The 51,582-nt window shown below is 43.0% G+C and overlaps 1 protein-coding gene across 4 annotated transcripts; it reads left to right on the top strand.

Moving 5' to 3' along the window:
- Positions 1-7,193: 7,193 nt before the first annotated feature.
- LOC121868365 (outer dense fiber protein 3-like) lies at positions 7,194-49,117 on the top strand. 4 transcript variants are annotated; one of them, XM_042368894.1, is made up of 9 exons: positions 7,194-7,302; positions 25,774-25,882; positions 38,973-39,095; positions 39,447-39,623; positions 40,134-40,393; positions 40,668-40,874; positions 42,289-42,495; positions 43,538-43,753; positions 45,885-49,117. In XM_042368894.1, the coding sequence occupies exons 1-9, from the start codon at positions 7,291-7,293 to the stop codon at positions 45,960-45,962; spliced, it is 1,389 nt and encodes a 462-aa protein (XP_042224828.1). In that variant the 5' UTR covers positions 7,194-7,290; the 3' UTR covers positions 45,963-49,117. The 4 variants fall into 4 exon arrangements, with proteins under 4 accessions (XP_042224828.1, XP_042224830.1, XP_042224831.1 ...); XM_042368896.1 differs by lacking the exon at positions 40,668-40,874; XM_042368897.1 differs by lacking the exon at positions 43,538-43,753.
- The last annotated feature ends 2,465 nt before the right edge of the window (positions 49,118-51,582 follow it).

The raw sequence follows: 51,582 nt of genomic DNA, 5'->3' as shown, positions 1-51,582 counted from the left end.
TTACAGTTACTAACATATTCATAGTCAATCATTCCTCTATATGGGAGGTGAGTAGTGGAAGTGACGTCAGGGAGTGTGTGTGTGAGGGTCTGGGGCTATGAGTCACCACAGGGATCTCCTGTACTATATTGTCCACCGCCTCCAGGTGGTTGTCCTGCCCTGTGCCTTCCTCAGCAACAACACTCCACACCAAAGCATCATAGTCACGTCTTACTCTCTTCCCTGTGTTATTGTCATTCCTTGTGTAGGTAATCGTGGTCTAAATGTATGAGGTATTGGAATGCACGGTGGGATGCGTTACGAGTACAAGTGGTGTGTAGTGTGTGGGAGTGGGCGGGGCGGCCCGTGACGTGTACCGTGGGCGGGGCGTTTGGTCTGTCTCATTGGATTGTGGCGCTGATTTTGCGGGTATGTGGGTGCGTGTTGCATGTCTGGCTGCTTATATGTCAGTTAGTGTGGTTGTGTTGTACGGCCGAGGCCTCGTAGGCTGACCGTCTTGACAAGTCAAGTGTAACCCCCGCATGAGCCTGTCACTGTCAGCGGTGCCCATGGTTCATGCGGCTGGCAGGCAGGAATTACCAAGACCCCTGGCCACGGACACTGTTTACCATATGGCCTTCCCTCAACTACACCTTGCCCACTTTCCATGATCACTATCTGCTCTAATTCTAATGTTGAAGGCTACTACAACAATGAATCACTCCTCACTAATGAGGAAATACAAATTAATTTTTAACTTAATTGTCTTTATATGATGAATCATGTATGCAATTAACAGCCTAAATTGTTTATGACCAAAGATACTAATGATATGTAAAAATATACATCTTGCTTTTATACATAAGGATCTTAAGAGCTGCTAGCTTGTTCTTTCAAAGTAAAGAGTAGAGAACTTTTCGATGAACACAATACATTACCACATTTATCAACACATTATCTTTACAAGTTATCGGAGCGACTTCCATCAATAGTGTCCATCCTGTGTCCACCAGTCTCTACCTCACTACACATTTCGATACAGTACTTATTTCATTTGATTAGTTTAAGTTTTACATCCAGGTGTGTCATCGAGGCGACCCGTGTTAGATTTTTACCATTAATGACCACGACCTTGACACCAATTTGGGCTTCACCTTAAACTATAAGAGTAAGTTCATGTAGGATAGTTTTATGGTACAGGTTAAGCTTCCCGTCTCTCCCAGTTTTCTAAAGTCAGTAAGATGATTTTCCCGTAATTAGAGAAGTGAAAACACATCTGCAGTATGCCTCAATAAATCTATGGCACAGAGGGCAGCTAAATTTGATCTGATATTCCACTAGGATTTTACAGTTGCTAAATAGTTTATCCTCTACACAGCGAGAGGAATAAGACATAAGCCCATCACACTAAAAGAAATCAACCACACACCCACATACGCCACACCATACACACAAACTCCCCCCCCCCCTCACACACACACACACACACACACACCAAGTAAAGACAACATACTGCCTGGTTGTGTGGGCTGGGTATAAATGCCCATTATTTTAGTGAATGTACCATACTTTTACCTTACGACTTGTAGGTTAAGGGTTACGGCCCCAAATTTGTTTAATGTCGATGCTTGATAATGAAACCCGAAGAGCACTGGGCAGACTCCTCACGAAATTAAGTGTAAAACGCTGATTATTTGATAAACACTTACCGTACTAATTTTATCAGTTAAAGAAAAGTTGCTTGACATTTAAGAACCACTTACCATCATTTTGTATCGTCAGCTGCCCAGCCAACGTCACTGTTTTCACGGGAATCTGATAAAATGTTAAGGACTCATCAACTAACTGATTTCGTCCATTAATATTAATATTATTAGTAGTAGTAGTAGTAGTAAAAATGTAGTTTAGGCTCGTGGACTTTGTAAATTGTTACTCCTAGAAGATACATTAAATCATTATTTCACGCAAGATGGCATGAGCCAAACAAATTTAACTTAGCCAAACCTAACTTTAAAATAAGTTGAGATTTATATGTTTAGTCAAGGTGGTCAAGTTAGTTTAGTTCAGGTCATTAATTTTTCACAAATATTTTAATGCTGTAGTGTCACAGATTGTCAGTTTGTCAACAATTCTACGCTGCTCTTGGCATGTTTATTTAAAACGTGAGTTTAAGTCAATTTAAAACCAGTTTTCTAACTTCCTCCACTTGATTTTGCAATAAGAATAGTTCTTAATAGTTAGTTAAGTGAAATTACAGTAAACATCTAGTAAATATACAAGCTTATACAGTTATACTAAATCTCGACCTCGTTTAGATTATTATTACAGTATTTTTATTATCAATTGTCTTTAGTATTACCCCAAATATTTTAACAGGTATAGCGAGGACATACAGGTGACACAACACACAAGAGGCTGGGTTGTTGTGTGCATATATAGTCAGGTAGAGATGGTGGTGGTGTGGAGCCTAACGTCGTCTCCACCTATCTGCCGCCTTCCTCCACTCCTCCGCCCCGGCGTACCTCACTCTTCCACCTAATAAGCAATGCAGTTTGTTGCCGAATGTCATCATCACCATCATCATCAGCAACATCGACAACAACACAGTCATCATCAGACATCAGCCTACAACACTCCCCCGTTCCTGCTTCATGAAGGACTCCTGGGTAGGTTTCCATAATTTCCATCCGTCAACCTTCCTCTTGACAAGTAAACGCCTCCAAACTTTCATTTTTTTTTACCTTATCGGGAAACTGAGGTCATATTTAATTACGTATGATCAGAATTAAACTAATAATTATCTATTACCCAAAAGGGATTCCTAATAATGACTATTGATTCCTTATAATATCAATTGTAGATTAATGTTTTTTCAGTAATTATTATACCGGTTCAGTCGTGACTCACGGCAAGTTACGTGACATTTGGTCATTATCGAGGGATTTAGGTTATACTTTCACCGTGAAGAAAATACAAGTTCTTCTGTAGGAGAGAACATAGAAGCAATTCGTATCAGAACTTGATCTAAATGGAGTATGGCCAGGAGCCTTTTAATTTGCTTATTATTATTAGTTCTTTGAGTGGAAGTCTGATTAAATCTATTATACAGCCAGCCACCCCTTACCATCCTCTTCCATCCCATCTCCAGGTGCCACGCGAAGCTCAAGGTGGAGTGGACTCCGTTTGAAGCAGCATCGATCCCAAACGAGATACAACAGTTATCAGTTCGAAGACTCATTCCCATGCCTCAGTTTCACCACGGGGAGCCAGCTTTTGTCCCTGAGTGAACATAAGTCACCAAGGAAGGTAAAGTCTACCTTCCTTGGTCACAGGTCTTGATCGCTTGTCCGGGCGATACCTCATCCACTCTGAGGTAGGAAACTGCTATTTGGACACAGTGGTGACCAATTGCTTTGGCAGAGGTATTGTTCCTTAATTCTTTACTCATATTTTGTTTTGGCATGGCATTGAATGTACTACTGATTATTATTATTATTATTATTATTATTATTATTATTATTATTATTATTATTATTATTATTATTATTATTATTATCATTAGTATTATTATTAGTATTATTATTATTACAAGTAGTAGAGGTTTTAGTGCTTTTACTTGTACAGTGTTAGTAGCAGGGGAAATGGTTTCAGTCTCAATAAACAAGAATTTACAGATGCCATTGCTCTAAGGTATGGTTGGCCAGTAGAAGGTTTGCCCTCCCAATGCGTGTGTGGCTCTTCCTATGACGTCGATCACGCCATGGTGTGCAAGAAATGGGGCTTCATATGCATGATGCATGACGAAGTAAGGGACCTCACAGCAAATATATTGAAGGAAATCTGCCGGGATGTCATGGTAGAACCGACCCTCCTTCCTTTGGACGGTGAGATCTTCCAACACAGGACTTCAAACACATCTAACGAGGCCCGTGTTGACGTCAGTGCTCGAGGATTCTGGACGCGGGACAGCGAGCTTTCTTCGACATCAGAATTTTTGATCCCATGGCCGCATGTCACCGTAACCTAGCTCTCGATGCTGCACATAGGAGGAACGAGAACGACAAGATAAGGGCATAAGGGGAGAGAATTCAAAACGTTGATCAAGGCAGCTTCACCCCTCTAGTGTTCACAACCTCTGGTGGGATGGGACCAAGTGCAAGATGTTCTACGCCAGACTCCCAGACTCGCGGAGGTGATCTCCGAACAGAAGCAGCAGCTCAGAAGTTATGTTACAGCCTTTATGAGATGTCGACTGTCCTTCTCTCTCCTTCGCACCCTTTCACACCCATCCCAGCACTTCCATGTGCCTATCCAACTTCGTCTTGAAGCTCCCTAGCGTCCCCGATCCTACTATAGCACTCGGTAGCCTATTCCACATATCCACAACTCTATTACCAAACCAGTGCTTGCCTATATCCTTTCTGAATCGGATTTATCTAATTTAAAGCCATTTGTTCTAGTTATTTCGTTATTACTGAGCTTCAGAACATCTTCCATTTTACCCTTGTTAATCCCACTTACCCACTTGTACACCTCTATCATATCTCCCCTAACTCTACGCCTCTCTAATGAATGTAAGCCTAAGCTTTTCAGTCTTTCTTCATATGGAAGGTTTCTAATATTATGGATCATTTTTGTCATTCTTCTTTGTACTTTCTCCAAAGAATCTATGTCCATTCTATAATAAGGACACCAGAACTGAACCGCAATGCCGACAACAGCTGCAGATATTGACTATGAGGCTACAGTCACTGAATGCCGCATAGATCTGAGGCTCATCTAATTCAACACTGATAGGATAGCTGCTTGTGTATTAGGATATTTAATATTAAGGTAATAAAATGGCAGCGAAGGTGTGGCTATTGGGGGAGGCTGGAGGCCACGTTCGTTGTAATGTCATTTAGAAAGTAGCAATACGATTAGTACATGCAGTAGTAGTGAAGAGCCATATCTGAAAAACTGGTCATTGATTCTTTTATAATTTTCAAAGATGAAGGGCACTGGTACCATTGATAGATAAATAGATTACTTTTGGATTTTGATAGATAATATAGATGTGTATTCAGTAAAATCGTAGTACAAGATTACACTGATTTACATCGATGTGCAGGATCGCAAACATTGATTCGACGAAATAGCCAAAAGAACCATCGTATATGTGTTTAATTTTTACTTTTCTCTGATTTGGCGATGGTTTGTCACTATGTAGGACAAACTCACGGCTTCTTGTTTTATGTACAAACATAAATATTAGTGTTTAAGGATTTAGTTTAGATACAGATTGAAAGTTATAACAGTAAGTCTAAAGCTAGAGACAGAAGCCTATTTGTGCATTTCCTATTTTTTGAGTAAGAGTTGAAGCCTATTGGCATATTTAGGCCTATGTTAAAGTAGGAGCTGAAGCCTGTTGATATATTTAGGCCTATGTTAAAGTAAGAGTTGAAGCCTATTGGTATATTTAGGCCTATGTTAAAGTAAGAGTTGAAGCCTGTTGGTATATTTAGGCCTATGGTAAAGTAAAACAAGCTTATCATTGTTCAGTTTATAATTTAAAAACAAAAGCCTATACGTATCCATATTTTGAAGAAAGGATTGAAACCTTTTAGAAAGTTCAATCTTCAATTTAAGACTTAAAGCTTATATCACTTTTGTCAACATTTCGTTTTAAGGAAGGACAAGAACCCTGCGGCCAGCCTTGGTTTTAAAAGCTCTAACAAAGAACCTCCTTTAATTTACTCAAGTTTAGTAACCTTTTAGATTTTTGGCGCGTTGGCCCTGATGTTAGCGGAGGTAAAAAAACAGGGTTGGCCGGCGGGTGGGTGTGAGCTGATGGTGGTGGCGTTGGAGGGCGAGTGTTGGACCAGCACACACAGCTCAGGGTATGATGACATCTTTACTAGCTGGCTGGTTACCTCCCCTTCAACCGCCACCACAACATCGTACAGGAGAAAAATCGAATGTAGGAAAAGTAATCGCTAACCTAACTTCACTTAATCTAACCTACTCTAGCCTATCCTAACTTAACCTAATCTAACATAATTTAACGTAACCTAACCTTTACGTAACCTAAGCTAACCTAACCTAACTAAACCAATCATACAATAGGTTAATTAGACTATACGCTGTGTCTCTATTTTATGACTCTTTCTTTAGCTAAAATTTTGACTTTTTTGTGAAACTTTTATATACCGTTAACAATCCTACTAGCAGAATGTTTCTCAGTGAAGTAAATCAACACCACCAATATTTCACACCGGGTACAGATCCCATTGAAAACACTACTGGAATATTTTACACTGGTTGGAATCTTGCTCGAAAATTTTCTGCAAACCAAAATTATTTCATGTTTAGGTTCGTAAGGTATTTTTTGTATAGGTTGTATTTTGTTATATTTTGTTCTATGGCTTTTGGCTACTTTTGGCTGTGTTGAATACGTATACATGCTTAGCCACACCTATACATACTCGCTGTTCATATATTACCGCGCCTATACATACTCGCTATAACAAGCAGCGTGCCATAGCAGTGTGATGTGGTGGGTATGTGGTGGGCGGGTAGGCAGGTCAGCAGGAGACAGCAGTTGAGCAGCAGCACGAGCTAGGGAAGGAGGTGAAGTATATATCCTTATATGTGGTCATGAACAAGAACTTTCGAGAAGGCGGGCAGGAAGAGCAGGAGGGACTCTCAGCTGGGCGGGTCCTTGGGGGCACCTGAGGCATCACTCCGAGCCCTACACACTCCCCGCCCTCCCTCACCCCACCACCACTACCTACCACCCTTCCTTGTGACGTGAGACGAGCGTATCCTGAAACGTACTCGTTAGGACAATCGAAAAGTGAGGTTTAATGAGGAAAATAGACGAGATGAGTTATGAGTTGGTGCGTGTCCTTGTTGTGGTGTGTGGGGGATGTGTGTGTGTGTGTGGGGGATGTGTGTGTGTGTGTGTGTGGTGGGCGAGGCTGAGGGAGGGCAGGTGATGGAGCCACTAATCCCAGTCTCGTATCGAAACTTCTTGGCCGTGTCCTCTCGGTCATACTGTCCCAGGGTGTACAACATCATGCAATATTTACATTTCCTATACCTTCAAACACGCAGTTGAATCCAAATATAAGCAGGAGTGATTGGTAGGTTGGGCGGGGTGGAGCAGGATACCTTCCTCCTCCCTCTCCCGTCCCCGCCCCCCTCCCGGCCATGTGCCCGCCCACTGGCCCTATGGTGGTGGTAGTGGAGGGCAGCGGCAGGTAGAGTCAGTCAGTGAGTTGCAGCCGTGCCACTAGGACGTACGCTTCACCCAGCTTCCCCCTCCACTCCATGCGTGCCAAGGTACAGTGCCTCCCAACTCTTAACTTACCCCTCACCGTCAGGCAGTGATGACGGCAAGTTCCTCCTTACCTTACTTGCCTCCCCTACTGTTACCAACCAGTCTTTAGTATACTGTACACACACGCCCTCATTTAACTCCGTCTACCACAACTTGTGTTATTTCCTGCCATTACTTCGCGTTATTTTAGTGAGTTGCTGTGTCATGAGAGCCGACAAGAGGGCGGGGACTGCTCTCTGTGTTTGCCTTGTGGCGTCGTATTGGCGCATGCCCGAGTAAAGACTAACGTTGACACTGTTACCCAGGTGGTGCAGCTCAGCCGGGGCCACCTGTCACACCTCACCCACCTTCACCCCACCCTCCCTAACCCACCCCCCCTCACCCTCCTGCTGCTGCACCAAACCTGTTTCCCCTCACCAAATGTCTTGTTATTGTGTGCTGCTGCCTGTGTCACCTGTATTGTAGTGCATGATTTTTATCCTCCCTACAACACGTGTTCTCTAGCACCTGTCCTGTAGTCTTGCAACACCTGTTCTCTAGCTCGTGTCCTGTAGTCTTGCAACACCTGTTCTCTAGCACGTGTCCTGTAGTCTTGCAACACCTGTTCTCTAGCTCGTGTCCTGTAGTCTTGCAACACCTGTTCTCTAGCACGTGTCCTGTAGTCTTGCATCACCTGTTCTCTAGCTCGTGTCCTGTAGTCTTGCATCACCTGTTCTCTAGCACGTGTCCTGTAGTCTTGCAACACCTCTTCTCTAGCACGTGTCCTGTAGTCTTGCAACACCTGTTCTCTAGCACGTGTCCTGTAGTCTTGCAACACCTGTTCTCTAGCACGTGTCCTGTAGTCTTGCATCACCTGTTCTCTAGCACGTGTCCTGTAGTCTTGCAACACCTCTTCTCTAGCACGTGTCCTGTAGTCTTGCAACACCTCTTCTCTAGCTCGTGTCCTGTAGTCTTGCAACACCTGTTCTCTAGCTCGTGTCCTGTAGTCTTGCAACACCTCTTCTCTAGCACGTGTCCTGTAGTCTTGCAACACCTCTTCTCTAGCTCGTGTCCTGTAGTCTTGCAACACCTCTTCTCTAGCACGTGTCCTGTAGTCTTGCAACACCTCTTCTCTAGCACCTGTCCTATAGTCTTGCAACACCTGTTCTCTAGCACGTGTCCTATAATCTTGCAACACCTCTTCTCTAGCACGTATCCTGTAGTCTTGCAACACCTCTTCTAGCATCGTGTCCTGTAGTCTTGCAACACCTCTTCTCTAGCACGTGTCCTGTAGTCTTGCAACACCTCTTCTCTAGCACCTGTCCTATAGTCTTGCAACACCTGTTCTCTAGCACGTGTCCTATAATCTTGCAACACCTCTTCTCTAGCACGTATCCTGTAGTCTTGCAACACCTGTTCTCTAGCACCTGTCCTGTATCCCTGTATCACGTACCCTGTATTCTACCTGTATCACCCTGGTTGATAATGGTTATTTTGGTTGATTATCTTTATTTTGGGTGTTTGTATACCTTCACCGTCTATGTACAGTATATGGTGTGTATACCTGCACTGCCTAGCGACATGGTGAATCATTTTGAACTTATATGACTATTTAACTGAATATCTATCTATCTCTCTATCTATCTCTCTATCTATCTAGCTATCTATCTAGCTATCTATCTTTGGGGCGAGTGTTATGGATGGTCAGTTGATGTTTACCTTTCGTCTGTTCGCTCACCTGCCTTCAGTCTCCTACCTGTACACCCTCACCTAACACACCTGTACACTTAACACATATGCATCTACTACACCTACACACCTACATCTACACACCTCCACACCTACACTTCCACACCTACACACCTCCACACCTACACCTACACACCTCCACACCTACACCTACTACACAGCTACATTTACTACACCTACACACCTCCACACCTACACCTACTACACCTACACACCTCCACCTACACCTACTACACCTACACACTTGTACAACCACCATATCAGGTTTCGCGGGGATAACCACACGAAAAACAAGACAAGTCCACCACACTCACCACACCTGCCACCACAACCTTTATTATTTACTATCATCACTTCCACAACCACAACAATCATCACCAGAATCACCACAATCTTTACTTTCATCACTTCCACAACAACAACAATCATCACCAGAATCACCACAATCTTTACTATCATCACTTCCACAACCACAACAATCATCACCAGAATCACCACAATCTTTACTATCATCACTTCCACAACCACAACAACCACCACCTCTTGATACACCAGCCACCGTCATCACCACAACAATAACAATCATCGCTAGTCTCACCACTACTACCACCATCACTGCTAGAATCGCGGCAACCACCACCACTACTACCACAATATCAAACAGTATCACCACCACCACCACACTCCCATATACCTACATGTGTCAGTGGGTGTGTCACTTACCTGAGGACACACACACACACACACACACGCACACACACACACACACACACACCTGTCAGGAAGAGGCAGTAAGTGTGACCAGCGGGTGTCGGGTGTTGCCAGCGAGAAGTAACTGTGTGTGTGTGTGTGTGTGTGTGTGTGTGTGTGTGTGTGCTGACCCAAACACACAATTTCAATCTGATGAACCAACAATGCACAAGCCACCCCCTCTTCCTCCTCCTGCTCCTTCTGCTAGTGTCGCTTCTGCTGATCTCTCTGCTGTTACTGCTGGTTCATCTTCATCTGCTTTTGTTGTTGAGTTGCTGTTATTTTCTGTTGTTTTCTGCTGTCCTCTCTGCTGTTAAATGCTGCTCGGTCTATTACTGTTGCTGCTTGCTGCTGCTGTTGAGATTCATATGTTAATACTACCCCCCACCCCCACCCCACTCCCCACACACATCCCAACACCCTCTCCCACCCCACACACCATCCCACCACCCACACACTCCCCACACCATCCCACCTCTCTCATACTCCAACACACCTCCATCTCCCCCACCCTCCACACCCCCCACCCCCCCCCACACCCCCCACTGCCCCCACACTGCCCCCCACACACACAAACAGGTCTTGGTCAGGTCGGGACAAAAACTAATGAAAGAACCAATGTAATGATTGTCTTTTGCCTTAAGCCAAACCTTTGTGTGTTGTGGTGCGTTCTGAAGGTTGTGGTGTTTGTGGTAGTATGTGGTGGTGGTAGGGGTAATGGTAGGTTGTGGTCGTGGTAAGGGTAGAAGTAGTGGTAATAGTGGTAGATGGTGGTGGTGGTGGTAGGGGTAGTAGTAGTAGTAGTGGTAGGTGGTGGTGATGGTGGTGGTGGTAGGGGTAGTATAGTAGTGGTAGGTGGTGGTAGGTTGTGTTGGTGGTAGTGGTGGTAGTGTGTGTGTGAGTATTGACGTACAGATTGTGAGACACCACCACCACCAGCCTTGTTATTCTCTCTCTCTCTCTCTCTCATTGTTATTTCTGTTGTCAGTATTATTCTTTGGTCATGCTTCCTGTTGATGTTATACTGTTGTTCTTATCTGTTATTTTTGTTCTTGTTCCTGTTGTCAACGGCGGGAAAGGTTGTCAACAATGAATTATTAGTTTCCGGAAATTTCGTAAAAAAATAGTTTTTAGTAATCTTTGCTAGGAATAAACATGGTCGAGTGTGTGAAGCCTGGTGATTTTGAGCAGCCAATCAGGGAAGAGTATTATCGGAATATTTACACGAGTGTCTGAAGCCTGTTAATTTTAAGCAGCCAATCAGGGAGTAGTATTAGCAATGTTTACATGAGTGTCTGAAGCCTGTTAATTTTAAGCAGCCAATCAGGGAGTAGTATTAGCAATGTTTACATGAGTGTCTGAAGCCTGTTAATTTTAAGCAGCCAATCAGGGAGTAGTGTCTGAAGTTGGGTAATTCTAAGCAGCCAATCAGCGAACAGTATTATCTGAGTGTTTGTTTACGTGAGTGTGATGATTTTTCTCTTTCTGTTTTCCGTGCTGTGCTGCGGTTATCAGACACAGAGGACGTGTGTATCTCTCGTCACTGTGGAAGGATCTCTCTCACACACACACATTCCTGACGTAAAGTGATATTGGAGGTTGTGAACTTGGTATATGGTAAGAGCTAATATGGCCGTCACATACAATCAGGTGTTAGGAAGGTTTCAAGAGGCTTACTATATATGGACTAGTCACCCTTCCTCTCGACACCTCACGAAGCACGGTGTTTATTTGACGTTTGTTATCAGTGTTTATCTTTATTCTTGATGTCATCTTTCCCTCAAAACTTTACATATTTCCATTAATAATAACTTGCTATATCGGACGTTTCCCCCCCCCCTTCTTCTCTCTTTCTCTACATCCCCTCCGTTCCTCTCTCCCCTCTCTCTCTCCACCTCCCCCACCTGACCCCCACCCCGCCCACTATCACGGTACTCCACCCCCGCGTACCCCTGGCGTCCTCCACCACCTCCTAGTTAAGCCTCTCTTGTTGTAATCTAGGTATGGTAGTTGTTTAGGTGAGGTGTTAGGTTAGGTGAGGTTAAGTTTGGTGACGTTAGGTTAGTTAGGTGAGGAACTACCTACCCTGGGGTGGTGTAAGGGCTTGGGATACCATATTGCACGAGGGGTATGGATTACAGGGTCTCTGGGGTAGGGTAGGATTAGGTAAGGTAAGGTAGGGTTAGGGTAGAGTTAGGGTTAGAATATAAGGTAGAGGCCAGATACCACCCACCCCCTACCCCTGAGTGAACATAAGGCAGGTTCCCTTATCTCTTAGGCCGAGGTTAACGAGCTAACATACACACCTCCCTCGTTGTTAACACTGATAAATTAACTCAAATTAACAAGGCTGTAGAATGTTTGTATGTCAGTTTCAGATTAAATAGGTTTAGGTTGTTATAATTCCTATCTTAATTGGGTGTGGTAGCATTGGCTCTCATTAGGCTTGTGGCTCTTTGAAATTGGGCCTTATAGTCCTCATGGGTTGATTGGAATTGGTTTTGGGTATGATATATTTGGTTTGGTTAGATTAGGTTAGGTTATATTAGTTTTAAGTTAAGTTAGGTCAGGTTAGGGTACTTTAGGATAGGTTAGGTTAGGTCAGGTAATTACATTGTCTATATAGCACAAAGAACCCATTAAACCAGTAACCTTCTATATTCCTTTGTGTTCGTTGTAGTTATAATGAAAAACTCCTGTCGGGGTGGGTGACGAGGGTGAGCAGCTCTGGGGTAGTAGTGGGACTTGTTATGAAGGACGACGTGAAACAGGACTTTTTTTTTATACTATGTCAGTGTCTTGTGGTCACCAGATGGACACGTCCAAACTTCCGGCGGCGCTGGTAAACTTCCGGCCTAGAGATGGTGTGAGTGAAGGGGTTTTGTTGGGAGTCGGATGAGGTTTAAAGACTTGGTACTGAATGTTTCAAGACCACGTGTAGTTGAAGCACATATATTTACAAGTTGTTCTTTTGGAAGTGGCTATGACTTGGTGTTCGATGCTTCAAGACTGTTAATTGAAGCACTGAAGTGTAAAACAACAATAACAGAGAGATAACACGATTTTGTCACCCGGAGGGCTCAGCTTTTAAGAGTAGGGCGAGTAGACGAGAGATAAATACGGGTAGACGAGAAATAAAGGCGAATAGACGAGAGAAAGGCGAGTAGACGAGAGAAATGCGAGTAGACGAGAGAAAGGCGAGTAGACGAGAAATAAAGGCTAGTAGACGAGAAATAAAGGTGAACAAGGAAAAATACACCATTAACTGATATTGTAAGAAATAATACCAGTAATACTTAATTCATACACCTAATGTCAGGTAACTGTTGTAGACGAGATCGGTGTGTCACATAAGAAAAGGTACGGTGTACTAATTTAACATCCTCTTGTTTACGTCGCGACACTCTGACATTTGGCGACGAATGTTAATCTGGCGTATCGTCTTTGTTATTGTACGCTGGAGGAGAATTGTTTTTGTTTTGTTGTTAGTAAGGCGTGATATTTCTCTGTGTATAATGTCGACTGACTCAATGTCTAGTGATGAAGGTTGCCAAGCGGCGTGAGGCATAGATTGGTAAACATTGAGAAGAAAGTTTGGGTATATAGTGTTGGACCTCCTCCTCCTACCCTCTCACTCTCTCTCCTTTGTTTGTGAGTTTGGTGACAAGTGAGGAGGAGTTGGTGATGGTGGTGTGAGGTTGGTGGTGACAAGTGGTGATGGTGTGGTGAGATTGATGGTGATAAGTGGGGAGGAGGAGGAGGAGATGCTGGTGTTTTGGTGGTGAGGGAAGGAAGAGGACTCAAGTGGAGCTCCTCAACACCACCACCTGATTCCTCCTGCTGAACCTTCACCTCTTATGTACATACCTGAAGAAGGCGGTGAAGAAGGTGAAGGGTGTTGATGCGGTAAAACTTGAGTGTGGCTCTTAAGGAATATTTTAATGGCCAGAAATAAAACAAACCTAAATGGGATGGTAAGTCAATATAGTTGTTTAGTCTTTTCTCTAAGGGTAATTATAAGTTTGGTGACCTGATTCACCTGTTCGGGTATAAGCTGGTCCATACGTACATTAAGCTGTGTTCAGTGTCAGCTTAGTGTGTGGACGTGTGTTGAACAACTTAAATCTGGGATCGATGGTGTAAATATATAAATAAAGTAAGTGGTAGGGGTGGTGGTAGTAAGTGGTTGGGGTGTTGGTGGTAGTAGTGGTAGTAAGTGGTTGGGGTGTTGGTGGTAGTAGTGGTAGTAAGTGGTTGGGGTGTTGGTGGTAGTAGTGGTAGTAAGTGGTTGGGGTGTTGGTGGTAGTAGTGGTAGTAAGTGGTTGGGGTGTTGGTGGTAGTAGTGGTAGTAAGTGGTTGGGGTGTTGGTGGTAGTAGTGGTAGTAGTAGTAGGGTGTTATAGTGGTAGTGATGGTGATAGATAGTAGTGGTGTTACTAGTGGCTGGTAGTGAGATGGTGGTGGTAGTGGTGGTGGCATCATGAGGACCCCAGATTCCCAGAGATTCATAAGGTAAAATTGTATCTCCTCAGTTAACCCATTGCCCACCACTCCTGGTCTGACTGTTGGTTGTATAGTCATATTTCTAGTACAGCATCAGGCAGCCAAAGACCTTATTACCCTGAGAAGTGACAATCCGAATCATTGAAAATATGAGGCATAATTTGAGGCCCTCCCAATATGGCTTCCAAATTGCTTTAAGACTCTAGCTTGGGGAACACCGTTGATCTTTGTTACGTAAGAGACCTTTAGTCCCAGACGGGCGTGACCAATCAAGTGCTACGGGACTACTGACGGTGACCCCGACGCTGGGTGGTGAGGGAGGACGCCTTGGTGAGTGAGTGAGTCAGACGGCGTTGAGTCAGTTCGCCCGCTCAGACAACCTGGTGAGCGGGTGTGGGCGTGGGTGTGGGCGTGCACCAGGTAGAGCTAGAGAGGCGCCGCCCATCTCACACGCCTTCAACAAGGTCATGCTTATTTTTGGTCTGGAGTTGCTGTGTGGAGGAAGATGACAGGGGGAAGTGGGTGTGTGTGTGTGTGTGTCCTGGTGGGGGTGGGTGGTGGTGTGTAGTGATGGGTGATGATGTGTAGTGATGGGTGATGATGTGTGGTGGTGTGTAGTGATGGGTGATGATGTGTAGTGATGGGTGATGATGTGTGGTGGTGTGTAGTGATGGGTGATGATGTGTGGTGGTGTGTAATAGTGGGTGTAGTTCTAGTATTCCCAGGCAGGTGATAGTGAGGATGGCATCAGGTGAGAGGTGACAGGCGTAGTGTTGACATACAGTAAACAGACGTACACGAGGTGGGGAGAGGGGAGGGGATAGGGGGTAGGGAGGGGATAGGGGGTAGGGAGGGGAGGAGGGGTAGGGAGGGGACGGGTGTCATCGTGGGCTTGACGGGAAGGTGAGAAGTACCTCATCATCCAGACCTTTTACCTTCCTCCCTTCCCTCTTTCTCCCTCCTTTCCCTACCTGCCTCCCTCCTTTCTCTCCCCCCTACCCTCCTTCCTATCTGTCTTGATCTATCTTCCCTCCCTACTCCTCCTCCCTCCCTTCTTGCTGTTCCTCCCTCACTCCCTCACCTACGCCCAGGGAGATAGGAGCCGTGTGTGGGCGTCAGGGAGATAACAGTATTGTATAAGGAGAGAAGGAAGCCGCCAGGTCATTATTGGTCGCTGGAAATCATTGAGAAGAATCTTGGAAACTCTGAACGTCTAAAGGAGGACCCCTATAGTAGTCTGGCGTTCCTTTATAAAACAGTACTTATCCTTTTGGAAATAATGAGAAACTTGTCCCATCTTTTTTGGGGGAAATGTTGAAAATTAATCCTATATGTTTTGAAATGATTAATTTTTTTTATTTGGAAGTCATGGAAAAGTCTTGTTATTTACATCTCACACACCTGTTTGTTTTAGTATGTTTGTGTTTTAGAGTTTGTAAGTTTGTATGTGTGTATTTTTGTGTGTAGCCTTAGAAATCAGTATCATGGTAACTTTAAACGTCTTCACACACACACACACACACACACGCACACACACACACACACACACACACACAAACCAAAAACAGTATCGTATCACCTTTGAACCTCGAAATGAATCCTTCCTGGCCCTCCTCACGGATAAATAGCCTGGAGGTGTGAGGTAGCGGGACCTTACCGGCTACCTCTCTCTCTCTCTCTCTCATCATTTCCTCTGGGAGTGACGAGTGTTTTGTGGTGGTGATCGTGGCTAATAATGGTGGTGATGGTGGTAGGGATGGATGATAGTGCAAGAGATGATGTTGATGATGATGATGATGATGATGGTGCAGATGGTGATAGTGGATTGGTGATGGATCTCGTGTCTGTGTGTGTGTCGAGTAGGTACACACACACGCACACACACACACACACACACACACACACACACACACACACACACACACACACATCTCCCGTTATTTCCATCCTCACCAGCACTGACCATCCCTACCACCACCAGCACCACCACCACCACTACCCCTACCACTACCCCTACCACCACCACTACCACTACCCCTACCACCACCACTGACCATCTGCAGTTTACTAAGTAGAATGTTGAAGCCCTAAACCTAAACCTAACCTAATCTAACCTAAACCTAACCTAAACCATGAGGATATAACACATAGGGTAGTTTAGGTTTTTCCCTGACGCTCTACTTGACTCCCAGGTACTGCCAGTCACCCTCAGTCATGTCCAGTCACTTTCATTTACCCCAAGAACTACCTCCAGTCATTTCTAGAACTCACCAGTCCACTTTCAGTCACCCCCATTCAATACCAGTCATCTCCAGTCACTTTCAGTCACCGTCAGAGCCCATCAGTCACTCTCAGAACTACTCAGTCACTTTCAGTCACCCCCGAGAACCTGTCATTCAATCTCAGTCATCTCCAGTCACTTCCAATCACCCTCAAAACCCATCAGTCAGTCCCAGAACCCACCAGTCATCTCCAGTCACCGTCAGAACCCACCAGTCATCTCCAGTCACCTCTCAGCCCCATTCTTTGCTCGCAGATGTTCGCTGATGGTGTCCAGTCATTCCCTCTCACTCACTCCTTTTTGGAACTTGACCCACTCCACTGTTGCTGTTCCCACTCCACCATCACCACTATTATTCCCACTCCACTGTTGCTGTTGTTCCCACTCCACTGTTACTGCTGTTCCCACTCCACTGTTGCTGTTGTTCCCACTCCACTGTTACTGCTGTTCCCACTCCACTATTACTGTTGTTGTCACTTCACTGTTACTGTTGTTCCCACTCCACTGTTACTGTTGTTCCCACTCCACCACCACCACTCTTGTTCCCTCTACAGTTCCTCATCAACACCATTGTTTCTTTCACTAGTACATACATACATACATACATACATACATACATACAAACACTTCGTCGTGGCTGTGTAATTAAATCGTTGAGTTGTGTACACGGAAGATGTCCAGTGTGTACGTGGGGGGGTTAATAAGCTTTCATAGTAATAACTGCAGTGGATTGATTACTGCGTACATATTGCGTATGATGGGGTATTACGCCCTCAGAGTAATAACTGCAGTGCGTACATATTGCGTATAAGATAGGATGACTGCGTAAATATTGCGTAACGTAGGGTAATATGACGCCATCAGACTAACAACTACAGTGGTTTAATTGTTGCGTATATATTGCGTAAGATTATAGCGTATACATGTCCTTAATTGGCTGAAGCATCGAGGTAACATTCTTGGGTTGGATTCTGTCAATTTGTCCTAATATATGTAAAAAAAAAATCGGAGTTTGTAAAAAAATGTCGTAAAGGTTTTTTTGTAAATAGGGTAACTGTTACACTTTAGAAATGGATCACGTATAACCTAACCTAACCTAACCTAACCTAACCTAACCTAACCTAACCTAACCTGAGTTTATTTCACCTGTTGAGTAGACACTTTAACGCTTATGTAGGGGATTATGGTGAATTTAGGTTAGGTTATAATGTTGGGTTATGTTAGGTTTGGTTTGGTTAGGTTTGGTTAGGTTAGGTTAGGTTAGGTTAAGTTTGGTATGGTTTTGTTAGGGTAGTGTAAGGTTACGTTAGATTATGTTAGGTTCGTTTAGCGTTAGGTTAGGGTAATTTAGCGTTTACTTAGGTTAGTTTAGGTTAGGTTAGGTTAGGTTAGGTTAGGTTAGCGTTAGGTTAGGTTAAGGTATCTAATCTGTGACGCGGGGCAACAGTGGGTAACCTAAGTTGTTACGTCACGGTGACTGGCTGACGGTCCTCACCAACAAGATATTAACTAATTCAGACGATCAATTTATTGCTCCCGTTTATGGTAGTGTTTCATTAGCAATACGAGAGCAGGTTAGGTGCTGGGAGGAGGAGGAGGAGAAGAGGTGCTAAGAGGAGGAGGAGGAGGAGAAGAGGAAGAGGTAAAAGAACTAGGAGGAGGAGGGAGTGGGAGAAGAAGAGGAAGAGGTAGAAGGAACTAGGAGGAGGAGTAGGAGGTAGGGAGTGGGAGAAGAAGAGGAAGAGGTTGAAGGGACTAGGAGAAGAAGGAAGAAGAGGAAGAGGAGATAGAATAAGGAAAAGGTAAAAGAAACTAAGAGGAGGAGGTAGCAGAAGGAGAATGAAGGAGGAAAATGAAGAAGATGAGAAGGCTAATTAAGAAGGAGAAAGAGGAGGAGGAGGAGGAAGGAGAAGAAGGAGAATGCAGAAGAATAAGAAGAGAAGGAGGAAGAAGAAGGTGGTAGGATGGGAGGTCAGCGGCGAGGAGACGGGTAAGGCATACAGGTGTGTCAATAGGTAGTACCTGAGACACTTGTTGACCATTTATAGTCATCAGTGTGTGTGTGTGTGTGTGTGTGTGTGTGTGTGTGTGTGTGTGTGTGTGTGTGTGTGTGTGTGTGTGTGTGTGTGTGGTGTGTGTGTGTGTGTGTGTGCGGGGTAGAAGATGGCCTCCAGTGGTTCCTTACTCCTGTCTCTTAATGAGGCTATTTAGCCTACCTGGAGTAAAGTGACACACTTGAGAGAGAGAGAGAGAGGGAGGTAGGGGTAGGGGGGGAAGAACATGAGGCCAAAGGGGTACTACCTCTTATGGTCTGCTGTGTGGTGGACTCACCATGCTAGGTCTCTCTCACACACCATGTCTCTGCCATACTTCCCTCCTACCTCCCTCCTTGATTCTTTATTCCTCCCTCTCCTACCTTCCCTTTCTCTTCTTCCTTCCGTTAGTGTGATTTCTTTCTCTCTTCTTCCTTCTTCCTCTTTCTCCTTCCTTCCGTTAGTGTGGTTTGAGTTTCCAACATCGCCACCAGCATCTCCCCTGGTGTGTGTGTGTGTGTGTGTGTGTGTGTGTGTGTGTGTGTGTGTGTGTGTGTGTGTGTGTGTGTGTGTGTGTGTGTGTGTGTGTGTGTGTGTTGCTCCTGATAGTCATTATTAAGATTGAGATGAATGAGTGTTGTCGTGGGGGTGGCTGTCAGGTCAGATGTGGCTCATCATCAGATGTGGCCCGGGGTGTGTGGCTCATCATCAAGTGTGGCCCGGGTGTATGGTTCTTCATCAAGGTGTGCGTGGGGGTGGCTGTGGGTGTGGCTCATCATCAGATGTGGCCCGGGGTGTGTGGCTCATCATCAAGTGTGGCCCGGGGTGTATGGTTCTTCATCAGGTGTGGCTCATCTTCTGGTGTGGCCTGGAGGAATGGCTCATCAAGTGTGGCCCGAGGTGTGTGGCGCGGCTCAAGCTTAACCAGTAGTATAGCCGCACCATTGATTACCTGGGCCAGATGACCTTCAGCTGTGTTATGCTCCTGGGCCACCACCTCCTGCCGCAGCCTGGCCACCACCACCTCCTGCCGCAGCCTGGCCACCACCAGCCTGCCCACCACCTCCTGCCGCAGCCTGCCCACCACCTCCTGCCGCAGCCTGCCCACCACCTCCTGCCGCAGCCTGGCCACCACCTCCTCCTGCCCGTCTGCTGCAGCCTGCCCCCACCTACACCTGCCCACCACCTACACCTGCCCACTACCACAACCTACCCACCATTGCCTCCTGCCCACGTCCACACAGGTTCTCGTTGACCAGCTGGGTGGCAGGACCAGCAGGCCAGTGACCAGGGCGGGGCGCTCTACAAGCACCTCGTCACCCACGCCCACGCCTACACCCAAACAAGTGATCTAGATGATTAACCGCTTACAATTTAAACCACACGTGATAGGCCTGAGATAAGACTTGTTCGTGAGAGAGAGAGAGAGAGAGAGAGAGAGAGAGAGAGAGAGAGAGAGAGACTCCTCCGTGCGCCATAACCAGGTAGTGTTCCCTCACACAGTACCCAGGTCATCACCAGGCGCAGGAAAAATATCTTACCTGGCTACTGGTCATCTCTACACACGTGGGCGTCCTAGCTAGCGTCCCTTGCCTCCCAGTATCTCCCAGTCAGCGTCCCACGACCTCCTACATCCCATAATTTTATATTCACCGTTTCACCTTGTTATTACCTGACCTGCGAATTAAGCTGGGGTTGATATTTCAAGTTTTTCCGTGGGTGAGGCAGTAAAGTGTGGGTGGGTCGTGTGGCCGCCAGCTGTGCTCACCGTCCTCCTGGCGAACTACGAATGAGATTCATCCTCACCAGTTGCATGATAAAAACCCACCCACAATAGTTATTAGCCGGGGGACGTGAGATAAGGGGCGGTTACCCCCTCCCTCGTCTATACATGGCGGAAGGTGTCCTAGAGGGGGCGGGAAAGGACTCACACGGAATTAAAAGGGCAACACCTAGTTATTATGGCGTGTGTTGTGTTGAGTTGTCAGGTGTCCATCTCCTCACACATATACCTCAGATATGTAGACGGGCATATTATACACAGACACCTTTATCATCACCCTATATGTAACAAGTTTATTTCAGTAACAATGGCATAAAAACACGGCAGCCAAAATGGTAGCGAAATTTCATTACCACTACATCATATAGAGATCCGTCCACTCTAACAAAACACCCAGGAAGAGATTTAACCCCACGAAGTTTAAAGCACCCGCCCATCAGGTAACAAGAATCCTTTAATCCATCTTGAGGCAATTTGTCATCGTTCTTGACTGCGTGACGCCACAAGCTTGAAGAACGAGGTGTAATTGTTGTGGTATCTGGTTCCCCGCCCCGCTGTGACACTTGCCCGCCCTCACACACCACCCAATTAGATATATATAATAAACGGGTGTTGGAAGCTCCGTTTGGGCCTCGTAATTGGCTGTAACTCTTTTTTGACTACATGATTGGTCTGAGTTCCGCCTTGGCTAAAAAAAAAATAAAACTTGTATATTCAGAACTTGATATGTAATTGAACTTGGGAACTGTTGAAAGTTTTGTTTTTCATTGATTTTGTTTAATTTTGAGCAGAGGGGATTGTTATGAAGACTCCTTTACACTCTTGAGATACACGAGGGACAAACAACATTAATCTAGATTTCTTACATAGAGAGTTACTTAAGTACATTACGATTCTTCCATTAATGTGAGATGTAAACTTAATACCAACTTAATATCATGTGGTACCTAAACACACTTAATAATGGCCCCAAATTGTGTACTTAGTGTTTCAGATATTTGTTGATTGATACACTTGTTGGACGCGCGGTAATGCCTTCAGCACAACTAAAACACAAAAACATTTACCTTAGTATGTCCCTGCAACTCACCGGGCAGTCTTGTAGTAATGAAATATGCAAAAAAAAAAAGAATTAATATTGGATAAAAAGGTTAAATAGCATCCTGTGTTTGTTTTTATAGTAAATTCTGCAGAATATTGATATCAGGTTCCTGGAGAGATCTTTGTGAGGGAATTGAAGTAAAAAGTTGTTATGGGGCAGTAACTGTACCCCGAGGACCTTCCGGCTGGGGTTTTTACCAGTGATGCTCCGGGCAGATAGATAGACAGACAGACAGACAGGAATCACAATTTTGATATCTCATTTTACGACACCAAGGTTAGTATGTGATTACCAAAAAGAGATGGATAGGTAGAGATAGGTGGATAGAGAGATAGGTAGATAGAGATAGGTGAATAGAAAGAGAGATAGATAGGTAGAGATAGGTGGATAGAAAGAGAGATAGATAGATAGAGATAGGTGGATAGAAAGAGAGATAGGTAGAGATAGGTGGATAGAAAGAGAGATAGGTAGATAGAGATAGGTGGATAGAAAGAGAGATAGATAGATAGAGATAGGTGGATAGAAAGAGAGATTGATAGATAAATAGAGAGAGAACTAGCTTAACTTTATCCTACATGTGGTGAACCTTAATGAAAACCTTGAAGGGATGAACAAAAACTAATGGTAGTGTAGCGTTCACAGTTCACACCCTGGCTGGGAGGCACGACCCACACCCTGATAAGGCCAGGAGGGGGGGGGGAGGAGACCACCACCCACCTCCTTACCTGTACTACCTGGTCGCTCCTCACCTAGATAATTACCCCCACGTGATATCAATTATTATCCACTTATTGCTGTCATCTATACCGCTATAAGAGTTCGTTTAATTTTTTTTTTTTTAGGTAACAGCTCCTACTTCCCCTCCTCCTCCTCCTCCGGTGTCTTAACGAGGGAGAGATATACCTTGCTGGTTAATTAGCTAAAAGACTGAGGGTTATTATTTCATTGTATGTATGAGAATTTAATTAATTATACAACACTATACACGAGATTCTGTTGAGGTAATCCGTTCTCTGGTATTTCATTCATTTGGGTAGTGCGCGTATTTTCTCGTGGGTGTGTAATAATCCCTGCGTGTTTTTGTTTGCGTTTTCGGCAGCGTTCGTGACTGGGTGCATTTACGTGTCCGACTAACTGCTGGTTTATCAAGGCGTCGTATATGTTATTGTTGTAATTAATGATGCAATTTGTAGATATGGTTTTATTTTTGATATGAGATTGTTGTTGTTGTTCCTCTTATTATTATTATTATTATTATTGTTATGAACATCAATATTTATTCTATCTACCATCGTGTCAGTTTATCATTGCATCTGTCTGCCTCTCTGTCTTCAATTTTGCATTACCTTTTATCCCACATAAAATATTGACGATTTCTCATCAAATTTAAGACAGCTGTAGACAATGAAACAATAAGACACACTGAATTGTTTTTTTGTTTTTGTTTTTAGGAATATTTATATAAAAATAAATTGGTGACCGTGGCGGAGACCTGTAGTGGACATGTTGTGAAATATAGTTTATTTTTTTATTTTTTGTGGTCTCTCTCTCTCTCGTCGCCCAGGCAGCCAGAGGTACAAGTACTATTAACATTAATGAGATTATACTTGTAACCTCTACTACCACTACTACTATCACCGCAACCATCACTACTACCACCGCAACCATCACTACTACCACAATTACCATCACTACCACCACAATTACCATCACTACTACCACAATCGCCACTGTTACTATTGCTATCACCACCACTATCGCCGCTACCACTACTATCATTACCACTGTCACCACCACCATCACCACAACTACTACCACTACCACCAGATGAAGAAACAAGAGAAGAAACACATTAGGTTTGGGTCATAGAAGCTTCTGGCATGGCTGTTTCTTGTCGGTCCACACGCTACCCACGCCACACACACACACGCACACACACACACACACACACACTACTATCACCACATCTACCACCACCACCACCTCTACCACCACCACCTCTACCACCACCTCTACCACCATCACCACCACCATCACCAAGTGTCCCCTAAGGATAATGTTTTTTGTCCCTGGTCAATTACTGGTTATTTACTTCTATATGTTACCACCACTTAGGACACTACAAGTTTTTATAATGGATATGTTGTGATAACCCGTTATGGGAGTGTGATTAGATGTGGTGGGCGTGTGGTGGGTGTGTGTTGTGGTGGGCGTGTGTTGTGGTGGGTAGGTGTTGCTGTGGGTAGGTGTTGTGGTGGGTGAGTGTTGTTGCTGGCGTGTGATTTAGTTACTGGGGTGATGGTAGTGGTGGTTGCATCTATAGTAACAGAGATTAAAAATGATGGGAATGGTAATATTGATAAATTTCACACACACACACACACACACGAGTCACGACAAAGAATAACATCCTTGGAGTGAGTGTCAATAAGCTGGGTCTTTTAGTGTCAAATGTCAAGGGTGGCAGAGAGGGGTTAGCTGGTCCTCCTCTCGCACCGTGCACCTACTTTCTACACTACGTTCATCTCAGGTCAAGGACAGTCATGGGTGGGTAGAAGATGTGGGTAGGTAGGTACTGAAGGTGTGGGTGGGTGGGTAGTGAAGGTGTGGGTGAGTGGGTAAATGTGGGTAGAAGATGTGGGTGGTCAAAACAAACCTAAAATTACCCACACACCCACCCACAAGTCTCGTAAATTTATACTAGTAAGTTTTATCGTCATATTAGTCATCAACTGACAGTGTATTTTCACCTGATTCACTTTACATAATTAAATCATTCGTAAATCAGGTTTTAGATTAATATCACTCAGATATATTAAGCAAGGTTAGCATGCCAGCAACTCGTTCTGCATCTATATAATTGAAGGCGAATCATAAACACTATAAAGTAATGAAAAAGGAATCGAACTATAAACAGACAGAAACAAAAGCCCAACGAATCAGATGAAACCATAAGAAGGAATTGGAATAAATTGTAAATGTAAAAATAACGATTAAAATTAAACCACAAACAAATGAATAACGAATCGGGGCAAAATGTAAACAAAGAAAGGAACGAATCGGGGCAAACAATTAACATGAAAAAAGACGAAACAAAAGAACAAAGAACCGTAGGAGTTGAAAATACTGTAGTAGGTGAACCTGACGAAGGAGGAACGTAAGGCTGGCTGGCAGATCAATGTCGGGGCCGTCTTGGGTCCATTATGCACAATCAATAGACAGTTGTAAGTCTGACCTCCTTGCCGTCTTTGCCTCACTTTACACAATAAGAAAATAACTTCGTTCTTAAAGAATTATAGAAAATATCTCGTTTCTCAAAATATTGCTTTTCACTCCTACTATTACTATTTTCTACTACTACGACTACTACTACTTCTACTACTACTATTACTATTACTACTACTTCTACTACTACTGTGAAAACCAACCCTCCCTCCCCTCTCTGTTGTTCTTTTAAACCCTACGTGTCAAAATTACTTACACTGTATATTGACAGGTAACAGGGAGGTAAGCGTGTTAGTGTTAGGCACCGGAACATGCGAGGATCTTGTTACCTGGATCATAGTCAGGCGTGGGAGGGGGAGAAGCTCACCAGTAGCATTCCACCACACTATAGCGTGTTTTATAGCTTTTAGCGTTTGTCCTTGTTTTTGTGTGTGTGTGTTTTTTTTTTTTTTTTGAAGCGGTATTAGCAAGTGGAGTTTCGTTTTTCTTAATAGTATTGAGATTGTGTTTGGGTCGGAGGGTGGTGGTCAAGACAGTAGCCAGGTTAAGGGTGGTGGTCTGGTGTTCGTCATGGGATAGCAGGAGACTCGGTTGTCACCAGTGATCACGGGAGCGTCAATGGTCGAACCAAAAGAGTAGTGCCACACTCCATCCCATCCTTCTTCCTCGCCCCCCCGTTCCATCCCATCCTGTCCCACCCCTAATAAGTGGCCACTCTAACCCTCCCCTTAATAAGTGGCCACCCTACCTGCCTACCCTCCCGGCCACACCAACACATAGCCCCCACCCTCTTACAATGACCACTTCACATCAGAGGCAAGTGACTTGTAGCACCAACCTCAGTCCCTCACCGGTTTGCAGTACTTTTCACCAGTCTGTTTTCTTATACCATTTGGGATTTGTGTCCGTTCGTATTGTGTTACTCTGGCTACATTTTTTTTTATTTAATTTAATATTTTCTTGGTGTGTGTGTGTGTGAAGCTGTATGTTGTGTTATTAATAAGACTAACGTTTATGTGCAGGGTAATAAGTGGGAGCAGTGAGGTAATATATTCGTGTTGTGTTACAGATGGGAGGTCAAACTAACGGAAACTGGACACCCACCAAGAGACGAGGACCTATTGCTGCAGAGTTCACCAGCCCCGGGCCAGCGTCCATAGCCCTCAGGTCGTCAATCGGTAAGTCCCCGCCACACTCACTCTTCCTCATCCTCCTGTGTTATCTTTTTTTTTTTGTACGGGGATTAGCTCACCCGGGCACAGGTCACTGACCCACATCAGGGCCTGGGGGGAGAAAATATAATATATTAATAATAATAATTACCATAAATAAATACAAAAATGAAAAAAATAAATCAAGAGTGAGAAACAATATACAGTATGTATGTTGTGTTATCAAAGTAAGAGAAACAATTGAGACCCTGAAATTGTGTGTAAATGAGGCAGAAAGTCAGATCAGCAACCTGGGACTTGGTCACAATTTTTGTGATGCCATATGGCAGCAGGGTCTACCATAAGACAACACATTATGCTTCCAATATCTTCCCAGGCGGTAGTACCTCCCTGTTTGGTAGCTGCCTACTACCTACTACTACGTTCTTATCTGCCTTACTCCTCATCTTTCTGAATTGTACACATGAGTGAGGACAGGGTTTAGTTTTATTGTTCATGGACAATCTCGTGTCTGTGTGGCCGTGAACAACTGTGGCCATAACGGTGCGAGAGAGAGAAACAAACTCATAACCTCCACCATACACACACACTACCAGGTACATCACCATAACCATATACCATTTAAGTGAATTATCCAAGAAAATATCGAAGCAGTTATCCCAATAATAACTAACTCTGGCTTTCTGGCATAACAAATGTAGAGAAAATTACTCTGACTCCCGGGAATAATAAGGTTTAAATCCGATTAATGTGAGAAGCATCAGCGAAATGAAAACGAAATTGTGAATATTATTTCTAAAGCTCAGAATAACGATTAGAAACGGATTAGCTGATCGTGTAAGAGCGAAGAAACTATGACATAATCCTAAATCTTATCTTAATCCCAATATAACGATTAGGAGGTGATTCGCTGATCACTTCTGTTGCGGGAGGGGAAATGGTAGACGTAAAGTTGATTTCTTATCTCCCAAAACAGTGATTAGAAAACGATTCGCTGATCAAGTAAAACTGGAAATGAAGACATGAACATAAAATTTTACCCCGTGCCCAAAACAGCGATTAGAAAGGCACTCTGGACAGGTAAGTATGGAGAGAGAGAGAGAGAGAGAGAGAGAGAGAGAGAGAGAGAGAGAGACACCAGCTGAGCCTAGACGTGTACTGAACAAATATGGAATCTCAGGGGGGAGGCTTTATGAGGCTGTGAAGAGGTCCCCCCCCCCCCAACACCGTCACCATGCATGTTCACGTCACCTGCCCCACTGCCTGAGACTAGAACTTTTATTACCTGGCTCTCTGGCTCTCTCACTCTGGCACTGTACCTTCATACTTTTATTACCTGTCACTTTTATCTCCAAACTTTTACTACTACTACTCTCTCTCTCTCTCTCTGTGTGTGTCATCCCACTTACACAATTTGGCTAAGTTAGGTTAAGTTAGGTTAAGTTAAATTATGTTAGAGTAGGTTTGGTTAACTTAGGTTAGGTTATGTTAGAACAGATTTGGAATAAAGGTAGATTTTGTTACATTAGGTTTGGGTCCCCCCCCCCTTCCATCTCCCTACTCTTCACCCTTACTCTCCCTCCCTCCCTAGTCTCCCCCCTCTTCATAGTCTCCCTCCCTCCCTAGTCTCCCCCTCTTCCTAGTCTCCCCCCTCTTCCTAGTCTCCCCCCTCTTCCTAGTCTCCCTCCCTCCCTAGTCTCCCCCTCTTCCTAGTCTCCCCCCTCTTCCTAGTCTCCCCCCTCTTCCTAGTCTCCCTCCCTCCCTAGTCTCCCCCTCTTCCTAGTCTCCCTCCTCTTCCTAGTCTCCCTCCCTCCCTAGTCTCCCCTCTTCCTAGTCTCCTCTTCCTAGTCTCCTCCCTCCCTAGCCCCCCTCTTCCTAGTCTCCCCCTCTTCCTAGTCTCCTCCTCTTCCTAGTCTCCCTCTCCTAGTCTCCCCTCTTCCTAGTCTTCCCCTCTTCCTAGTCTCTCTCCTCCCTAGTCTCCCTCCTCTTCCTAGTCTCCCTCCTAGTCTCCCCCTCTTCCTAGTCTCCCCACCTCTTCCTAGTCTCCCTCCCTTCATAGTCTCCCTCCTCCCCTAGTCTCCCCTCTTCCTAGTCTCCCCTCTTCCTAGTCTCCCCTCTTCCTAGTCTCCCTCCTCCCTAGTCTCCCCCTCTTCCTAGTCTCCCCCTCTTCCTAGTCTCCCTACCCTCCTAGTCTCTAGTCTCCCCTCTTCCTAGTCTCCTCCCTCAGTCTCCCCCCTCTTCCTAGTCTCCCCTCTTCCTAGTCTCGTCTACCCCCTCCCTAGTCACCTCCCCTCTCATTGTTGCAAGAACAGTCCGTGAATCTATTTAATCGTATTTAAAACGAGAGCAACGAGAGAGAGAGAGAGAGAAAGGTCAAACAAGAACACCAGGAGATTATTTTACTGATTACACTAACAACTTGACTTGATTATTTATCATCATGTAAGTTTTAAGTACTTCAACTAGCCAAATTTGTACCAGGTCTCATTAACTAAACCATCTCTATATAAACCAACCATAAACCAACAGACGCCATTGTTGTTTAGGCTGTGTGGTAATCCTGATCCAGAGCTTGAAAGTGGTTTGTGAATATCTCCATAACCAGATTTTGTTTATTTTGTTTCTTATATTTTACATCCATATATAACCAAGGCACAATGATGTCGTAAATATATCTGGTGATTAAGTGAGTCTGAAATATCTATAACGGGTTAGGTTGATGGGAGTTAAGTGTTAGTTGGTCGAGTCTCTTGCTTTATAACATTCAATGTGTATTTACGAACGCCGCAGACTGTTAAGTAAAGCCAAATATAGCCAAGGAAGCCCCGTGTCAACAATGCTTAATACAAAAGACTAACAAAAGAAGAATATTGATATCTAATTCCCAGTATTTATCATTTAAATTCTAGTCTGTAAATAATTAAGTTTCATTTAAATCTGGTAAATACACAATGCTGAAAACCTGTATAATTTTGTAATATTTAACATGGGGTAAAATTATCTTCACTGCTATAGTCTCAGGTTGTCATGTTATACATCAATAAATACGTATGTCATCAGCAAATTTAATGTCTTTTGCGTGAATAGTAAATGTATAATGCAGAGCCTGAACAGTGAATGAAGGACCTTGTAAAATAAACCTTGCAATAATTCTCTGCAACTTGCAATAAAGTCTCTAATAAGCCCAAAATTTGGTGAAAATCGACCAGAATTTTATATCATTGGTGAAACTTGATGCGGTGTTTGTTGGGAAGATGAAGCAAAAAGATGACCGCCTGTTGATATCTATGAGGATTTTTTTAAAGCACAGTATCTTACCTGACTGGGACGGCAAACCATTATCGATGTGTGTGTGTGTGTGTGTGTGTGTGTGTGTGTGTGTGTGTGTGTGTGTGTGTGCCCCCCTCATTACCACCAAGTATTACGCTGACAGTGGGCGGTGGTGTGCGTTGAGTGGAATGATATTAGCAAGAGGTACCGGCAGCGTCGACGGCCACCTGTCACCACGTTGTTGTGGTCTAGTAACATTCTGCACTTCGATGATAACTGCACGTGTTAATAATGATAACAAATAATATATAATAAAACTGATAACAAGAATACTATTACATTTATATCGTCTTTGTATAGCTAAATGCCATGCAGGTGTTGCCAAAAAATTCAATAAAATTAACCCGTTGCTATGCTCCCAGGTCCATTCATCGCATTTTTATTTTTTAATTTTTTTTTTTACTAGAGCTGGGTATTAAAAGCCTGTGTACTGTATATAATAATCATATATATCAGTAAACACTCAGCGACTGGACCTAACTTAATCAAACTTAGTACTCTTGGGTTTAATATTCCACGTCATATACGCTGTCGCTTATTCCGCATGCGTAATCTGTTCACATGGGGCCTTGTGTACGTGTGAAGGCCATTTATTTTGTACACAGGCTAAAATACTAAAATAAATCGCCAACTTGATCCGGGTCTATCGATGGTAGTTAATCAGTAGTATGTGATTGCGATTTGTCAAGGGGTAAATGTTACTTTTTGTTGTTATTTTACGAACGTTTTTAGATGGCGTCACAGTTCTCTAGTGGATCGAATAAGCATGTGTCTAAGAGAGGTGTTCGATGGTCAGACTGGTTCTAAATAATCTCAGATCTCTCAGTATTTTCTCAAACGCCCTCTAGTGACTACTCCATTGTACACAAGTTTATATATTTATAAGTATTGTGTGTGTGTGTGTGTGTGTGTGTGTGTGTGTGTGTGTGTGTGTGTGTGTGTGTGTGTGTGGTGATGGTTGAGGTAAACAAGAGGTTGACAGAAACAAAGGCTAGCCTCCCTCACCACCACCATGTACGGCACTCACCTCCCACACCCACGCCCACAAAGGAGAAGGGCGTGGGCGAGGGAGGGCGTGCATTACTTAAGGGGAAGGTGGAGGGAGTGAGCAGCGACAACGAGGACAGGTGTGGTGGTGCTATACCTGAGGAACACCTGCCTGCCGAAGGACTCACCGTCAGCCACTGTTACCCTCGGATGCGGTGTTCTCCTCAGGCTATAGTAGTAGTAAACTAATTCCTAATACAAAGAGTAAAGTATTTTTAATCATCTATACTGGATGATATACACCATCATGTGTATACAATCTACTGTGCACATTTCACCAGATCTCTCTGTATACTTGTTCATAAACGTCATTAGATTTAACCAGGAAAAAAAACTTCCGGGATCGCAATTAGACTTTGTTAGGCGGAAAACAGATGACGTGGATAATTACCAGTTGTGTATGTGTATGTTTATGTGTGTATGTGTTACTAGACAACATATGGCGGGGCAGTAGCAAGGCCCTCACCATCAGGACAGAGAAAGCTTAGCCCAGCTGCGGTTAGAAAACCCGGGCAGCCTTCAACTTGCAGAGCGACACCGAGTATGGGCGTGGGTCAAGGTGGCGGGCCCATGTCTACTCCCCCCCCCCCTACCCCTACCCCGCTGGCCATGGACTCAAAATCTCACAAATAGGAAGTTGGCGAATAATGAGTCATAGTATGAGAGCCGTGAGTCATGAGTCACTGTGAGAGAAAAAAGAACATTAATGTGTTTATGGTTTCTGGCCACCAGACCTGACACACTGCTGGTGAATTGATTTGAAGTTTTGTTTGACTGGTGTGACTACTTACTGGAGATGGTCTGTCCTTGATGTTGTGTATGAATGAGATGTTGAGGAGGCAAATTGTCTCTAAACATTTATGCACCATCAGGCGGCAATATAGTGAGAGGGTCAGTGGCTTTTTATAACTTAATATCGAATATTAAATCATTTAACATGACCTCTTGATCTGTCAAATGGATATCCGATGTTTTCTCATAGGTCAACACGTTCGGAGACCCGTCAGATGGTGCAAACATCCACAGTACCCAGAGAGACGTTGTTTTTGTCTCGATACCCAGGACTGAACCTTTACAGCAGCCCACCGTACAGCCACACCTGAGGATGAGACTTAATAATCATAATCATTGACGCTGGTGATGGCAGATGATGTACCTTGACTATCATAGAGTATTGATGAGGACTCCTTGCCATCCTGCCTTCACTCCTTCACCCTCACGATGACCCAGAGGAAACAGATGTTGTACCCCCAGCCTGTCACTCCTGCTGCCCTTCCTACTACTGCTATACTGCTGGTGTCCCCGCTCATACTACTTCCCGTGTTGCTTCGCCCTGACCAGTACCTCTCACCTCAGCTCTTATCCAGGGTGCTGAGATGACATTATAGCTGAGAGTGTTGCTGAGGTTCCTATAAGGCTCATCTAGGTTCATTTACGTTGGTACTCGAGTTTTTGTGGAGTTTGGGAGTGAGGACGAGGTGTGGTTGAGAGTGAGTGTGGTAACAGTGAGGACGAGGTGTGGTTGAGAGTGAGTGTGGTAACAGTGAGGACGAGGTGTGGTTGAGAGTGAGTGTGGTAACAGTGAGGACGAGGTGTGGTTGAGAGTGAGTGTGGTAACAGTGAGGACGAGGTGTGGTTGAGAGTGAGTGTGGTAACAGTGAGGACGAGGTGTGGTTGAGAGTGAGTGTGGTAACAGTGAGGACGTATGACTGATGAGTTGTGTTGATAATTGTATTTAATGAACTGAGTGTTAAGCAAATGTTATTAATGAACTAAGAACGTTGCCGATGTCTGTTCTTAGCTATCGTTGTCTGAGTGCACTAGTAACACACTCAGAATATCTCGGGGGTTAAAATTTATAAAGATGGATCGTTGTGTGTTGGTGGAGGTTCGCTCAGCTCACTGTTGAATTAGTTAAACATATGTAGCTCATCCATATAATTCGGGTAATTGGTGGGTGAAGGTGTGAGGGACGACCTGAGTGTATAATTAGAGAGTGTTACATGGCCGGCCCGACACCCATAATGTTTCTTGTAGCGGGTCTCGTCCACGTTAGATAGACCGGCTGATGGTCGTCCTGCCAGCGTGTTCCTTACCACACACACACACACACACTTGAGACCATTAGCTAACAGCGCACTGAGTGAGTTAGCAAATAGCTGACGTGTTAGTAAGAAGCTCGGAGGTAAACAAAGGGTGTGCTATGAAAGGTGGGGGGAGGTTGGGGTGAGCGTCGGGATCCTCTTTCCCAAACATGGCAGGTTCTTCCTGGTTGCACTATGCCCACGCCCGCCCCGAGGCCCCGCCCTACCTGGCCCGCCAGGCCTTCGGATCATAGGCGAACGTGGGAGTGAGAGAATACTGACTCCTTGGATTTTTGACGAGTCCCGATGAAGATTAGTTCACAACCCGGAGATATCAATATTTATATAGCTGTGTGCACTGAGGACTACGTGTTTTTGTTTTTATATTTAGGGCTTAGTGTTTAAAGCCAAACCCACTAAAAATATACAAAGAATTCACACTCAGGGCGACCGTACGTTTAAAACTTTTAATTGGTGGAGTGGATGATAAGAGAGGGTGACGTCACGGGGTTCTGTGTGGGTGTGATGCCGCCTGTGTGACTCACCTCTTACACAGGCCCGGCTACCCCACACCTGCTGCTAATTTTCTTCGTTTCCTCTTTTCCTCCCGTATCTATCGCATCTACAAACAGCCCACAGAATGTGCCGTGAACAAAACTCCCCGACGATACAGATATAAAGAACGATGAATTAGGATCTGAGTGAGAAAACTGGTGTTGGTTTGAGGAGTGAATGAAATGACTGAGGTGAGTGTCCCGTACGGCCGCCTCTGGATCATGCCTACGACACCTACACTGAACACACCAGGGCCAAGATTCTCTCAGAGACTTGTTTTTGTGTAGTTTACTGAAGTTGGCTCTGAGGTTCTTGCTAATATTTAGTTTACTGTAAGGATCCTTCTTTGTTTACCTCTGTTTACTATGAGGTTCCTTGGTGATTTACTTAGCTTTACACTTGAGATTCCAGCTAACGTTGTTTACTTTGAGGTTCCTTCTTAGTTTACTCTTGAGGTTCCTTCTTAGTTTACTCTTGAGGTTCCTTCGTAGTTTACTGAGATATAATCTGAGGTTCCATCGTCCTCAAAGGGTTAATCTACCTTTCTTTCAGCATCCAAGTAAATCATTAAGGAGAATGGGAGACCTATAACACCTTTCCCCTCTCACCACACCTTGAGGTCTGTCGGGTCATGTCTGCATCACGAGTTTGGAGTACCTCTTGGTGTCTTGAGAGAACACACACACACACACACACACACCCACACACACACACACACACACACACACACACACACACACACACACACACACACACACACGTCTTTTTGAGAACTTTGGGTAGACAGGATACGGAACAATGGTCTGGGTAAGATGAGAGAGTGAATATTTGTGGTTGTGAGTGTGGTAAGAGTGAGGACATATGACTGCTGAGAGAGAGAGAGGAAGAGGGATTGAGAGTTTGGCAAGAGTAAGGACGTCGTGTATGTATGAGTAAGGACGACGTGTATATAAGAGTAAGGACGACGTGTATATAAGAGTAAGGACGTGGTTTGGGGGAGGGGATGATAGTGTGGTAGTGGCAGGTACAGGGGTATGAAGGTCGGACGTGCCTTGCCCGAGTCGCCATCACAAGGCCGGAACGTTTACCTGTGAGCTTTGCTGGTCCAACACTCGGGAGGTTCACCTGTGTGTGGGCGTCCTCAGGTATGCGGTACCAAGAACAGTATATAATTTTTTTTTTATATGATGTGATCTGAAGGTGTGCTGCGTCGTCAGGCTTGGGTACACTCCTACTGCACCTGCTGGAGATAAAACCTAACCTAACCTAACCTAAGAAGAGACGCCTGGCCACCTGCCCTGATCACCTAGCAGAACCTCAAAGCTGATAAACCTGTGGTGATGTGAAGCTGTTGATGAACTCTCTCTGTGTGGAGGAGGGGGTGAATTGCTGGTGGAGGAGATAGGTTATGGGTGGAAGGGGGTGGGTTGTGGGTGGAGGATTCAGATTTGGACGGGTAAGGGAGACAGACACTTCAACACTAACAAGTAACAACCACCATCACTACCAACCACCACCATCACTACCAACAACCACCATCACTACCAACAACCACCATCACTACCAACAACCACCATCACTACCAACAACCACCATCACTACCAACAACCACCATCACTACCAACAACCACCATCACTACCAACCACCACCATCACTACCAACAACCACCATCACTACCAACAACCACCATCACTACCAACAACCACATCACTACCAACCACCACTTTACCACCACCACCACCAACACCACTACCACTGTCCCTGATGATGGTGACACTATCCTTTGCTATGATCCTGGTGATGTCACTCGTGTGTGTGTGTGTGTGTGTGTGTTTACAGTGAGCAGGATGGTGTAAGACTCGTAACTTACTCGCCCTCTCTCATCTATTATTCTTCACACATAAACAACTGTATCCCTTCACCTTAAATGGCGTCCATGTCCACTCGCCTGCCTGGGGGTGCAATGACGGAATTCCCAGAAAGGAGTGAGAACCTTCCTCTGAGGTATTTCCCTCACTGAGTACTTCCTAGGCTTTTCTTTACGTTGTGTGTTGTTATTTGAGATCCGATGGTGAACGGTATTTAATTCTCTGTGATGTGTTGTGGTGAGGGAGATGGTGTGTGGTGGTGACTGGTAAGAGAGGTGGTGTCTAGTGATGAGGAAAACGGTATGGTGCACTGTATGCTTGGAGGGGGAAGGGGGGGGGAGGGAGGAGCTTGATGAGAGGAAGGGGGGGCGTGACCTGAGACTGAGGGGCATGACGTCACACCACCAGCTCGTGACGCGGGTCGGCGGCCACTGTGCCACGGATGACGCTCCTCGCCACCTGTGTTGTACCATCCAGGGGCGGTATGTAATACGAGGGTGTTGATGGTAGATGCCAGGACCTATTGTTCCCGACGGAGCTTCACCACCCACCTCCTCCTTCTCATAATCCGTATACTTCGGTGCTCTTAAACCTGTGTTGTGAGACTCTGCAGATACCAACGATTACTGAAGCACCTAAATTACTCCAGACCGTGACTAGATCCAGAGGAATTAAGATGAGTGTGGTAGCTTGCGTGACACAGGTGACAGGAGGCAGACCCAGGTGGTGTGTGGTGCAGTAATAACTCCTGCTGGGGGGGAGGGTGGGGGGAGTGACGTGTCTTGCTCTCTCCGGGTCGCCGCGGCCTTCACGGGTCAGGGGGTCACAGATTTGGGTGTGGGCGGCCTGGGCGGTGGAGCCTCACCTGACATCTACCTCCTCAAGGTCAACATTACTAAAGGCGTCAGTGTTACCCATGTTACCTGTGTGTGTGTGTGTGTGCTTACGTGCAGGTGGTGGCGAACTCTCCACACACCTGTTTTTTGCATCAAACACACACCTGTTCAGTATTACAAACCAGCCTTGCACCACACACCTGCCCTGCATCACATACCTATCCTGCACCACACACCTGCCCTGCACCACACACCTGCCCTGCACCACAGACCTGCCCGGCATCACACACCTGCTGTACTAAATGCCCCTTCCAGTATGACGTAAGTACTAGACTGGGCACAACAGGAAAAGGTTACAATGACTCATTTACTGACACCTGGGCATATGAGGTGGGCAGGTGAACCTCTATTGGTAACTGTGTGGTGGTAATGATGGTGGTTGGGGTAGTAATTGTGGTAATGGTATAGGGGTAGTTGTTATGGTAATGGTGATATAAGTTGTGATAATGGTTTGTAGGGATGGTAATGGTAGTGATAATGGTGGTAAGGGTGGTGGTTGTGGTAGGGGTAGTAATGGTGGTAGGTCGTAGTAATGGTGGTAGTGATTGTGATGATGGTGGTAGTAGTGCCATCTTACCTCGCTTGGTCAAGGTCAGAATCATCAGTGAAAGTCTTTTGACCTTAACTAATCCAGCCTGTGTTGCCTCCTGTGTGGGTGTGGGCTTGATGAAGGTGTAAGTGTGGGCGTGTTGTAGGTGTAAGTGTGGGTGTGATGCGAGTGTTGGTGTAGGTGTAATTGTGTGTTTGTGTGTGTGTGTGTATTCATAATGCAGAATCAGTCGCTTACATCACCAATCTTCGCATGACGGTATCCTCTGACACACACACACACACACACACACACACACACACACACACACACACACCACTCATTAGTTGCTATAAATAGTTCTCCCTCCAACAAAAAAATATTATAATAACAAAATCTTCATGTCATAAAAACTCACTAATACCTTGACGTGAGGAGTTTGAGTGTGTCACGGGAGAGGAGTGCGTGAAGGAGTGGTGTTGGTGGTTGAGATAGTCGTGATGATAGTGGTGGTGGTGGTAATAGTGGTGATGGTTGTGGGTAATGGTGATGATAGCTAGTGGATAGTGGCAGGTAGTAGTGGTTGAGATGCTGTGTTGTAGTAGTAGTAGTAGTGGTTGTGTGGTGTTGATAGTAGTGTATGGTAGAGAATACTGTAAGAAGGAAATGGTAGAGGCATCCTAGACAAGGTAGTGCCACCCACGCCTGGCCCTCCTCTCACCTGCAACAGGAAGGGCGTGTACCGCTGTCCTCTTGACCAGGTGGTCGTGGACGAGTCTGGAGGACAACTACCAGTCCACCCATCTATCCTCCCTACCTCTCCTTCCCTCCCTATTCTATCTCTCCCTCTCTCTCAGGTCCTCCCTACACCACACAGGTCCACTCCCTCCCTCCCTCACTAGCCTGACATCCATCACGCCATGAAGGGCTTCACCGGCTGTGTGGCAGGATCTTGCCCTGCCTGGGGAAAATATGATGCCGAGAGCAGGGCAGCCATGATGGAGCGGGGGACGGTTGGAACGGCGGTGGAAGAGGGATGGAATGGCGATGGAATGATGGTGGGATAGGTGGAACAGTGATGGAATGGTAGTAGGACGGATGGAACTTGGAGTGGAACAGGGATGACAGATGGAACGTGAGGGGAATAGATGGGATGGTAGAATAAACAAAGGAAGGTTAGGGCTGGGTGTGACGGTGCCTTCAGCTTGTAACAAGATGAACACCTCCCGTATTACTGTATCACCCATCACACACTCAGCTTCTCCACATCCACACTATGTCTTATCGTGTAATAATATCTCCTCCCTCTGTTTTAAGGTCAGTTGGTTAAAAGGTGAGGGTGGTTGATGTAGAGCCAGCAGAGGGGGGTCTTCCTCAGATTCCAGGCGTTGGTTTTCATACACACTAAACATGAACATAGGAGGAGGAGGTGGTCTCAGGGTGAAGGCTCTATTATGTGGGCAGTGCACTTTTGTACATTCTAACCTAGATTAACCTATTCTAAGCTACACTAACCTAAACAAAACTAACCTACTTTAACCTAACCCAACTATAATTAGGTTAATATTTTAGGATGTGTAGTCTTCAGGTGATGCAAATGGGTGGCAAATATTATTAATGAAGCCTTTTTTTTTCTTAGCAGTGTGTGGGAATAACTATCATTGTTAGGAAGGCTTGAGGCGTACTTGAACACGTCCACCATAAAAAGTACTGGTTAAGGTCGACACAGTGTAGAAATATAACTGTGACTCCCGTGGCGACTAACTCATTCTGGGGTGGCAGTCTCGAGGTCACGACACAATAGTAATTTTCTCTGGATGTTACCTGAATGTTCTGGAGGATGTTTATTCTGAAGAGAAAAATAAAACAATCATGATAAATAGCGTCCCATTCATAAATTTAGTTGAAGGTGGACCAAGTTACTGAAAAAAAAAGAGACGTTCTCAAAAGGAACACCTGGACACTATGTGGAGAATGAAGGCTGTTTATTGTGTAACCTTGGTGGATGTAGGCAGTCTGACACACACACACACACACACACACACACACACACACACACACACACTTTTCTACCTCCCATTGACTAATTAAATGAATACTTGTTTGTAAGCCAGTAACATGTCAGTGAGGAATTACCCGTAATTACTGGTTGTTAAAATACAGGTGGTGTTATACTGCCCGTGTCCTTTGTTTTGAGGGAGTGTACGTGTGTGTGTGTGTGTGTGTGCGTGCTCCACCCTACACTAGAGGCCATTGTACACCCCAGGCTCTCCACTACCCACCACCACCTGCCTCATACCACAAACAAAATACCTCTATCGTTTTTTTTTTTTTTGGCTTTTTGTAACACTTGGATATATATTGTTTTAATCTCACACTAGATGCGAAGGATAACGTGTTCATGTGTTTGTTATTACCGTTACTTTAGTCATGAAGGGAAAATGTTTGAGGTTAGTTCTTAGTGTCTGGTTAGGATGGAGAATTAAATCAGAGGTACTGTATAGACTTAAGTCCCTCCCTCCCTCCCTCCCTCCCTCTCCCCTGTACAAGGTATTCTTCAATGTTATTTTGCATTCATATGTAAGGTTGTATGTATGTAGGTATGTATGTACACCTATAACACAGGTGATGTGATGACTTAATACAGGGCATAACATATCTAGTTGTGTTAACCAGATAGCGTGTTAAACAGAGGTCATGTTTATTAGGTGTCATGTTAAACAGATGTTGTGTTAACCAGGTGTTATATGAACCAGATGTGTTAACGAGATGGCTTTGCTCCTCAGGCTCAGGTGGAGCGACCAAGAACCGTCCACCGGCCTTCACCATGGGTAGCCGTCATGAAGCTAGGCCCGATAAAGCTGGACCAGGACCCGGCCAATACAACGTCACTGGACTCTCCAACAAGGGTCAGTTACAACTTATGTATCTTAGATATACTGATAAATTTCAACCTAGATCTACTGTATGTCTTATTTTGGTGAACGAATTAGTTTAGCTCCACCATTTAATTTCATCTTATTTTTTGACGGGACCTTTATTGATATGGGGGAAGTCCAATTTACGAGTATTCCTTATCTCACGTACATAACTGTCAATGAAGCTACTCATACACAGGATATAACTCAGGTGCTTAATACAGTACCTTTGGAAATGTTGTTTATGTTTACACCTTGATGCCTCCCTCGTATGACTAGCTTTTCTCTCCTTCCTCAAGTACTCAGAAACATGGATGACATTCTTGTGGTGTTGTTTTCCAGGTAAGGATGAGCCAGTGGGAGCCTCCATGCACATCAGGCCTAAAGACCCAAAGATGCACCTCACCCCAGCCCCCTGTGACTACTCTCCCGACAAGGCTGAGGCCAAGGTGTGCGAGTCGTCCCCGAGCTTCTCCTTCGGCGTGAAGACTGACGATGGGAAACCCTCAGATGCTCCAGGTTTGCTGAAAATCATTCCGTTTGTTGTTGTCTCAAAGAAAGATTTTGTTTAACTTCCAGGAAACCTTCGGTAAGATTTTATTTTTTACCTTACGTGGCTAGATGTTTGATGACCACTTTAAATTAAAAGATGAATGTAAGATAACAGCATCAATATTTGAGGGAGGGATAGAGCAAGGTGTGTATCAGACTCTCAGTATTTAAGGGAGGAAGCGTGGCGTGGTTTGACATTAGGTTAACACCATTGTAGGATTATAGGAAGTTACACATGTTTATAATGGTATTTTCTGAAAGTTCATAATACTGCATTATACATGGAGACAATAGGAGACTAGAACTTAAGTACTTTACTGAGGAAACACTTATCTGGTTCACTCTATTGGATACTGTATATTAGGTACAAATAAAGGTAACAGGATCTAATGAAAAGAAGGATCATTATCAAAGTAAACAGCTGCATGTAAGAGGGATTTATGTTGTACTATGCTAAGTGGACTCTTTCCTCCACAGCCCCAAACAGCTACTCCATCCCCTCCCTGCTGGGCTCTACTAAGGAAGGCTCCAAGCACTCAGCCCCAAGTTTCTCCATGTCTGCCCGACCCTTGCCTGATGAGGACAAGATGAAGGTGCCAGGTCCAGGTTCCTACAACGAGTCCGAGGTAGATCGGTACAAGACCAATAAGAGCCCTAGCTTCAGCATGGGCCAGCGCACCACCATCCCCTCCGACCACACCATGAAGCCTGGTCCGGGAGCCCACTGTCCTGAGAAGGTACATTCAGCAGCTTTCATTTCCTTTACTGTCTTTTTACAGCTTGATAAAGACAGTAATACATTAGTTTTTGATTTTGAAGATATACTGTAATGATCACTGTGTTAGTCAGAGATACTGTATACTTCCACTATGAAAGGTTAGTTGTGTTTTCTTTGATGTTGTAATTTTTTATCAAATGCACTTTGCACGCTTCAACTGAGACATAAGTGGCACATAAAGCTTGGCACTATACCCTCTGGCACCCTGCACTGCATGTTACCTTCATGTTCAGTATCAGCCCTCCGGCCCCAAGTTCACCATGGCTCCCAGACCTGCTGACGAAGAGGACAAAATGAACATCCCAGGCCCAGGCTCTTACAACTCTGGCGATCTCAATAAATGCAGAGAGAAACAACCGGCCTTTACCATGTCCCCAAAGACCAACTTGCCTGCTGATAACAGTCCTAAACCTGCGCCCAATGCTTACGCTCCAGAGAAGGTGGGTACTGGAGTGAGCCAGAGGGTACTAGTTGTCACACACTGGGATGGGAGACCATATCTGATGGGTTTCATAGTAGCGGGTTCAAGGGACATACTACACCAGTGGTACGGAGTTACATTAATACCTTTTGGGATCATATAATAGTAGGTTAACATTCACACAGCTAAGAAGGAAGTCACTGGCCAACTAACAGTGGCACGAATAACCCAACATTAGGAATTACACAGGACCTCGCCTTTAGGACTACACGTGACCTACAACACGAGGATAATGAATTATACCTCAGTTTGGGGTCAGGAACAGTCAATGGGGTCCACTTGAAAGCTCAGAGCAGAGACAGCACAACAAGGGAGTTAAACACTACACTTCAGTACAGTACTGTATAAACAACCCCATAACATAAGGACCCAGAGTAGGTCAGCTAGATGTGATCATAATAACTTCTCACAAAAGTAATATAGATTTATTACAGTTTACCAACACCTATAATTACTTCTCCAGGAGCTGCTAACATTCAGAAAATTCTTCCATACTTTGGTTTGCATTTGTAACTTACTTGTTTAGTAGAGAAAATAATATAATGGTTCTTAGGATCATGTTAGTTACCTTGCTGCTGTCTCATAAGTTCAAGGTCTACTTTTTGTTGTGTTATTTTTCATAGATAATATCTTTTTTTTTGCACGACCATTTTAAAGATTTAGTAAGCTGATTTAAGTCTCAGCCACAATAAATACCGGGTAGTTGAACTTGAGAAGATAATAGCACAGGAATGTCCTTACTTTGCATCGCTCCTCTATACATAAGCTTCCACATGTGTGATTTTATAAGACTAACTTATACATGTGTCAGGGTTCATCTTAAAGGAGTACATTAGTTACTTAGGGAGTGTTGAACATAATTCCCTGTGGTTCAGTATGTGACATTGGGACCACAATTCACCATGGCCCCCCGAGCTGCTGATGAGGTAGACAAGATGAAGGTGCCTGGACCAGGTGCTTATGAAGCAGGTGACCTGGACAAGAGTAGGAACAGTTTACCAGCCTTCACTATGGCACCCAAAACCACCTTTCCGACAGACCACACTCAAAAGCCAGCACCCAATGCTTATTCACCAGAAAATTCAGAGTCGGTAGGTGCCACGGAGGTTGTTGAGGTTGTGGGTGATGAGGCAGGTAAGCAGTCATGTTAAGGACTAAACACAGGCGGCTTACCTCATCACCTGTATTTTTATGATCACCATGAAAGGTTGTACAGGTACTCTTAAATGACACACTTCTACACCAAAAGGTTTGTTGTATTTTTCCTTTTTTGATGTTAGATGAACATTGCATGTCTCACTGAGGCATGACTAGTTCATTATTTATAGCACTATACACTGGCAATCTGAACTGCATGTAATCTTCATGTTCAGTATCAGCCCTCCGGCCCCAAGTTCACCATGGCTCCCAGACCTGCTGACGAAATGGACAAAATGAACTTCCCAGGCCCAGGCTCTTACAACTCTGGTGATCTTGATATGTGCAGAGAAAAACAGCCGGCCTATACTATGTCCCCAAAGACCGACCTGATCGTTGATAACAGTCCTAGACCCGCACCCAATGCCTACTCTCCAGATAAGGTGGGTAGTGAGTCAGAGAGCGTTGACGTGACAGAAAAATCGGTTTACACATTATACACTTACTGAGGGAATATTCATACAACACATAGATCAGGACCTAAAGGAGACAGCCATCAGAAGGGTCAGGGTCAGATGAAAGATCTAAGGGGACAGCCATTAGAGGGGTCAGGATCACATGAAAGAGAAACTAAGGCTACATAACTAAAGACTTTGGATCCAAGCAACCAGAGGAGATAATAAAACCACACAAACTATTGGAGGGGATCAAGAACTATACCATATGGGAGTCACACCATCAGGTAGGAAGTACTACCCATTGAGGGAAGAATATGACAGAGTACACAACAGGTGGAGAGGACCACACTATACAAGAAGAAAGGGACAACACGGGAGTATTCATAAGACCGTGGAGATGAGGACCACACTACAGGGACCACAACAAATACCACACAGTAGGGTACACAGCAGGTGGGGGAAGGGATAACTTCTAACACGCTTAAGTTTCACATGCATAATTGTGTACCACTTGCTGTCTTATATTACCAACCTGATTCTTACTCATCCTCTGTGTGGTCATGATACAGGATTATATTCCATGTATTATTTATAATTTTCTTTTTTTGCATTTATCAGTAATTTGTGCACAATATCAGTACTGTAATTTCAACTGTATACAAGTTATAGACCAGAGAGATGATTTTGAATTTGTTTAGTTTGCACTGTCTTCTTTTTTTAAGTGCATTGCTTGCTTCTTGATTGATTTTTCATAAATTTTTATCACTTCCGCTTCAGTACTCAAAGGTTTTGGTAGCTAACGATCAGCCATCCATAATGAATTACTAAACCTGGAAGGATAAAGGTACAGTACATATAAGTCCTGGCCTTATATCTTTCCTGTATATATGTAAAGTAACTTGCACACATATGGTCATCGTTTCTTGTCAAGATGCCAATTGAATTTACTTATGTAGTGTTTTAGAACTCATCTACAAGTATGAGACAGATACATAGGTAGTTTTGAGCATGATTCCCTATGGTTCAGTATGTGCCTTCGGGACCAAAGTTCACCATGGCTCCTCGCCCTGCTGTTGAAGTAGACAAGATGAGGGTGCCTGGCCCAGGTACCTATGAAGCTGGCAACCTGGACAAGTGTAGAGTCAGTTTACCAGCCTTCACTATGGCACCCAAAACCACCTTACCGACAGACCACACTCAAAAGCCAGCACCCAATGCTTATTCACCAGAGAAGTCAGAGTCGGTAGGTGCCACGGAGGTTGTTGAGGTTGTGGGTGATGAGGCAGGTAAGCAGTCATGTTAAAGACCAAGAACCAGGAAGAAGCATCTTACTATCTGCTCCATCTTTTTATCCCAGAAAATCATTTCTATATGTGTTAGGACAATACTGAAAACATTGTGCAATACATTGTTTTTTCCCGGAAGTAAGTAGCATTAATCGTTTGCAGTAATGATAATCCTACGGCAGGAGAATAAGGACAGAATAATTTCAGAATCCAATGAGTAATAATAAATAAATTTGTTAAGAATGGTATGTCTTCATTGTTGTGATGTAAATATTGTTGAAACATTTCTTAGCTGTATTAATATTATAGAAGAGACTCAACAAAATCCTCTTGTAACATTGAGATAAATTGGAAAATGGAGAATAGCAGAGAGAGAGACAGAGAAACACACCTAGAATTGCCATGAGTCTAATACTGTATTGTTATTGTCAATTAAAATGAGATCAAACAGGACTTACAGAAACATTTCTTTTTAATTCCCGGTTGATGTACAGTATAGGGTGGCCAAAAACGAGCAAATACACACATACTGTACATTTTCTCTTTATGCATTGTCATTTATTTAATACAGTATTGTCATTAATAATAAAATGTTCTGCTATGGTGCTCTCAAGGCCCCAAATGTGATTAATCCCTGTGACTTCACACAAGCCAGCATCACTTATCAACAGTGTCTTCCACCGTTCAAAATCACTCGACGCCAACAAATAATTAAGCTCTCCTCTCATTCACACACACTGCAGCTTCTTCCTAGATGTCCAATCTCCTTAATCCTTGTGCATCCTTCTTTCTCCTTTATTATTCTTATCTCTACCTCCATCTCTCCTTTGTCTTCCTCCTCTCTCCCTATTTCCATCCCCTTGTAAATTATACACTATACAGTATGTCAATGCTTTACTTCCTATAATCTCCAGAAGTTTTTTTTTTTACTCCTGCTAATCTTAACAAAGTGGAGGAATTAGTTATTTTATCTTAAATTTCCAGTCACTAACTACCCATAATCTATGAACTGCTGTACAATATTTACTTGTAATTGTATCTGTTTTGGTGTTCATCTCAAACTTAAATAATACTGTGTATACACTTGAGCCTCGCTAATTTGAGATCCTCGGACTCTACCCCATTCAAATGACAGTACTATACATGTAAAATACAGTTAATGGAAGTACTGTACTACCAGCTATTGCTTTCGTTGAAGGCCTAGGCAGTACCAACGCCTAAATATTCAGGTATTGGTACCATCTTGTTGCTAGGCTGGTTGCTATGCCAGCCCTAATGCTTATTGCTTACCAAGTTAATATTCATAAAAATCATAATCTTATCTAAAAAATTGGTAGATACGGTATTGGCTAGATTGTAATGAAATATCACTAAAAATAGAGTAAAGTTAATATTAACAAAAAGAGAGACTAAGGTTTGTATTGGTAGCAGGTAGATATATATAATACGTACTGTACTGCATATCAAATACTCTGTATTGTATACGAATTGGTGCCCTCGTAGGCCCACACAAAGAGAAACTGCCTGTTCCAACCTGCTGGCCGCTTGGACCACATGGGTAGATTTCGTACAAACTTTAAGTAGTACAAGTAATTCGTACAATTAACTGAAAACTTGGATATTTCGGGCATATGAAAAATATACTAATTAGCCGGTACCTAAAATTGGTGGAGGTCAAATTAGTGAGGTTCTATTTTGAAAGTCCAATTTTATATGACACTTGATTTCAAATTCCACTTAAGGTATTTACTTTCAGGAATTTCTATGGATTTCAAAGTCTAACTACTGTACTGTATTTATTTTCAACAAGATCCAAAGTTTTATTATTTATTTTCAGTAGATTTTTAAGTTCAATCATACACTTTCAATATATTTTGAACTCTGACCATATTTTTTCAGTAGATTTTAAAGTTGAATTATTTACTTTCAATTTACTTTATTTCAAAGTCCAGTGATTAACAACCATATTTCAAAAAAATCATTGTACAGTATCAACTAAATAATACAAGAAAAAAAGTCATCAGGTTCTTGTGATGACTAATGAGTATTAATCCATTTACGTATAATCTTTTCTTCCCATTCCTTCAGTCGGAGAACAAGACCACCCCAGAGTTTAGCTTCGGTATCAAACACTCACAGTACTTGGGCAAGCTGAGGAACCAGTGAACCTGACGAATCGACGGCCCTCTCCCACCTCCCACCCTGGCTGCTACGTCCACTACCCCACCATCAGCTACGAGTATCCGAGAATAACATTTATCGAATGATATCGTCACCCCAAGAATCACAACATTGTTCCAAGAATCATAATATTGTTCCAAGAATAATACTGCACTGTTTATTGTTCCAAGAATGACATTATCCCTAAAATGTTACTATCCCAAGCATAACATTACCCCAGGAATATCATTATCCTAAGAATTTCATAATCGAGTAGTAAGAAGACTCAGGAATGGCTCAGTTTATTGCTTGAAGTTTCAGTTTTTTCTTCAGATAATGATAAGAAAAACATACTGCAAGACATTCCTTATTGACCTGTATCCTGACAATTAGATTATAAACCCCTCAAAAATATACTATACTATATATACAGTATAGTATATACTATATATTTCCAAGCAGTAGTACATTCTAACAAGGGAAGAACATGAAGTGTCCACAATGAATTATAAATAATTAGCAAGAGGTACATTATACGTGAGGGTAATTAAGTACAGTAGTTATTACATGTGAGGGTGATAATTTTAGATATTCCACCACAGTGTTCTTCTATAAAGACATCAAGGAAAAAGGTGCTAACCATCATTTGTTGTATAGAGTTTGACATACACTTCATGATATCATCTTTTTATAATAATACCAGCCAGTGATGTATAATGACTTCACAGTTACTCTCATATGTACATCTCCTGAGTCTGTACAGGGTCACGATTCTTGAAGATTTAAATTATCTGAGATATATCAAAATCATTTGTAAATTACCATGATATATCATATCAGATGCATCCGATATTTTTAAGCTTGTGGTAATTTTTCAGGTGCTCTTGCAGTGAACTTGGATGTATTTGCTCTTACAAATGCTAGTAATATCTGGTTATGTTTGAGAGGGTTGCACTTCCATTGCTCGTGCCTCTCACAAACGATTCAGTTGAGAAGGCATGACAGCAAACGTTTCAGATACTTCCCTTATAAATTCATAATTGAAACTCAGAATAGTGTGTAGCATAAATATCTCACGAATAAGAAAAAAATCTTTGTGATAATTAAATATATAAACCCCTCACAGGGACATCAACTTGGCTTGAGGATCACACATCAGATTATGTGTGAGCTCAGCTGGTATAAGGTTAATACTCGACCACACATTTCACGATCATTCATGACATTTTTCATAGATACATTGGCTGTGTTCATTAAATACAAGTTTCTTCCAGGTATGACGTCACATTTATAAACACCAATCTCTCTTAAGTTAGTACTGTATTTCAGTTTAGCCACAGAACAGAGTGGGTTTGTGTGTTTCAAGACATGAATGTAAAATGAGTTCTTTCACCTCACATTTTGACGTCACTTTGTAATAATGTCTTGCCTGACCAACTACAAGATGTTTACTGAAAGTTTAGTATGTTCGTTAGCAATATTTTTGTCATTTTTGTTGTAAAAATAATGTTAACAGTTTTCTTTGTCTGTTGGGGTGAGGCTTTTCTAACTCTGGACTTGTAGAAGTATTTTTGACTGGTTATAAAAACTGTTTGTTGCAGCAGCTTGTTAACTGACACATAACCTAGGTCTTGGGTTGTTGCTGTCATGGCTCCACTTATTTTTCATTTCAACAGCTACTTTTATTTAATTGATAAATTTGGGCAGATTTTGAACATTAAATATAACAAATAGATGATATAGAGGAATATTTTTCATTTCAAATAGGTAGTACTTTGACTGCTCTAAAGACTACCTGAGTGTGGATTATAATATGCATACCCGTATACTGTACTGCACACAAGTACATGTTAAGATTATTTTTGCATTGATTTTTGCATGTTGTGACATAAATAATATGAAAATTAAAAATGTGTTTTATATATATTGTTATGTATAGATTTTGACTTGGATGATATTCCAACAAAAATATTCCACCATAGAGATAGTTTTATCCTATAAATTAAATATATTTAGCTTTAAAAATGTGCCAGATTAATTATAGATAACTTCAATCACCTTTATATATTTGTGCAAAAGTATTTATAATTTTTTTTGCATAACTATATTAAAATTATTATGCAGAGAAATTATTAAAGTTATACATGTAGTTTTGGCAGTCCTGAAAGCTTAGCAAATTTCACCTTGGCCATTCTCTTGTGTTGAACTAATACTTAATATCACATTTGCTCAAATAAGTGCTAGAGTCCTAATCTGGAACACAGTTTAGCCTATACGTACCCAGTAGGTCAACTGAATGGATAGCAAGCTGACAAAGTTGCAATTATATAGGTCATATACTATCCAACCCACACACCTGAGCAAAGAAGTGTGAAAGGTGTTCAGCATTTGCCTATGTCATCCATGTTAAGATAACAAGGGTTCATCTTTGATCAATAACATGTTTATCCTCCCTTGTTATGTAATACCCTATTGGTTTTGAGCATTTGCCAATTTCCTACATGTTGTTGATGGCCCAAGTGATAGCAGAGGGGTTTCTCATAGATAATTGACATGTTTATCCTACCTTGTGATGTAATGCTCTCCTGTAAGTTTGCTCCATCTCAAGACGTGTCACATGACCCCATCCTGCCTGTACTGTACACATATCCATGCTCCGTCCAGTGCTGCATACCTTAACCTCTCTTATTGCTTCTTCTAATGAACATTTTTTTCCTGTCCTTACAAAAACATAAGCAAGACAGCATAGTTCCAAAAATTATATTATTTGTAAAGAATGCTTTTAATGCAACCAAAAAGTAGTATAACAGTTATATATGGAATAAGGGAACACAAGAGCTTTTTTACAGGTGATTTCAATATAACTAACTCTTATGACAATTTCTGTTTTATACTTCCTGGATATGAATATAGCTGAACACCTCAGAAATTATTATGCCCTACAGGTGTTTGCATATACTGTATGCTTACTTCCAAACTTACTTCTAGAATTAGAGACATAATTTTTTTTTAATTTTTCCCAGTTACACATTAATATTGCAGGGTAGATTAAGCCACAGTCGTGTGGTTCATTTCACGTCTATTTAAGTTGTGTCAACATTGTGGCTTCATTCACTTCAATGCACATGGCACGAGTTCATCAGTAAAGCTATTTTCATCTACACTGTTTTTCATTATTCCTATGATTGATGTACGAGTATGTAACATTAATTTGCTTATGTTTGCTCTGAATAAACAACTTGTAAGAAATAAAAATAATACATGGAAAACTGTGATGATTACCCTACTGCTTGTGGATGTTACCTTCTCCAAGCCCTATCGTTTAGGGTCACTTGAAGATTAACCCCAAGGGTGCTGTGACGGAAACGAGTGTGAGCTCTTTCAAGACCAAACTTGAACAGCACTAGAGCAGGTTCAGATACATTCAGGAGCCAGTACATGCCCAGTACTTGCCAACAGTGCATAACAGAGACGTGACCGATCGCCCAAGCGGCTAATGAGCCGATCAGTGTTGAAGAGGATAAAAGTAAATTGAAAAAAAAAGAAGGGGGAGTGGTACTTGTACCAAAACATTGGCCAGGGGTCACGAAGCATTCTTAAGTGGAATCTTAAATTCCATGCTTAGCTTAAAATTTGGGCCTATCTAAGAATCTAAGCTGGGATCATGAAATGTGCTTAAAGTAAAATCTTGGCAGAGCCAAAAATTCAGACATCTATTTTGTGTCCTGTTTGTCACCACCTACCACTATAAGCATTACAGAGGAACGTGCTAAAGCCGATTCACGACGAGGTGCAGCCTCGGCATGCTTCAAGAAGCTGGTGAATGATAAGCAGATTCATAACTCCTGTTAACTTAGCCATTTTTTTATCAAGCAAATATGACAATACAATTGATTTGACAATTATTTTTTGTATTTGAATCAATGGGTCATGAAGTTTCTGAGATGTTCAAAATTGGGTCGCACTCAAAAAAGTTATCGCTTTTGAAGAGCAATACTGTGCTAGGGATCGACATCATCATCCTAAATTGGCTAGTTTGAAAGAATTCAGATCCCTTGGAGTGGATGGACCACAGCCGGTGGGGCCAAGAGGTGGCACTCCACATAAGTAGTGCAGTGCCACATTTTTTTTCTTTTATGGGGATTAGCCCACCCGGGCACAGGTCACTGACCCACATCGGGGCCTGGGGGCGAAAATGTAGTAGCAGTGATAATAATAATAATAATAATAATAATAATAATAATAATAATAATAATAATAATAATAACAATAATAATAACAATAATAATATAATAATAATAAACATAAATATTATTATTATTATTATTATACAAATTAATAACATAATAAAAATAATAATAATAATAACCATAAATAAATACAAAACAAAACAAAAAAATCAAGAGTGAGTAATAATACACATTATTTATGTAGTGTTGTCAAAGTAACAGAAACAATTGAGACCTGCAATTGTGTGTAAATGAGGCAGAAAGTCAGATCAGCAACCTGGAACGTGGTCACAATTTTTGTGATGCCATATGGCAGCAGCGTCTACCATTAGACAACACATAATGCTTCCAAAATCTTCCCAGGCGGTAGTACCTCCTAGACTCTCGGACCTGGAGTACCTCTACCCTGCTTGATAGCTGCCTACTACTTAGTACCTTACTTCCCGGACTACAATAATGCGGTAAATTTGGGTTATTACTGTTGATTAGTAATAGATATATAGATAGATAGATATATGAGTAATGTATATAAATAGATAGGAAGACATGCATACTGTATGTGTAGATAGATGGGTAGACTGATAGATATGAATAGATAATTAGAAAATATATGGACAATTTGCATTCAAAAACTTCCTAAACACTACTAGATTATTCAAGAAACTAGTAGCATATTTTAATATAAAACATATTCGGGTTTTCGGTTTCCTTGGAGCCATAAAATCAGAGTTACGTTACATTGTAGTTTAGCAGAATAAAACAAATCTGTTAATAGCAATAGCTTCCTCTAACTATTTATTATGTTCGTACTAAAAGTAAAAATTTATCAGCATTTTATACATGATTTACATATAATGAGGACTAAATCAACAAACATTCAACAAGGATATTTATTCATGGAAGCAATGCCGTTAAAACAAATTTTATAACAGCTTACATAATAATTTTTTAATGTACAATAAAATATGATAATTTAGGAATTCTAGGTTATATTTTAATGCAATATAATATTTTTATTACAATCCTTTGGTCAGAGTTGCCAACTTAGCGACTTTGTAGCTAGATCTAGAGCTTTTTGTTTTTTTCTAGCGACATTTTAGAGCGATTTGCGACTTGTCGCAAATCTAGAGATATCCACAGAAATCTAGCGACTTTCTGGATACTTTTGGACTGTCCATGAAAACTCAGTTTTCCTAATTTCGAGCCATAATATATAGCAACGGGGTTACAGGGACAATACATTTGAACGGGTTGAACTCATAAAACAACTTCGTCAACGCTTACCTGACAACATTCGTGTGCTGCAGTCTATTTCTTTTCTGAGTGCCGATGAATGCTTGAAGCCTATTAAATCAGATATACTTGGTTTGGCACACTTATTTACAAAAGATTCCAGC

The sequence above is a fragment of the Homarus americanus genome, unplaced genomic scaffold, assembly GCF_018991925.1.
Source record: "Homarus americanus isolate GMGI-L3 unplaced genomic scaffold, GMGI_Hamer_2.0 scaffold19318, whole genome shotgun sequence".
In the NCBI taxonomy this organism is placed as follows: domain Eukaryota; kingdom Metazoa; phylum Arthropoda; class Malacostraca; order Decapoda; family Nephropidae; genus Homarus; species Homarus americanus.
This window is presented reverse-complemented; position numbering and strand designations above follow the sequence as displayed.

What these genes read in the sequence shown, in the direction of transcription:
- LOC121868365 (XM_042368894.1), top strand. An exon ending in GAAACCCTCAGATGCTCCAG is followed by an intron (nt 39,624 to 40,133) that starts GTTTGCTGAAAA and finishes TTTCCTCCACAG; the next exon opens with CCCCAAACAGCTACTCCATC. An exon ending in CACCAGAGAAGTCAGAGTCG is followed by an intron (nt 43,754 to 45,884) that starts GTAGGTGCCACG and finishes CCATTCCTTCAG; the next exon opens with TCGGAGAACAAGACCACCCC.